At 49.5% G+C, this 72,089-nt stretch overlaps 1 protein-coding gene across 1 annotated transcript; it reads right to left on the reverse strand.

Annotated features, from left to right (window-relative positions):
* Window positions 1-30,058: 30,058 nt before the first annotated feature.
* LOC147112218 (uncharacterized) lies at window positions 30,059-58,166 on the reverse strand. The gene is made up of 4 exons (XM_085996279.1): window positions 58,046-58,166; window positions 41,700-41,771; window positions 35,485-35,638; window positions 30,059-31,091 (listed from the first exon to the last, which is right to left on the reverse strand). The coding sequence occupies exons 1-4, from the start codon at window positions 58,164-58,166 to the stop codon at window positions 30,323-30,325; spliced, it is 1,116 nt and encodes a 371-aa protein (XP_085852405.1). The 3' UTR covers window positions 30,059-30,322.
* Window positions 58,167-72,089: the final 13,923 nt, after the last annotated feature.

Genomic DNA, 72,089 nt, shown 5'->3' on the forward strand with positions numbered 1-72,089 from the left:
GAGTTCTCACTCGTTATTGTTTGTAGGAAATGCCAGTCGATATTCATTTTCCTAATCCACTCCCGTCCTAGTAGTGGAGGACCTCCTTCAGATATCACATATAAGTCCATTATTTGACTGTCTTCGCCCTTGTGGGCCACTGCAACCTCTATTTTCCCGATGGGGTACACTCTTTGCCCCGTGTATGTTTTCAATATAATCCCCGTATCCTGTAGGGGAATATGTTGGAATAACTTTCCGTAATCTTTCTTATTTATGACCGTCAATGCCGATCCAGTGTCCAATTCCAGTTTTACTTGGACTCCTTCTATCTGAAGAGTGACCCAAATTGTCTGGAGGTCTGCACCCTTACCAGCGTTGAGTACTCTTAAGCTAGCCAGTTCAATACTGCTTAAGCCAGCCAGTTCATTACTGCTAGCGTCTGAATCGGACTCCTGTTCGGCCACCTTGTGTACTTTTGCGTATTTTCCTTGCGGTGACTTCTTGTTGCTGGTCTTCTTCCCTGACCTGCATACTCTAGCTATATGTCCAAGCCTACCACAAGTTCTACATTCTTGGTTTTTAAACCAACACTGGTTCTGATCATGCGTTGTCTTTCCACAACGATAACATTTGCCAGAACTCACACCAAATTTGTGTGCACTGAGCTCCGGTGACCGTAGCTGCATTACTGCCGTGCCTCTCGCTGCGGCTTCGCGTGCTGCTGCCATAGTGACCGCCTTCTCAAGCGTCAGCTCATTCTCCTCGAGCAGTCGCTTTTGTGTATCCTGTTTAAATAAACCACACACAAATTTGTCTCGTAGTGCATCTGTCAATCCCGTTCCAAACTGGCAATATTTCGCTAATTTACGCAATTCCAGCAAATATTCAGCATTGCTTTCATGCTGTAGCTGCCTTCTGTCGTAAAATTTAAATCGTTCCGCTAGCATCAGCGGCGTGGGGTTTAGATGATCTTTCAGGACAGTAACAATCTCATCGAACGTCTTATCCGCCGGTTCATCTGGTGATAACAGGTGTTTCAATTGCCCGTACGTCTTCGCACCCATTAAATTTAATAATGTTAGAGCTTTATCTTGGTCACGAATTTTATTGGCCTTACAATAATTTTTTACTCTTTCAACATATATGGCCCAATCTTCGAGGTCACTATCAAAGGTGCTAATATTCCCGTGTTTAGGCATTGTAGATTTGCAATTTCTCAGATTTTATTTTCTTTACTTGTTATCAAAGATGGCGGCTTCCCGCTCTTGCCGTCGTCCTCCGCCCACAAAATGGCGGTTTTCCCGCGCTTGGCGGTCTTCACCCGTCCCCCGACGCCGTCTCCCTTCAGCCCTCGAGTGCGGCCCTTATCTTCGCCGCGATCGATAGCCCGCGCTGTGCACCGCGACTCTCGCACCTTGAGCTTCTGCAGCCGCCGCGCCTTTCAGTCCGAGTGCGGCTCTTATCTTTGGTCCCGATCGCTGGCCCGGCTGCGCCCCTCACTTCAAAGCGGCCCGGCCCTTATCTGCCGATCGCTATCGCCCTACCTCTCTCTCTTCCCCAGTCCTGTCTTTACTCCGGTTCACAAGCTGATGGAGGCTTCAGGGTCCTAATGCCTGTCACTTCCAGTCGCTGGAAGCTGTCAGGATTTCTGCTGCCCTTCAGTTTTGAGTGGGGTGTTGAGGATTGAAACCTCTCTTCAACGTCCTGTCTTTGGACGAAGCCGCCTGGAATAACTGCCGCAGGGTAAGAGCCTGACTCGTCGCCAGTGTTAAGTATGTGTATTGTATTGAACAATTAACACAAAGACTTAAACGTATAACTCAAACAGGCCTTTACTGGTTGGAGGTAGGGACTGCACATAGGTCTTTACTTCATGCCCACAGGCGGGAACTGAGGGGAGATCAGTACCCACAGTACTATTTATACCCCTATGGCCAGGAGTGGTACTGCGTATCACTACGCCCTACAAGTAGTGCAGTCCTGTCCATAGGTTTAAAGTAGCACACATATTACATACACAACAAATTTGTTCTTGAATGGCCTTTAACAAGATCTTAATTGGCCTTAACCAGCTAATTCTTCCTGCTAATTTCAAGAATACATCTTAACATGGAACAATCCTGAGTAGGAGCATGAGTGGATAAAAGGTGTGTCTTCATGTCTTGTTCCAAATTCTAATTCTAAATTAACATGGAGAGGCAGCTGTCACCCACGTGTCTTGTCAATATAGCTATAACAAAGTGCAGCATTTCATCATGGGAGGATTATTATATTGGCATTTTATTAAGAAAGTAAAACCGCATCCTACCAAAATCAGAGCTAGACAGACATATAAAATGATCATTAAAAACATTAATAACACTGTTATTAACTGATCTCCTTGATTCTCAGACACAGCATTTAGACAACTGTCAATATTAAGTCCACAGACAAAAATGGAGGTGCACCAAATTGTGTTGGTGTGCTGGTATCAAATGACATCGCACCTATGGAATAAGGGCAAACCATGGCAAAACTTTAGCAAGAAAGAAAGACTTGCATTTATATAGCACCTTTCACTATCTCAGGATGTCCCAAAGCTCTTCAGATGAGACGTTAAATCGAGGCCTCGTCTGCTCTCTCAGGTGGACATAAAAAATCCCATGGCACTATTTCGAAGAAGAGCAGGGGAGTTATCCCTGGTGTCCTGGCCAATATTCATCCCTCAATCAACATCTAAAAAAAAGATGATCTGGTCATTATCACATTGCTGTTTGTGGAAGCTTGCTGTGCACAATTGGCTGCTGCGTTTCCCACATTACAACAATGACTACACTTCAAGAAGCACTTCATTGGCTGTAAAGCGCTTTGGGACGTCCAGTGGTCGTGAAAGGTGCTGCAGAAATACAAGTCTTTCTTTCTTTACAGCCATTTAAGTGTTTTTAAAGTGTAGTTACTGTTATAATGTAATAAATGCGGCAGTCAATATGCGTGCAGCAAGCTCCCACAAACAGCAATGTGAAAATGACCAGGTAATTTGTTTTAGTGATATTGGTTGAGGGATAAATATTGACCCTAGGACATTGGGGATAACCCCCCTACTCTTCCTTAAAATAGTGCCATGGGATCTTTTACATCCACCTGAGAGGGCAGACAGGACCTCGGTTTAACGTCTCATCCCAAAGACAGCCCCTCCGACTCAGTACTGAACTGAATTTTCAGCCTGGATTATGTGCTCAAGTCTCGGAGTGGGGCTTAAACACAACCTTCTGATTCAGAGACAAGAGTGCTACCACTGAGCCACAGCTGACATGGGGGATAGATTTTAACTACAACCGTATCATGCAAGAAATTGTGAGACTTAGCCCATCGATTTGACTGTCGATATGCTTTGTTTATAACTATTTACTTGAAATCTGAAATGTACTCTTTAACGTTCTCTTGCTCTTTCATTCCTCCTTTTTTAAATCTCATTTGCCCTCATTCATCTCTCTTTCATACATTTCCTCTCTCATGTTGCTTTTTTCTCTTCATAATCCATTTCTCTCATTTTCTGTCATCCACTCTCTTTCCCCATCTCTCCCATACTCCCACAGTCCATTCCGGTCTCTCATTCCCTTTTTCCTCTCTCATATTCCCGCCTTGTTTCTCATTCCCTCTTTCTTCCTCTTTTCCTCTTCTTTCATTCTCTCATTCCTTCTTTCTGTGCCTCTCCTTCTCTCTCCAGCTCCTTTTCTTACTCCCTCCCTCTCTCTTTTATGCTTGCTTAATTTGAATATTTGCATTATGATCAGTGGTGCAAAAACAATATTCACAAAACACCACATCAGTGGATAATAGATGATTGAGCTTCTGTCATTCTACAACAGGTGTGATAGAAGAAGAATGGACATTATTGTTCAGCCAGTTTATTGGGGATTTTGATGAGAGATTCAACTGCTCAGTAAATGTTTAGTTTCCATTGCTAAGCAACAATAGCTATTGGTCTCTTCATCACATTTAAATACAAGTTAAAATCTGACTTGTCTGTATTGATGTTATTCAAATCTGATTTGCTTTACAGTACTTGCATAGGATATCAAATTAACGTCCAACACACGCTCTCTGTTCTCTGGGGCTCAGCCATCAGCAGAGTACAAAGGTATAATTGAATCAATTTTTGTATTTGGGAGCGGATCCAGAAACTATTATTCAATTGGTAGGAATAAAAAACAGAAAATCCTGGAAACACTCAGGACGTCAGGCAGCTTCTGTGGAGAGAGAAACAGGGTTAATGTTTCAGGTCAGTAACCTTTCACCAGACTGGCAATGATTAGATTAGATTGGCATTGCTGTTCTCTGATAACAGAATCATTTCCAACATTTAATAATGTCCAAAACTCAAGATACTTTCAGCACAAACAGAATTTAAAGCTATAGTATAAACGGCCTGTGACTGAAGCAGCTCTTTGAATGCTTTGTTGAGTTGCCTTGCCCATGCAATCTGTTAAGAGTTTTTTGAAGTTGTAACTAGTAGGATGGACAAGGGGGGACCAGTGGATGTAGTGTACTGTATTTGGATTTTCAAAAAGCATTTGATAAGCTGCCACACAAGAGGTTATTACACAAAATTAGGACTCATGGGATTGGGGGTAATATACTAGCATGGATTGAGGATGGTTAATGGACAGAAAACAGAGAGTAGGAATAAACAGGACTTTTTTGGGTTGGCAGGCTGTAACTAGTGGGGTGCCGCGAGGATCAGTGCTGGGGCCTCAGCTATTCACAATCTATATTCATGACCTAGATGAAGGAACTGAGTGTAATGTATCCAAGTTTGCTGATGATACAAAGTTAGGTGGGAAATAGATAGGTTAGGTGAGTAGGCAAAATGGAGTATAACGTGGGAAAATGTGGGGTTATCCACTTTGGTAGGAAGAATAAAAAAGCCAAGTATTATTTAAATGGAGGGAGACTGCAGAATGCTGCGGTACAGAGGGATCTGGGTGTCATCGTACATGAAACACAAAAAGTTAACATGCAGGTACCACAAGTAATTAGGAAGGCAAATAGAATGTTGGCCTTTATTGCAAGGGGGATGGAGTATAAAAGTAAGGAAGTCTTGCTACAACTGTACAGGGCGTTGGTGAGACCGCACCTGGAGTACTGCGTACAGTTTTGGTCTCCTTATTTAAGGAAGGATATACTTGCATTGGAGGCAGTTCAGAGAAGGTTCACGAGGTTGATTCCTGAGATGAGGGGGTTGTCTTATGAAGAAAGGTTGAGCAGGTTGGGCCTATACTCATTGGAGTTTAGAAGAATGAGAGGTGATCTTATTGAAACATATAAGATTCTGAGGGGGCTTGACAGGGTAGATGCAGAGAGGATGTTTCCCCTCGCGGGGGAATCTAGAACTAGGGGGCATAGTTTCAGAATAAGGGGTCACCCATTTAAAACGGAGATGAGGAGGAATTTCTTCTCTCAGAGGGTCGTGAATCTTTGGAATTCTCTACCCCAGAGAGCTGTGGAGGCGGAGTCAGTGAATATATTCAAGGCTGAGATAGACAGATTTTTGAAAAACAGGGGAGTCAAGGGTTATGGAGAGTGAGCAGGAAAACGGAGTTGAGGCCAAGATCAAATCAGCCATGATCTTACTGAATGGTGGAGCAGGCTCAAGGGACCGAATGGCCTACTCTTGCTCCTATTTCTTATGTTCTTATAAAAGTAAGCTGTGAGGAAGATGCAAAGAGGCTGCAGAGAGATATAGACAGGTTGACTGAGTGGGCAAGAACATGGCAAATGGAATACAATGTGGGAAGTGTGAAATTATCCACTTTGATAGGGAAAACAAAAAAGCAGAATATTTTTTGAATGGTGAGAAACTGGGAAATGTTGGTATTCAGAGGGACCTGGGTGTCCTTTTGCATGAATCACAGAAAGTTAACATGCAGGTACAGCAAGCAGTTGGAAAAGCAAATGGTATGTTAGCTTTTGTTACAATGGGATTAGTGTATAAGAGTAAAGAAGTCTTACTACAATATACAGGGCATTGGTGAGGCCACACCTGGAGTATTGTGTACAGTTCTGGTCTCCTTACCTAAGGAAAGACCTTAGAGGGAGTGCAACGAAGGTTCACTAGACAGGTTCCTGGGATGAGAGGATTGCTCTATGAGGAGAGATTGAGTAGACTAGGCTTATATTCCCTAGAGTTCAGAAGAATGAGAGGGGATCTAATTGAAACATATAAAATTCTTAAGGGGTTTGACAGGGTTAATGCTGAGAAAATGCTTCCCCTGGGTAGGGAATCTAGAACACGGGGTCACAAACTCAGAATAAGGGGTTGGCCATTTAGGATTGAGATGAGGAGAAATTTCTTCACTCAGAGGGTGGTGAATCATTTGAATTCTCTACCCCAGAGGGCTGTGGATGCTCAGTCGTTGAGTATATTCAAGATTGATAGATTTTTGGGAACAAAGGGAATCAAGGGATATGAGGATAGTGTGGGAAAGTGGAGTTGAGGTAGAAGATCAGCCATGATGCTGTTGAATGGCGGAGCAGGCTCGAGGGGCCAAATGACCTACTCCTGCTCCTATTTCTTATGTTATGTTCTTATGCATCCAGTACCTAAGTGGCTGATCCTGTGCTTGTTATACACGCCCCCTATCAGGATGAAGTGCATGGGGAGGGCTTCAAAACAAGGCATTTAAAGAGTCACAGAAGTGTCACATGAGGCTCGTTAGCCACTCCTGATTTAGAGTTTTAGGATATTTACTTTGAACAAATACCAATCCAAGTTAACGGAGTTAATGCGGTGAAGTTTTTGAAGTACAGGGCATATTGGGTGATGTGAATTCTCAGCGGCTGCTGAAGTATAAATCCATTTATGTTTTCTGATAAAATCTATCTCATGTTTTGTTATTGATACAGTCAGAAATTGCTCCGAGAGGAGCAAGGAGCACATGCCTGAGGAGGATGGTACACAGTGTGCACAATGCTGATCATTAAAGGGCAGAATTTCCATAAGAGTTCTTCAGAACTCCTGTTGGAACTTTGGCGAAACCCAAGAGAAATGGGGTAAACGGCCAATTATGCTGTTTCTGTGGGGTTGCGATAGAAGATTGAGAGAACCCCCCAGCCCCCAAACAAGTAGCAGGCATAGAGTCATAACGGCACAGAAGGAGGCCATTCGGCCCATTGAGCCCATGCCGTCTCTCTGCATATATCTTTTATTTTATCAGAAGGAAGCCATTCGGCCCATTGAGCCCGTGCCGTCTCTCTGCATATATCTTTTATTTTATCAGAAGGAAGCCATTCGGCCCATTGAGCCCGTGCCGTCTCTCTGCATATATCTTTTATTTTATCAGAAGGAAGCCATTCGGCCCATTGAGCCCGTGCCGTCTCTCTGCATATATCTTTTATTTTATCAGAAGGAAGCCATTCGGCCCATTGAGCCCGTGCCGTCTCTCTGCATATATCTTTTATTTTATCAGAAGGAAGCCATGTGCATTTATTCAGCAAACAAAAGCATTTCCTTTTCTCACTAATGATACATTTCCAGGAGCCGAAATTAAACAAACATTAGTTCTTCACTCCAATAACACATCACACTAAAAAAGTCACCTCTTGCTTCTGACCCAGGTCCAGGTTTGATAATTGGAAAGTCGCATCAAAGAATACAACCAGTGGCTTGAGATTTGCATTAGGTTGGTACCAACAGTGTCAGGCAGGCAGAAACAGTCTGATACGAATCTCCACCACATGATTGATGGAGAGCCCAGAAAGTATAGGTTGTAGATTTTACTTTTATGCCAGTGACTGGTGAACTTTGGGACGCTCAGATCACAGTCCCAGATTTGCAGGTCATAAAACTTGCTTCAAGATGTGACATGTACTGGATTTTACAGAATTTAAACCCTCAGCGCTTGAAATTCACTTCAGCAAGCCCTCAGTGCAAACCCTGAGGGACCTCATTCAGTTTAGGTCATCATCCCTGACCCCTGACTGAAACGGAATATAATCTCTGCAGTTCCAACAGTATAAGTGTCACATAAGTACCAAGCAAAGAAAGAGAGTAAAGATGCCTAAATTGTGCCAAAGGGCTGGTGGTAATTTGTTTTCAGATAAAGCAGGATAAGCTAGGAAGGACAGATAATGGTACCTGCTTCCTGCCGTCAGGACATGTCTTTGATGCGCTGTCATTTCCAGCATTTCCATCACTCAGCCCATGTAATCAGGAGGAAAATTTGCAGATACCAGAAAACAATTTATCCAGAATCTTCCAGAATGCCTCTGGTCCTCTGAGAAGAAAAGCAGTTTTATCACACAGTGAATCTGGAATGGCTTCACCTCGAAATCCGATAGCTTTTTCAAAATGAACCAAAAACACTGAAACTCCGGTTACATTTTCATCTCAATGCCACTTTAGGCTACAGCTCATTTCAGATAGTGGATTGTTTACACGGCAGATCGCCAATCTTTCTGGGTCTCCAGATCACAGCTTTGGAACTTAAAATAAAGCAATGATTAAGAAAATCGTGCTTGTCATGCTGTTGTCCTGGAGTTTGCCCCACCCAGGAAATTGCTCTCTTCAAACACGTGCTATTGAAACTGTTAAAGATTCCTCTAAAATGTGACTGTTCAGGTGCTGAGGAGGCAGAACGTTGAAATTGTGCCACCAAACTGGCACATTTCCTGTTGCTTGGAGACAAGCCGTGAAAATGAAAGGTTGATTCTTACACAAATGCAAGGCTGCGATGAAGCTACACTCATGTATGTCTGTTACCCACAACCGGAGGGGGTTCACTTTTGGACTGGAAGGACGCAGTATCAAACAATCCAAGACAAAAATTATTAAAGTGAAATTCACGGTGGCATAGTGGTTAGCACTGTTGCCTCACAGCGCCAGGGACCCGGGTTCGAATCCGACCTCGGGCGACTGTCTGTGTGGAGTTTGCACATTCTCCCCGTGTTTGCGTGGGTTTACTCCGGGTGCTCCGGTTTCCTCCCACAGTCCAAAGATGTGCGGGTTAGGTTGATTGGCTATGATAAATTGACCCTTAGTGTTAGGGGGATTAAATACGTGGGGTTACGGGGATAGGGTGGGATATGTGTTGGTGTAGGGGTTACGGGGATCGGGTGGGATATGTGTCGGTGCAGGCTCGATGGGCCGAAATGGCCTCTATCTGCACTGTGTGGTTTCTGTGATTTCTGTGAAATGGACGTAACCTATCGGAGTTCTGTCCGAATGCTGTGTGATTGAGCAGAGAAATCAATGTAACAACGTGCCGGCTCCATCGAGCTTTATGATGTAAGGTTGCCAATCAGGTTTAGTTCCACCTGTAAGTATCTCAGTTGCCGGATAAATGTAAACATGGTGGCAGTAACCAAAGTGATCAGCAGCTTTTTAGACCCACTGTGGCTCCAGAACCAGACTAGCATAAGACTCACGGGAAACAAGCTTTTATAACAGGCTGATAACAGACAGCTGCAGGTCCGTGCTCCATTTCATTTCCTCCAGGAGTCCAATGCTGCCTGCTATAAGCAATGGGGACCGTATTGTGTGCAGTATTGGGCTCCACACTATAGAAAGAATAGTGAGGCTTTAGAGAGGGTGCAACACACACTCATCAGGATTCTGTCTGGTAGGAGGAAATATTAATACAAAGACTTGAAAAATTGTTTTTTTTTATTACAATAACACAGATTATGGGGCTATATGATAGAAGTGTTTAAAATTTCGGAAATATGAGACAGGGTAGATAGAAGCAGATTGTTTCCAGTAATTGAGGTGTCACAAATGAAAGGTGAAAGATACAAGACTAAATGTAGGAGATTCAGAACAGAAAGCAGGAGAAACTGCTTCACACAGAGTTGTGCGGTTGAGGAATTCAATTCCTGGGTTAACGGTTGAAGCAGAAACTTAGGGCTAGAAATTCAGTTGGTTGCGCCAGCCGTTAGCGCCTTAGGAGGAGTAGATGTCGAGCGCTAGGCGCTTAGCGCCCGGGCGCAGCGCGATCTGCGCCTCGCCCCAACTTCAGTAGACATTTTGCGCCGGCGCAAAGTCTTTGCGCGCGCTCAGCTGCGCGTGCAGATCATGACGTCATTTCCTCGTGCAACGCCCTTTGTGCGCCCCCAACCGGAACTTCAGTCGCGCCGGCCCATTGTGCGCCTGGCGGCCCTCGCGACTGTTGAGTGGAACGGTGCTCAGCCGATGCGGGCCGCAGGGAGCGCAAATTAAAGGGCACTTCACCTGCACTATAAAAGGCTGCCATTTTGCAGCACTCATTCTTGTGATACGGATCTTTGGAGAGAGACCAAGGTAGAGAGCTTACTGCTTTGGCCCAACACTAGGACAGGTACTTCTGGCTTCAGGCCACAGCTTTGCAATTGTCTTTGCCTTCATTTATATCTCATTGTTTGCCAGCATATTATGGAGGCTGCAATGGGTGTCAACGCAGGCTTTCACAATTACATCCAAAGGGCTCACAGACGCCGTGAGAGAGTGCGAGCCCTGGCTAGATGGAGAGGGGGCAACAGGCGTCGCCAAGGGAGGCCTTACCCACCCAGGGTCTACCGCCAGCAGTTCTCCTATCTCAACATGTCTGACGACCAGTGTGTTAGGAGGCTGCGATTCCGAAGGGAGGTGGTCACAGAGATCTGCCAGCTGCTTCGGAGAGATCTGCAGCCACAGCTGAGGTGCAGGACGTCTCTGTCGGTGGCAGTGAAGGTGACGGTGGCTCTCAACTTCTATGCCACCGGCTCCTTCCAATCCGCTGCTGGGGACATTGCTAACATCTCCCAGTTCGCCGTGCATTGCTGCATCCGCCAGGTGACCAATGCCCTTTTCAGAAGGAGACGTCAGTTCATCTCCTTCCCCATGACCCTGGACAAGCAGCAACAGCGTGCAATGGGATTTGGAAGAATAGCGCGCTTCCCCATGGTGCAGGGCGCCACTGACTGCACGCATGTGGCTTTGCGGGCACCTGTGGAGAATGCCGAGGATTACCGCAACCGGAAGGGCTACCATTCCCTCAATGTACAGCTGGTGTGTGACCACAGGCAGCTCATCCTAGCTGTCAATGCCCGCTTTCCAGGCAGCAGCCACGATGCCTTCATCCTGCGACAGACTACTGTGGCTGACATGTTCCAGGCACAGCCTCAGCCACAAGGATGGCTTATCGGGGACAAAGGCTATCCTTTGTGTACCTGGCTCATGACCCCGCTCCGCGCACCCAGGACCCCTGCTGAAGAGGCATACAACAAGAGCCATCAAGCGACCAGGAACACCATCGAACAAACAATTGGCGTCCAGAAGCAATGGTTCCGCTGCCTGGATCGTTCCGGCGGAGCCCTGCAGTATTCGCCGGAGCGAGTCTCCCATTTCGTGGTCGTTTGCTGCATGCTGCACAACCTGGCTATCCGCAGGACTCAGGCATTGCCACCACAGATTGGAGCACCACCTCAGGAGGAGGAGCAGGAGAAGCAGGAGGAGGAGGACCAGCACAGGAGGGAGGCACAAGGTCCAAGGGCCGCCCGTCGGCGGCTTATTGAACGTAGGTTCTAGGTCCTCTCTCAGGGAATGGCTTGTGCCAATGAAAGAACATGAATGCAGCCGCTCTGCAAGCCCTCAGCCGGTCAAGGCAACAAAAACTTCAAAGTTCACACATGGACAATCTGATTAAAGAAAATTGTTTATTCCACAAACTCTGTGCCCTTCCCACATGACAAACAGAAACAGAAAAAAAACCCCAAAAACAGTCAGACACATAACTCGCTCCCACAACCTGGAGAGGATTAACAGAACAGTGAAACAAAAAAGACCGTCATCCTCGGCCTTCATAAAAACAAACACAACATCCTCGGCCTTCATAAAAACAAACACAACATCCTCGGCCTTCATAAAAACAAACACAACATCCTCGGCCTTCATAAAAACAAACACAACATCCTCGGCCTTCATAAAAACAACACATTTGCCCACACCTTCTACTTTTTGGCCCGCGAGGGCGATGCCTTGCGCATACTTGTGCGGCCCCTGCCCGCCCTGCTGTTCCTCCTCAATTGGAGACCAGTGGCTGCAGCAAGGCTGGGGGAAGGCTCCTGAGGGGCACATGGCGAGACGGCAGATGCCCTTGGGGGTCAGCCTGCACGAGCTCTGGCCCTCGAGGGGCCGGCTGGTGACTGCTGCAGCTGTGGCTGGGCGGCATCAGTGTGTCCAGCAGCTGGTGGCAGCTGCACTGGTGGAGTGGCAGTGTCGGCTGCAGGAATGGGGGCAAGCTGGCTGATGGCAGGCGCTCGCTGGTCGCCTGATACAGTGGCAGTCGCCCGGGCCAGCACTGCAGCATGCGCAGCAAACTGCTGAAGGACAGCCCGTTGGGCTGCTGCAGGACGGCGGGTGCCCTGGCAATGCCTGGCTGATGCAGCCAGTGTGGCACCAGTTAGTGCCCGTGCTGCCCTGGTCTGTGACCGCATAAGACCAGCCAGTGACTGGACGGCACGAGTGAGCACTTGGGTACTCGCCGACTGTGCTGCCCCGAATTCCTGGAGACTCCTGACCTGTGCTGCCCCGAATTCCTCCACACTCCGAGCCAGTGACTGTATGGAGTCAGGCATCCGTGCCACTACCCCCATGAGCTCCGTGTGCCTGCGCTCCGAGTCGACGGCCATTTCCTCTAGGAGGCGCACCTCCTCTGCGCTGACCGTCGCAGGACTGGAGGCCGCACTCACCCTCTGGGGAGAAGGCTGCCGAGCTTCCCCACCCCTCCCGCGTTGCTGCAGGCCGCTGGGCCCAGGAACTTCACTCTCCTGCGACCCTTCCCCCAGGCTCCCCTCCAGGGAAGACGTGTCCCCTACATCGCCATGGGCTGCCGCGGCTGAGGGTGCCACTGATGGGCCGGCTACCTCTTCCTCCTCCTCCTCCTCCTCTTCCGAGGGGCTGTCACTGGCAGCTTCAAGGCCCGCCTCCTCACCTGGCGTCTCACCATCTGAAAGCAGGAAGGCACAAGAGTAGCTTTAGAGTGAGGACAGGGCGTCAGCGAGGGAGGCATGAGTGGTGCCATTCACCGCATTGGTCGGACAGTGGCAAAGGATGTTGATCTGATGCGCAAGTGGAATGAGAGAGGTCCAAAAGGTGATGTCCTTACCATTGGTGCCCAGAACAGGGTCGGCATCTCCAGTGGCAACGGGGCCAATCACACGGACTCCCATAATGCGCTCCACGCGCTGGTCTAGGTTGGTGAGCTTTTGGTGCTGAGGTCGGCCTCCACCGGTCCCAATCTGGCTATGCCTGTTGTTAGCCAGCTTGGCCTGCAAGAGAAAGGATGGCCTCTAAGTACGGTGTGTAGCCCTGATCTTGTCTGCACTGCCTCCCATGGTCGAATAGCTTGGACAGTGTGTAGCCCTGATCTTGTCTGCACTGCCTCCCATGGTCGAATAGCTTGGACAGTGTGTAGCCCTGATCTTGTCTGCACTGCCTCCCATGGTCGAATAGCTTGGACAGTGTGTAAAGTGCAGAATGTGCAATTGATGTTCATGCCAGTCCCATAGCTGCTGGATGAGGGCTGGCCATTAGGGCTTTCAGGTCCCTTTGTCCATAATGTGAGGTGCACATGCAAGGATGAGGAGGACACTGGAAAGGGTACTCACCCTGACAATCCGAGTGAGGTCGTTGAACTTTTTCCTGCATTGTACAGGATTCCTGGCAACCACACTGTTGGATGTCACCCTGTTGGAGACCTCCCTCAGGCTTTGCGGTAGACGCTGGGCACCGGCTTCTTGCCACTGTCAGGGAACAAAACATGGCGTCTTCGCTCCACTGCGCTAACCAGCAGCCTCAGATCACCCTCGCTGAAGCGCAGCGCTCTCTCCCGGGCCTTCTGCATCGTCCTGGGTGGTGAAGAGTTGCAGCAGCAGTGTTCAGGCCTAGGTGGAGGGCTGCAGTGTCCAGGGCGTGGCAGCCAAAAAAATCGACCCTTCCCCCTTTAAGAGCTGGCCGGCGCCAGCGTGTCTGCCGTCAGTGAAGAAATCACCGCACCTGCGCTGCGCCCGGCCTCGGCGGTATAGCTCAGCACCGCCGGCTTAGCGCCTAAAGATAGTCGTGCATCGCCAGTTTTAGCGCTGCAGCAACCTCTTAGGGTGATGCTACTGAATATCGGCGAAGTGGCCTCGACTTTGCGCCGGGCGCAAACTTCAGTGGCCGCCCGACTTTACCGCCCCAAAAGTGTCTCAACTGAATTTCTAGCCCTTAAGCTTAAGCATAGTGTAAAGCTGGCAGCATCCGATTATCCGCCCATTATACACCCCGCCCGACTTTCCATCCTTTATCACCTGTTTACACTTCTACTGAAGTTGAAAGTTCCGCCCTATGTCAATATTCAATATTAAGTTTGACAGGGTTGAAGAGATTTGGGAGCAGGGTGGGTAAATGTGCTGAGGACTATCTGCTGACGTGGAGGGTAAATGCAGACACGGGACTGATCGGGTTGAATGGCCCGTGTCCGTGTTGTACCTTCTATGTATTTCACTTTTCCATAGATGATTTGTGCTGTAGGAAATCCATTGAAATAGGCACCCAGGTAGATATTTTCAGATTTTGACGTCAGTCTGTTCTCCCCATGGTTGAGCAGCAGCGATTGGAACCCCTCCTCCAAATATAGAATGATAGTGATCTCAAGCAGATTCAACACTTGTCTGACATTACAGACACATCCCCAGCAGTAGACCACTGGGACCTAGCATTTTAAAGCAAATGATCTATTATGTATTAAAAACCATACATGGTGCCAAATTTCCAATGGTATTGCACCTGTCGGTTGTGCTGTGAGCATCATGTTCACTGACAGTGGGACTCTAACTAACGTTACGTGACATCCCACTGTGTTAACTATTGCCAGTACCTGGAAGTAAAATATTGTTTGGTAATCTGTTGTGTTAAGCTTACTGATGCAACACCAAAAAAAACCCTCATTCTCATTTGTTTAATATGGCTGTCTTTAGAGGAAATTCCTGAGACTGAATCAGCAATTCAATGGTGAGAGTGTTTTTGGATCATTGTGTGTGCTTTACTTCCTTGGTTACTATATATTGGTTATTTGCTAAAATGGTGAAAGCGCCAGACTTCAGCACCATGGAAACACCAGCAACATTGTATGGAGAGGGTCCTCTCTCTCCTCCTTTAAGACCCTTCTTAAAACCTACCTCTTTGCCAAGCTTTTGGTCCCCTGTCCTAATGTCTTCTTCAATGGCTCAGTGTCAATGTTTGCCTGAAGCCCCTTGGGATGTTTTACTTAAAGGTGCTGTATAAATGCAAGTTGTTGTTAAACTGTCATCATGGTCAGTTCAACCAATTGGAATAACTGCTCCAGAAGGCAAGCCCAACCAATAACGAGCAGCTCCAACTTGGCAGGTCATGGACACAGGAGCTCCTGGCCTGGGAGTCCTGCTTCTGGCCTTGGCCCCAACTGCATCAATAGCCTTGTAAAAGGTGGGAAGAGCGTCCACCTCTTACAGGGCCCAGTGGGAACTTACGTTCAAGGACCCAGCCTATCAATTTATCCAACCAAACCTTTCAAATGCAATACAAGCATGTATCACACATTATATACAAAAATATAATAGAATGTAATTTGTGGCCTTTGATGTGCCATTTGTAAACTGATTTCCTCTGTCTCAACTGCTTCACAGCACCAAATGCAGGCAATAGTGAAGGGGATGGGGTGGGGTGGAGAGAGAGTATGAAAAATGTATTTTTACATCCTGCATCTTGGTGACGAATACTTAATGCCACTTGTAGAAATAATAGACTCTAGTCAGCACTGGTTTATAAAACAGACGGGTTTGTGCTGACTGTGGGTTGGTACGGGCTCTGGATTTACTCAGGATGCAGGTTGCGGTTCTGTTGAAAGTGGCTTATCCTATTGCTCCTGCTGACTTTGCAGTTAGTGATATTCTTATTAATTGAGAGAGTAACTCTTTAAAATACCTTGTCTCGTTCAGTTGATGAGAATGGCTCTCTTGGCCTTTATTCTTGCAGTTAGTCTGAGAGGAAGTTGTTCATTGTTCTTTTTTGTGTGTGTACCTGTTCTTGTTTTCAGTTAGAAATAGGAAGTTGTCGATATCTTGTTCCATCGCTGTTTGAAACTGGCTGGCTGCTACTGATGGCCTGTTTGCTTTTCCATTTTGTTGTCTTGCAGGGTGTTTGTTTGATATCCTTATGTTTGTTGAGGTTTGCTTTCCTCCATGCTGTGTTGAAATTCTTGCAGATAGCACTCTTAGTTGAAAACTGATCTGTACCTTAGTTCATTCTTGTTTGAAGTAGTTTCTGTAACCCTCCCTTTGTTAAGTTGATATCACTATCCAGTGTCAATACCTGTGGTGTAAGGAAACAATTGCCTAAATCATCCTGTGTGGGGCAATGTTACTGCACATTTACTGTTAAATGTGATTATGTCACCACTGGCAGTAATCCAACATTTAATGACCACAACCAACTTTACGCTATTCAGTATAGCCTTAATGGGAATATTCTTCTAAATCGTCCCATAATTCTGAATGTTCTAAACCTATGCTGCCACTGTTTGGGCCCGATTTTGTGGCTTGTGTGGGAAATGGTCGGATTCCCCCGAATGTGGGGTTCTGACACACAAAAAAATGTGTCAGCCAGCTCCACGCAATTTTCCCTCAAGTGGCCAATTAATTTCCAGCGTGTGGGCAGCCTTGCTAATTGTCCATTTCCAGTCAGGAAGCCCCACAGTATGATGTCATCATTCGTGGTGCTTTCAAGGTCCACAGCAAGCATTGCTTCCTCTGTTGGCTTCCAAATGATCCATACAGGATGGCAGAGGAGCCTGCAGCAGCTGTGGCCAGTGCCAGACCCCGAGCTGCCTCCAAATTCGACGAAGCTTCACTGCAGGCATTATTGGATGGGGTTAGGGCCCACAGGGAGGTCCTCTTCCCTAGGTCAGGCAGGAAGAGGCCTCCCACTGAGACCAAGGCTGCATGGATGCAGGTGTCAGCAGATGTCAACTCGAATGTGCATGTCATCTTGGCATCACATCTCTAACTCCTTCCTCTACTCCTCCACAGGACCATCCAGAGCCCCCGTCCCCACTGTGGAGGAGGAAGAGGCTGTGCAGCCAGACTCCTCAGAGGAAGCTCCAACCTCTGAGAGCACAGCGTCAGCAGAAGTAAGCGCACCCAGCACCAGCGCAGACACTCACACTTTGGGGGGACCTTCGGGACATAGAGTAGTGTTGTCACCTGGTGTATCACAGCTCACAAGTGAGCATCAGCAGATTCTCTAGACAGGGACAGCAGTGGAGAGTCCTCGTCGGAGGGCGCAGGACTCTGCCAGCTCAGCTCAGCTGCGCTGCATGTCGACCCTCTGCCTCTGGGTCCATCCGCAAGAGAAGAGGTGATGGATCTTCATGCACAGATGCAGGAGTCTCTGGCAGGTTTTGTCTCCAGGGTCGCTGTGAGTGTGGAGCGAATGGAGGAGTCCATAGCAACCATGAGCAGAGCCTCTGTGGAGTCATTGGCGCAGGAACGCATCACCATGGGAAGGTTGGCAACCTCCATGGAGGAGATAACTCGCCAGGGTACGGAAACATGGTGAGTGCTCATAAGAGAATGACATCTCTTGAGGAGCGTTGGCCATCTATTGAACAGAGAAACCAGACCTTCATGGAAGTCCTTCTGAGTAGGACTGCCAGTGCAGATACGGATCCCCATGGCCCCCTCAAGCGCAGCAAGGTGCTCTCAAGCCACTTCCAAGCGCTGGCCCCTTCTGGCCTGTGCAGCTTCAGGTGAGTGAGCAGCAGCCTGGTGCTCCTGGTGCTCATCCTGTTGTTCCTGATTCTGCTGCTGCTGCCTCTGCTGCTGGAGATCCTCTAATGGCAAGAAGGGAAGGAAGAAAAGGCGTCTCATGTTTCTGGTAGATGCCTCCGCTGAGGAAGCGCTGAGTGAGGGTGGCGAGAGGGGCTTCCCAGAAGATCACATTGAAGAAGTGTGTGAGGCTCTAACCTTCCACAGCTGTGCCTACGTCTTGAAGAAGTAGCCCCAAACCTTCAACAGCAAGGTCCTTCAACATACAAATGCTGTCCCTTTAAATCGCAGCTTTCCCGAATGATCTGCAGCTGAGAGCAAGCAAGCCGGCAAGCTTCACGCCAGGTTTCATCAGCGGGGTTCCCTGCAGATGTGTTTAGCGTGGGGATCCCTGAAAATTGCAAGGGCACCCTAAAATCGGCTTAAGCATGGTGATAATTGATCATTACTGTTCTGACGGCCAGTCCCGTCAGCGGCGGGCGGGACTGAATTGGGTCGCGGAGAAACGGCGGTCCGAAAGTCGGACGGGGCGGGGAATCAGGCGGGGGGGTCGCGACCCTCTTTTTCGGCGCTTTTCGGCCCCCGGCCGCCTGGAAAGCCGCCCGACGGCTGGCAGAAAATCGGGGCCTTTGTCTTTAAAACGTACCTTGCTAGTGTTTAAAATTGCTGGTTAGAGGCAGCTGGCGAGCTCCCCATATGTGATATCATGGTAACAACAGAAAACGCTGGAAAAACACAGCAGGCCAGGCAACATCCGTGGAGAGAGAAACAGAGTCAACGTTTCAGGTCGAAGACCCTTCATCAGAACTGAGAAAAAAGCAGGAAATGAAACAGATTAAAAGGCCAGTTTGGGGGTTGGGAAATGGGGATGAAAGAACAAAAGGGAAGTGAAGAGACATTAAGAGGTATTCAAAGTGAGACGAGATTTAACCGTGGCTAACAGGGGAAATTAGGGGTAGCATAAGATCCAAGGAGAGGACATATATATTGGCCAGAAAAAGCAGCAAACCTGAAGATTGGGAGCAGTTTAGGATTCGGCAAAGGAGGACAAAGGGGTTAATTAAGAGGGGGAAAATAGAGTATGAGGGTAAGCTTGCAGGGAACATAAAAACTGACTGTAAAAGCTTCTATAGATATGTGAAGAGAAAAAGATTTGTGAAGTCAAGCGTAGGTCCCTTGCAGTCAGAATCAGGGGAATTTATAATGGGGAACAAAGAAATGGCAGACCAATTAAATACATACTTTGGTTCTGTCTTCACAAAGGAGGGCACAAATAACCTCCCAGAGATGTCGGGGAATATAGGGTCTAATGAGAGGGAGGAACTGAATGAAATCAGTATTTGTAGGGAAATGGTGTTAGGGAAATTGACAGGATTGAAGGCTGATAAATCCCCAGGGCCTGATAATCTACATCCTAAGGTACTTAAGGAAGTGGCCCTAGGAATAGTAGATGCATTGCTGGTCATCTTCCAAAATTCTATAGACTCGGGAACAGTTCCCCTGGTAGTAGAGAGAAAACGGGGAATTATAGACCGGTAAGCCTGACATCGGTAGTGGGGAAAATGCTAGAGTCCATTATAAAAGATGCAATAGCAGAGCACTTGGAAAACAGTGACAGGATCGGACAAAGTCAACATGGATTTACAAAAGGTAAATCGTGCTTGACTAATCTACTGGAATTTATCCATGGATGTAACTGGTAGAATAGATAAGGGAGAACCAGTAGATGTTGTGTATTTGGACTTTCAGAAGGCTTTCGATAAGGTCCCGCATAAGAGATTAGCATGTAAGGCTAAAGCACATGGGATTGGGGGTAAGGTACTGACTTGGATAGAGAACTGGTTGGCAGACAGGAAGCAAAGAGTTGGAATAAATGGGTCTTTCTCCGAGTGGCAGGCAGTGCCTAGTGGGGTACCGCAGGGATCGGTGCTAGGACCCCAGCTATTCACAATATATATTAATGATCTAGACGAGGGAACTAGATGTAATATCTCCAAGTTTGCAGATGACACAAAGCTGGGTGGGCGTGTGTGCTGTGAGGAGGATGCTGAGAAACTCCTGTATGATTTGGACAGGTTGGGTGGTTGGGCAGATGCATGGCAGATGCAGTATAATGTGGATAAATGCGAGGTTATCCACTTCAGTGGCTAAAACAGGAAGGCAAATTATTATCTGAATGGCAATAGATTGGGAGAAGGGGAAGTGCAATGAGACCTGGGTGTCCTTGTGCACTAGTCACTGAAGGTAAGCATGCAGGTGCAGCAGGTGGTTAAGAAGGCAAATGGTATGTTGGCCTTCATAGCGAGAGGATTCGAGTACAGGAGCAAGGATGTCTTGCTGCAGTTGTACAGGGCCTTGGTGAGACCATGCCTTGAGTATTGTGTGCAGTTTTGGTCACCTTATCTGAGAAAGGATGTTCTTGCCATGGAGGGAGTGCAGCGAAGATTCACCATGCTGATACCTGGGATGGTAGGAATGACGTATGAGGAGAGACTGGGTTGATTGGGCTTATATTTGCTGGAGTTTAGATGAATGAGAGGGGATCTCATTGAAACGTATAAAATTCTAACAGGTCTGGACAGACCAGATGCAGGAAGGATGTTCCCGATGGCGGGGGAGTCCAGAACCAGGGGTCACAGTCTAAAGATAAGAGGTAATCCATTTAGGGCAGAGATGAGGAGGAATTTCTTCACCCAGAGAGTGGTGAACCTGTGGAATTCTCTACCACAAAAGGCAGTTGAGGCCAATTCATTAAATATATTCAAGAAGGAGTTAGATATATTTCTTAAGGCTAAAGGGATCAAGGGATATGGGGAGAAAGCAGGGACTTGGTACTGAATTTGGATGATCAGCCATGATCTCATTAAATGGCGGAGCAGGCTCGAGGGGCTGAATGGCCTACTCCTGCTATCTTCAATCTTTCTATATTTCTATGACAGGCGACCGGAAGCTTGGGGTCACCCTTACGGACTGAACGGTGGTGTTCTGCAAAGCGGTCACCCAATCAGCAATTGGTCTCCCCAATGTAGAGAAGACCACATCGTGAGCAGCGAATACAGTATACTAGATTGCAAGTACAAGTAAATCGCTGTTTCACCTGGAAGGCGTGTTTGGGTCCCTGGACAGTGGGAAGGGGGGAGGTATAAGGGCAGGTGTTGCATCTCCTGCGCTTGCACGGGAAGGTGCCGGGCGAAGGGGAAGGAGTGCTGGGGATGATGGAGGAGTGGACTAGGGTGTCTCGGAGGGAGCGGTCCCTACGGAATGCTGAAAGGGGAAGGGAGGGGAAGATGCGTTTGGTGGTGGGATCATGTTGGAGGTGACGGAAATGGTGGAGGATGATCCGTTGAATGTGGAGGCTGGTGGGGTGAAAGGTGAGGATAAGGGGAACCCTATCGTGGTTCTGGGAGGGAGGGGCAGGCGTTAGGGCAGAAGTGCGGGAGATAGAACGGACACAGTCGAGGGCCGTGTCAACCACGGTAGAGGGGAATCCTCGGTTGAGGAAAAAGAAAGACATGTCGGAAGCACTGGTATGGAAGGTGGCATCGTCGGAGCAGATGCGGCGGAGACGGAGAAACTGGGAGAATGGAATAGAGTCCTTATAGGTGGCGGGGTGGGAGGAAGTGTAGTCCAGGTAGCTGTGGGAGTCAGTGGGCTTGCAGTGAATGTTAGTCAATAACCTATCCCCAGAGATGGAGACGGAGAAGTCGAGGAAGGGAAGGGAAGAGTCAGAGATGGACCATGTGAAGGTGAGGGAAGGGTGGAAATTGGAGGCAAAGTGAATGAAATTGTCTAGTTCAGGGCGAGAGCAGGAAACGGCAGTGATTCAGTCATCAATGCACCGGAAAAAGAGGTGAGGGAGCGGACCTGAGTAGGACTGGAACAAAGAGTGTCCCACATATCCCACGAAAAGGCAGGCATAGCTAGGACCCATGCGGGTACCCATAGCAACACCTTTAATTTGGAGGATAGGAGTGGAGTCAAAGGAGAAGTTGTTCAATGTGAGAACAAGTTCAGCCAGGCGGAGGAGGGTGGTGGTGGATGGGGACTGGTTGGGCCTCTGTTCACGGAAGAAGCGGAGCGCCCTCAGGCCATCCGGGTGGGGGATGGAGGTGTAGAGGGATTGTACGTCCATGGTGAAAAGGAAGCGGTTGGGGCCAGGAAACTGGAAACTGTTAAAGTGGCGGAGGGCGTCCGAAGAGTCGCGGATGTAGGTGGGAAGAGACTGGACAAGGGGAGAAAAGATAGAGTCGAGATAGGAAGAGATAAGTTCGGTGGGGCAAGAACAGGCTGAAACGATGGGTCTACCGGGGCAGTCCTGTTTGTGGCTCTTGGGAAGGAGGTAGAAGCGGGCTGTGCGGGATTGGGGAACCATGAGGTTGGTGGCCGTGGGGGAAGATCTCCAGAGGAGATGAGGTCAGTGACAGTCTTGGAAACGATGGTTTGATGTTCGGTAGTGGGGTCATGGTCTAGGTGGAGGTAGGAGGAGGTGTCGGAGAGTTGGCATTTAGTTTCCGCACGGGAGAGGTCGGTTCGCCAAACAACAACAGCACCACCCTTATCAGCAGGTTTAATGACAATGTCAGGGTTGGATCTAAGAGAATGGAGTGCTGCAAGTTTAGAGGGAGGTAGGTTGGAGTGAGTGAGGGGAGCAGAGAAATGGAGATGGCCGATGTCACGGCGGCAGTTAGCAATGAAAATATCTAGAGAAGTTAAGGGGCCAGAGGGAGGGGTCCAAGTAGAACGGGAATTCTGCAAGCGGGAGAAAGGGTCAGCTGTGCGGGGGGAAGACTCCTGGCCAAAGAAGTGGGCACGGAGATGAAGGCAGCGGAAAAAGTGCTCAGCATCATGCCGAGCTCGAAATTCATTGAGGTAGGGGCGTAATGGGATGAAGCTCAGGCCTTTGCTGAGGACTGATCTTTCGGGGTCAGAGAGGAGAAGGTCAGAGGGGATAGTGAAATGCGGCAGGGGGTGAGATTGGGAGAAGAGGGGTCAGAGAAAAGTGAAGGGGAAGAAGGTTCCGGAGGGGCGTTGGTGTTCAAGAGTAGATGAAGCTTGCGATCCTTGGCAAGTTTTTTGTTGAAGCATCGGATGAGTCGAAGGATGAAATGGAACTGTGGACCTGGACAGCTTTGAGATAGGGGCCCCGATTTTTGGCTCCTGTGGGAAATGGTCAGGTTTCCCCGAATGTGGGGTTTCTGACACACATAAAAAACTGTTAGCCAGCTCCACGCAATTTTCCCTCAATTGGCCAATTAATTCCCAGGATGTGGGAAGCCTTGCTAATTGTCCAATTCGAGTCAGAAATCCCCACAGTATGATGTCATCATTCGTGGTGCTTTCAAGGTCCATAGCAAGCACTGCCTCCTCTGAAGGCTTCCAAACGAACCATACAGGATGCCAGAGGAGCCTTCAGCAGCTGTGGCCAGTGCCAGACCCTGAGCTGCCTTCAAATTCGACGAGGCTCCACTGCAGGCATTATTGGATGGGGTTAGGGCCCACAGGGAGGTCCTCTTCACTAGGTCAGGCAGGAAGAGGCCTCCCACTGAGACCAAGGCTGCATGGATGCAGGTGTCAGCAGATGTCAACTCGCTGGGAGTCACCAGAAGAACCTTGGCATTACATCTCTAACTCCTTCCTTTACTCCCCCACAGTACCATCCAGAGCCCCCGTCCTCACTGTGGAGGAGGAAGAGGCTGTGCAGCAAGACTCCTCAGAGGAAGCTCCAACCTCTGAGGGCGCAGCGTCAGCAGAAGTAAGCGCACCCAGCACCAGCGCAGACACTCACACCTCGGGGGGACGTTCGGGACATAGAGTAGTGTTGTCACCTGGTGTTTCACAGCTCACAAGTGAGCCTCAGCAGATTCTGGAGACAAGGACAGCAGTGGAGAGTCCTCGTCGGAAGGCGCAGGACTCTGCCAGCTCAGCTCAGCTGCGCTGCATGTCGACCCTCTGCCTCTGGGTCCATCTGCAAGAGAGGAGGTGATGGATCTCCATGCAGAGATGCAGGAGTCTCTGGCAGGTTTTGTCTCCAGGGTCGCTGCGAGTGTGGAGCGAATGGAGGAGTCCATAGCAACCATGAGCAGAGCCTTTGTGGAGTCATTGGCGCATGAACGCATCACCATGGAAAGGTTGGTAACCTCCATGGAGGAGATAACTCACCAGGGTACGGAAAACATGGTGAGTGCTCATAAGAGAATGACATCTCTTGAGGAGCGTTGGCCATCTGTTGAACAGAGAAACCAGATCTTCATGGAAGTCCTTCTGATTAGGACTGCCAGTGCAGAAACGGGTCCCCATGGCCCCCTAAAGTGCAGCAGGGTGCTCTCAAGCCACTTCCAAGCGCTGGCCCCTTCTGGCCTGTGCAGCTTCAGGCGATTGAGCAGCAGCCTGGTGCTCCTGTTGCTGATCCTGCTGTTCCTGGTTCTGCTGCTGCCACCTCTGCTGCTGGAGATCCTCTAATGGCAAGAAGGGAAGGAAAAAAAATCGCCCCATGCTTGTCGTAGATGCCTCCGCTGAGGAAGCGCTGAGTGAGGGTGGCGAGAGGGGCATCCCAGGAGATCGCATTGGAGAAGTGTGTGGGGCCCCAACCTTCCACAGCTGTGCCTAAGCCTTGAAGAAGTAGCCCCAAACCTGCAACAACAAGGTCCTTCAACATACAAGTGCTGTCCCTTTAAATCGCAGCTTCTCCATTGACCTGCAGCTGACAGCAAGCAAGCCGGCAAGCTTCACGCCAGCTCTCAGCAGCGGGGTTCCCCGCAGGCGGGTTTGATGTGGGGAAAGCCCCAAAGTTGCAACGGCCCCGGAGAAACTACCTCAACAAGCTGGTAATTGCTTATTAGTGCTCCGACGACCAGGACTGAAGCGGGGCACGGGGAAACGGCAGTCCAAAAGTCGGATGGGGTGGGGAATCAGGCGGGGGGGGGGGTCCCGCCGACCGGCCTTTTCGCCGATTTTCGCATGAAAAGCCGCCCGACGGCGGCCAGAAAATTGACCCCAGAGTGCGTCGGTGCTGCTGAAGAGAGAGGTCGAGAGTGTTCATGTGGCGCTGCCGTGATATCATGATGGTGCCCTTCAGTGACATCATGAAAGAAATAATGGACTGAGGTCAGGACTCACAGCTTATGATGTCAGCAGGGAAGTTGTCAGAAGAAGGGAAGTTGTACACTGAGTGTGAATTTGTACACTGAGTGTGAATTTATGTGGGGGTCCTTCCACTTTTACACTATCATTGCTGCACAAACCCTGGACATGGTGTAAAGGGCATTTACACCAATTTTCCAGGTTTCTGCAGCTCTTTTGCCAAAATTAGAGTGGACGAGCAGGAGGAACCTTGCAGAAATTCACCCCTATAATACAGGAAACTTTGTGATATCCAGCACCGACGGGACCGGCGTGTTGCCGATCTATCAAAACTGACGGACATACAAAGTTAATGTTGAAGCATACGAAGGTTTTCATCTCCGTATCTGACAACAAACACTATTGCTTAGCAACAGCTTCTAAAGAGTCAGCTGCAGCTGCAAGCGTCTGTAGCTGAAGCTGTTGCTATAGCTACAGACCTTGCAGTGGCTGACTGGGAAAAAATAAGAACGAGATCTAAAAAAAACTTACAGAAAACGGCTCCTGCTTTTTGCCGTTAGATCGAGTATTCCGGACATACAACCTCTGGATAAACCAAAGTTTCCTGTATCTGTTTTCAGATTGCCATTAACCAGCAGTTCAACATAGAATTACACTGAAGTTACAACATGGAACTAGGCCATTCGGCTCAACGTGTTGGCATTTAACCGCGCCCCCCCCGCCACGTGCCACCCACATTAGCAAATAGTTCTAATTACATTAACCCTATTCCCATATCCATTCACCCCATTTCCTTCACTCCTTCATCCACCTGTCGAATCTAATCTTAAGTGGTTACATAGTTTCTATCTCAACCATTAACCCTGGATGTGAATTCTACAGTCTCACAACTCTTTGTGTGAAGAATCTTCTCCTGCCCTCTGTTCTAAATCCCTTACATTTAACCTTGTATCCATAGCCCTTCGTCCTTGACCCCTCAACTACTGGAAGCACTCTGCTTCTATCAACCCTGTCCCACACTTTAATAATCTTAAACACTTCTATCATATCGCCCTGTATGATAGCAAGGTATGACAGAAAGGCAACAAGAGGCATAACAATATCTTGCTTTACACGGATGATAAATTATGGGACAATTTAGTGGAGAACATACTTCCCCTGTCAGATAGTAAAGTAGTGTAGGAATTCGGGTTGATCTCAGCAGGTATTGGACGAATGCCTACTAAATAATCGAGTTCGACTTCAGGAGAACAATAAATAAGTTCTTTAATGCAGGAAACAGATGGAATACAGCGACGATACAGATGGATGCAGGAGAGCCAGCAGGTAGGTCTTGTCCCAGCGGAGACGCCACGAGGACTGAGTCTGCAGTCCTGTGGATAGCTTGATGACATCATCACGCTTGGCTGTGTTTTCCAGTGCTTCGGGCGTCACGTGACCGCGTTGTGACATCAGCGCGTTCACCCGCGCTTGGGGCGGTCACGTGACCCGCGCCGATACGTCGACGCGTCTACCCGGCACTGAGGCTGGCCGTTGCGGCCGAAGTCGCGAGCGTGAGAGGCACCCGGCACTGAGGCTGGCCGTTGCGGCCGAAGTCGCGGGAGCGGGAGAGGCACCCGGCACTGTGGCTGGCTGTTGCGCCGTCGAGGGAGCGGACGGCCGAACTAGGCCAGTGGCCGACGCGTTTAGGTGCATCACGTCAGCGCGCTAGGGCGCGTCTTAAAGGGGCAACGGCCCAAACAGGTAAGTTAATGGGGCAACGGCCCAAACAGGTAAGTAATATACATACAGTTAGGTCAAAGTGAATTATGTACATTATATATGTAAGGGACACCCGGTGGAACCGCCATATGCGCCTCCCCAGAATTCGCTTTAACGAAAGTCCAAAGATGAGATGGTCTGACGAATTGGTGGTCTCAGCGGGCGTGCTGTCTTGACTTGGCAGGCCAGGTCTGAAGATGCTGGTCGGAAGCGGATCCTTACGCATGTCGTGGCGAATAAAACATATCCATCAGGCGCAGGACCATGGAGACGTGCGAAACAGCAGGCCTTGTCAGAGTGACGGCCAGGTTGGGCGGACGTGGGCGATGTCTCCGTTGATGTTGAAACAAGTCCTTGTTCTGACGATCTCTGCAGGCATGCCAAACGAGCGATCCAGAAGGACTTGACAGGTGAGGTCGGTGAACTCGCCGACAGGTGAGCGAACTCCTCGGGAGGCTGGAACGCACGGAACGGTGTGTGCCATAGTGCTACGATGATAACACAATGGAGGATGAAAAGTTGCCGTGTCGATCAGTGATCGGTGAGGACAGCAACTTTCACGTGGCTGATCGCGGCCGCGGGATGCCCATTGGACCCGTCCTCGATGTTTGCAGCATCAGTAGATGTTTGCGTTTGTTAAGAAGAAAACTGGAGAAAGGGCGGCAACGGTCCGGGTTGTTGTTAATTTCGGTAGGGCTAAACTCTGTCTGGAGGGCGGCAACACTTGTAGCTGTTCTTGCTATAGGAGAAAACAGCCGGGAGGGCGGCACGCTTCTTGTCTCGCTGAAAAGTGTGGTAGGTAACACAACCAGCAGGCTGATGGGCTGGTGCATCGTCGGCGGGGCATGGGTCTTCGTCTTTCATGAGGGATGGGTCCTCGTGGTTCGGGAGGAGCGGGTCCTCGTGTTTCGAGAGAAGCGGGTCCTCGTGTTTCGAGAGGAGCGAGTCCTCGCGGTTCGCAGGGGTGAGTCCTCGTGGTATCCCCGCAGGGTGCGCTCCGATCTTGTGGGCCCGAACATGCTGTACCCCGCGCTTGGAGAGATTTATACTTGCTGTTGCATTGGACGTAAAGGCGGACGACCCGCGTGGCGGTAGAAAAGTCGAATACGGAGACCGTAAGCAAGTGCGTGGTCTGCGCCGCATCGATGTTCTCGGCAAACAGGGCTTCTACCTTTACAAAGCACGAGGGCGGTTGTTTCTCCCTGAATTGCGGTAGCGACAGCAGAACGGCTGGTGCTTCCATGGCGTGCTTCTTTTGTGAAAATTGTTTACAAAAATCAGGGTCCGGCTGCGTTTTGTCCGTGAAAAACGGGATCACCTCCAGGCTGCGCTTCCTTTGCGAATACGTTCGCAAAGGCAGGGTTGCCAATGTAGGAATTGGTGTTCGTCGGCTGTTCGTCGGTCGCCTTCTGTGAAGACGAGGTTCAGGTTGCGCGTTGCTTCCGTTAAAATCGTTCACGGATATGGGGTCACCAATTGTAATGTAGGAATTGATGAGCTCCCGTACTCACGTCGTTGGGTCACCAATTGTAGGAATTCGGGTTGACCTCAGCAGGTATTGGACGAATGCCTACTAAATAATCGAGTTCGACTTCAGGAGAACAATAAATAAGTTCTTTAATGCAGGAAACAGATGGGATACAGCGACGATACAGATGGATGCAGGAGAGTCAGCAGGTAGGTCTTGTCCCAGCGTGGACGCCACGAGGACTGAGTCCGCAGTCCTGTGGATAGCGTGATGACATCATCATGCTTGGCTGTGTTTTCCCGCGCTTCGGGCGTCACGTGACCGCGTCGTAACGTCAGCGCGTTCGCCCGCGCTTGGGGCAGTCACGTGACCTGCGCCGATACGTCGACGCATCTACCCGGCACTGAGGCTGGCCGTTGCGGCCAAAGTCGTGAGCGCGAGAGGCACCCGGCACTGAGGCTGGCCGTTGCGGCCGAAGTGGCGGGAGCGGGAGATGCACCCGGCACTGTGGCTGGCCGTTGCAACCATTGAGGGAGCGGACGGCCGAACTAGGCCGGCGGCCAACGCGTTTAGGTGCGTCACGTGATGACGCGACGTCAGCGCGCTAGGGCGCGTCTTAAAGGGGCAACAGCCCAGACAGGTAAGTTAAAGGGGCAATGGCCCAAACAGGTAAGTAATACACATACATACATAATTATGTACATTATATATGTAAGGGACACCCGGTGGAACCGCCACAGTAGCACGATTGCTTCTAACCAGCGGAAGGTTTATTACGTACCACTGTCTACAGATGATACCGCACTTGTGGCTCAGTGTAACTATCTGCTGCTGGAGCATATTTACCGCAAACATGCCCTACTGTCCACACATTGGTTATTCTCCTCATTATTACTTTTGACATATGTGCTATGCCTCAGTTAGTTAAAATGGAATATTTTCATTTGTAGGGTTTAACTCTCAAATGAGTAACATAAACAGAATTTAGTACATCAGAACTTGATATATGTTTACAATAGATTCAAAACTTGTTAATCGCTATCTCACTTTTTATAAGCAAATTGGTTAATTTTAAGCTTAATTTTGGAATTATATCTCTTTTATAAACTTGAATGGATTAACTTGCCTTTAGGTATTTGAGCTATATTCCAGAGGAATCCCTAAACAGGTAGTGCATTAAGCAAATCTCTTAGACATGTGCCTGAAGCAAAGGGAGAAGAAACTATATGGTAAGTTGAGACATGTTTAAAGAATTTTGGTTTGGGAGGTTTAAGTCTTCTAAATGCAATTATCTTAAAAGGAAGAAAGATATATATCAGTCGATATATGCAAAAATGATATCGTGGCCCCAAGACAAGTTTGGCATCTATGTGAACTTCGTACATAATAAATGTGGTTGTTCTCATAAAACAGATGGCGACGCATTATTAACAAATCATTTCAAACAATACCTCTTGAAAATATCTCCTGGCTAGCCTCCCACATTCTACCCTACATAAACTTGAGGTGATAAAAAACTCGGCTGTTCGTGTCCTAACTCGCACCAAGTCCCGTTCGCCCATTACCCCTGTGCTCGCTGACCTACATTGGCTCCCGGTTAAGCAACGCCTCGATTTCAAAATTCTCAACCTTGTTTTCAAATCCCTCCATGGCTTCACCCCTCCCTATCTGTGTAATCTCCTTCAGCCCCACAACCCCCCGAGATAGCTGTGCTCCTCTAATTCTGACCTGTTGAGCATCCCTGATTATAATCGCTCAACCATTGGTGGCCGTGCCTTCTGTTGCCTGGGCCCTAAGCTCTGGAATCCCTGCCTAAACCTGTCTGCCTCGCTACCTCTCTTTCCTCCTTTAAGATGCTCCTTAAAACCTACCTCTTTGACCAAGCTTTTAGTCACCTGCCCTAATTTCTCCTTATGTGGCTCAGTGCCAAATTGTTTTGTTGTAGGAACGGAGGTTCCTATCGAAAAGACTGAGTTCGACTCAGGCAAATAAACAATGAACTTTAATGAAACAAAACAGGTTTTAACTAGAAACTGCTGGAATACATCGAATACAGGTCTGCTCTCCCTGAAGGCTCCACGAGGACTGATCCTCTGGTCTGAAAGCCGACGTCATGACGTCATCACATTCTTTCCGCCATTGGGGAATCACGTGACTAACGGCATGACGTCATCACGTTGAAACTGCGCTGTAAAAGTAACTAGACATTGTACAGTCAAACAGTGTAATTAAAGGTACAGACACAGACAGTAACTACATTGCTGTTAAAGGAATTATGTACAACCGCTCTGAGTCCTTTGGTGGCTCCGTCACATGCGCCCCCACAGAATTGTCTTTAACAGAAAAAGTGAGATGAGGGGGAAGTCTGACAAGTCTGTCTGATCGACTTCGATAACCTGGCAGAGGAAGTTGATGACCGGTGATCGAGCTGGCAGTCGATTGTGGTTGAGCAGGCGCGGTGAGCGTGGTCGAGTTGGCGGGCGGCTTTGGTTGATCTGGCGCGGCGGCTGCGGACGGTCGGCCATGTTTCGGTGGTTGAGCGACGACGACTGGGTGGTCCAGGTCCAGGTGAGCCGGCTTCAATCGGTCCACCGAGATGTGATCCGGCTTTCCTCCGACGTCTACCGAAAAGGATTTGCCTCCCGGTTCGATAATGTGGAAAGGACCAGTGTAAGAGGGCTTGAGCGGATCCCGGTGAGCGTCGTGGTGGATGAATACATGCTCAGCATTCTTCAGTTCCGCTGGCACGTGGGAGTTCTGTAAGCCGTGATTTGATGTAGGCAGCGGAGCGAAGCATCTGGCCGCTTCCTGGTGGCTAACGAGTTGCTGGGAGGCGGACCATGGCTCTGTGGGAGAAGGGAGGAAATCCCCTGTTACTCGGAGAGGCTGGCTGTAGACGAGTTCAGCTGAGGACGATTGCAGGTCTTCTTTGGGCGCCTTACGAAGACCCAAAAGGACCCATGGAAGTCTGTCCACCCATCCTGCACCTTGAAGACTGGCCCAAAGGGCGGCTTTAAGCGACCTGTGGAATTGAAACATTGAAACATAGAAGATAGGGGCAGGAGTAGGCCATTCAGCCCTTCGAGCCTGCTCCCCCATTCAATGAGATCATGGCTGATCATCCAAATTCAGTACCCTGTCCCTGCTTTCTCCCCATATCCCTTGATCCCTTTAGCCTCAAGAAATATATCCAACTCATTCTTGAATATATTTAATGAACTGGCCTCCACCGCCCTCTGTGGCAGAGAATTCCACAGGTTCACCACTCTCTGGGTGAAGAAGTTCCTCCTCATTTCAGTCCTAAATGGCTTACCCCTTATCCTTAGACTATGACCCCTGGTTCTGGACTCCCCGGCCATCCGAAACATCCTTCCTGCATCTAGTCTGTCCAGACCTGACAGAATTTTATAGGTTTCGATGAGATCCCCTCTCAATCTTCTAAACTCCAGTGAGTATAAGCCCAATTGACACAATCTCTCCTCATACGTCATTCCTGCCATCCCAGGTATCAGCCTGGTCAATCTTCGCTGCACTCCCTCCATGGCAAGAACGTCCTTCCTCAGGTAAGGTGACCATAACTGCACACAATACTCAAGGTGCGGTCTCACCAAGGCCCTGTACAACTGTAGCAAGACATCCTTGTTCCTGTACTCGAACCCTCTTGCTACGAAGGCCAACATACCATTTGCCTTCTTAACTGCCTGCTGCACCTGCATGCTTACCTTCAGCGACTGGTGCACAATAACACCCAGGTCTCTTTGCTTTTCCCCTTCTCCCAATCTATTGCCATTCAAATAATAATCTGCCTTCCTGTTTTTGCCACCAAAGTGGATAACCTCACATTTATCCACATTATATTGCATTTGCCATGTTTCTGCCCAATCACCCAACCTGTCCAAATCGTACTGGAGTTTCACGACATCCTCCTCACAGCTTACCCTCCCACCCAGCTTTGTGTCGTCTGCAAATTTGGAGATATACATCCAATTCCCTCGTCCAGATCATTAATATATATTGTGAACAGCTGGGGTCCTAGGACCGATCCTTGCGGTACCCCACTAGTCACTGCCTGCCACTCGGAAAACGATCCGTTTATTCCAACTCTTTGCTTTCTGTCCGCCAACCAGTTCCCTATCCAAGTCAATACCTTGCCCCCAATCCCATGTGCCTTAATTTTCCATGCTAATCTCTTATGTGGGACCTTATCGAAAGCCTTCTGAAAGTCCAAATACACCACATCCACTGGTTCTCCCTTATCTATTTTACCAGTTACATCCTCAAAAAATTCCAGTAGATTAGTCAAGCATGATTTACCTTTTGTAAATCCATGTTGACTTTGTCCGATCCTGTCACTGCTTTCCAAATGCTCTGCTATTACATCTTTTATAATAGACTGCAGCATTTTCCCCACTATCGATGTCAGGCTTACCGGTCTATAATTCCCCGCTTTTTCTCTACCACCTTTTTTGAATAGTGGGGTAACATTAGCTACCCTCCAATCCATGGGTACCGTTCCAGAGTCTACCGAGTTCTGGAAGATGACCAGCAATGCATCTACTATCTCTAGGGCCACTTCCTTAAGTACCCTGGGATGTAGACCATCAGGCCCTGGGGATTTATCGGCCTTCAGTCCCATCAATTTTCCTAACACCATTTCCCTACAAATACTGATTTCTTTCAGTTCCTCCCTTTCATCAGACCCTATGTTCCCCGACATCTCTGAGAGGTTATTTGTGTCCTCCTTTGTGAAGACAGAACCAAAGTATGTATTTAGTTGGTGTGCCATTTCCTTGTCTCCCATTATAAATTCCCCTGATTCTGACTGTAAGGGACCTACGCTTGACTTCACCAATCTTTTTCTCTTCACATATCTATAAAAGCTTTTACAGTCAGTTTTTATGTTCCCTGAAAGCTTACTCTCATATTCTATTTTCCCTTTCTTAATTAATCCCTTTGTCCTCCTTTGTTGACTCCTAAACTGCTCCCAATCCTCAGGATTATTGCTTTTTCTAGCCAATTTATATGTCCTCTCCTTGGATCTTTTGCTATCCTTAATTTTCCTTGTTAGCCACGGTTGAGTCACCTTTTTTGTTTTATTTTTATGCCAAACAGGGATGAACAAATTCTGTAGCTCATCCATTCGGTCTTTGAATGTTTGCCATTGCCTATCCACCGTCAACCCTTTGAGTGCCATTCCCCAATCAATCCTACCCAACTCGCTCCTCAGACCATCGTAGTTTCCTTTACTTAAATTGAGGACCCTTGTCTCTGAGTCAACTACTTCATTCTCCATCTTAATGAAGAATTCGATCATATTATGATCGCTCCGACCCAAGGGGCCTCGTACAACAAGATTGCTAATTAATCCTTTCTCATTACATAATACCCAGTCTAAGATGGCCTGATCTCTGGTTGGTTCCTCAACACATTGGTCCAGGAAACCATCCCGTAAACACTCCAGGAATTCCTCCTCCACAGTATTGTTACTAATTTGGTTGGCCCAATCTATATGTAGATTAAAGTCACCCATGATGACTGCTGTGCCCTTATTGCACTCTTCTTTAATTTCCCTTTTAATGCCATCCCCAACCTCCGCCTTACTGTTTGGAGGTCTATATACCACTCCCACTAATGTTTTTTTCCCCTTAGTATTTCTCAATTCTACCCATACAGATTCCACGTCATCAGAGCTAATATCCTTCATTACAATTGTATTAATCCCTTCTTTAACCAGTAATGCTACCCCACCTCCCTTTCCTTTTTGCCTATCTTTCCTGAATATCGAATACCCCTGGATGTTGAGTTCGCAGTCTTGGCGATCATTGAGCCACGCTTCCGTAATCCCAACCAAATCATATCCGTTTACCTCTATTTGCGCAGCCAATTCATCCACCTTATTACAAATGCTCCTCGCATTAAGACACAAAGCCTTCAGGCTTGTTTTTTTAACGCTCTTAGACCTATTAGAATTATTATTTACTGTGGCCACGTTTGATTTAAACCATTGATTTCTCTGACTGCCACTTTTGTTTTTCTCCTTCCTATCTTTTGCTTTTATCCCTGTTTTCCTTTCCTCTGTCTCCATGCTCAGGTTCCCAACCCCCTGCCATTTTAGTTTAAATCCCCCGAACAGCACTAGCAAACACTCCCCCTAGGATATCGGTCCCGGCCCTGCCCAGGTGCAAACCGTCCCGTTTGTACTGGTCCCACCTCTGCCAGAACCGGTTCCAATGTCCAAGGAATTTGAATCCCTCCTCCTTGCACCATTCCTCTAGCCACGTATTCATTTGAAATATCCTCCTATTTCTACTCTGACTAGCACGTGGCACTGGTAGCAATCCTGAGATTACTACCTTTGAGGTCCTATTTTTTAATTTACCTCCTAACTCCCTATATCGTTGGTGCCTATGTGCACCACGACAACTGGCTGTTCACCCTCCCCCTCCAAAATGTTTTGCAGCTGCTCCGAGACGTCCTTGACCCTTGCACCAGGGAGGCAACACACCATCCTGGAGTCTCGATTGCGGCCGCAAAAATGCCTATCTATTCCCCTTACAATTGAGTCCCCTATCACTATAGCTCTTCCACTCTTTTTCCTCCCAGCCTGTGGAGCAGAGCCACCCATGGTGCCAGGAAGTTGGCTGCTGCTGCCTTCCCCTGATGAGTCATCCCCCCCAACAGTATTCAAAGTGGTATATCTGTTGGAGAGGGGGATGGCCGCAGGGGACTCCTGCACTACCTGCCTGCGCCTCTTACTCTTTCTGCTGGTCACCCATTCCCTTCCTGCCTGTACACCCTTTACCTGCGGTGTGACCAACTCGTTATATGTGATATTCACGACGTCCTCAGCATCGCGAATGCTCCAAAATGAATCCATCCGCAGCTCCAGTGCTGCAATGCGGTCTGTCAGCAGCTGCAGCTGGACACACATCCCGCACACATGGTCATCAGGGACGCAGGAAGCATCCCTGATTTCCCACATAGAGCAGGAGGAGCACACTATGGGGCTGGGCTGTCCTGCCATGACTTACCCTTGAACTAATTAATTAAAGTTAAATGAATCCCGCCAATTTCACTACAATTAAATGATATATTTAAGGGCCCTGGTTTACAAACTGTCCCCGCAACACCACAGCAACCTTAAAAACTATAAACCACAGACTTAGGCCTAGAAATTCGGTTGGCTTTGCGCCCAGTTTTCGCCCAAAGAGGGCTTTTGCACCACTTGCTAAACTTCCCCGATATTCAGCGGTGCGGTAATGGCGGCGTTAGCCTGTAGCGCTGCGCCGCTACCGATGACGTCATCGGTGTGCGCAGTGCCCCGCTACCGCCCCGCTACCGGCCCGACCGCCATATTGAGTTGCGGCCGCCTCTTCCGCGGTGGCCGCAAACAGCGACCAGAAAACGGGGCCTACCTGATGCGGTAGTGGGGCGAGTTAAGGCGGATGTGCAGCCGGCCGCTTTTTCGGCGGCCACCTGCCCGCACCTCCTTCCCCGGCCTCCTCCACCCCCCCCCCGCGGCATTGCCGGCTGTTTTCCGGGAGCCCGGCACTTCTCCGTGGTGCAAGGCTCATTTGCCGGCACTAGCGAGCGGCGATCGCGCTGTTGCAGGCACCTCCCCCTTAAGAGAGGGAGGAAGGCCTGCAGTACCGCAGCCTGCCGCTCCGCAGCGGGTGGCGCTGCGGCACTTAGCGCGCTGATATTCAGTTTCAGCGCCCCAAGCGGGGGCGCCGAAACCCTTGATTTGCGGCCAGCTTCGACTTGGGGTGCTGAAACTGAATATCCGGCGGGCGCAAGTGGCTCCGCGCGCAGCGGTAACTTCTGGGCGCAAGCGAGCTGGCCGCCCCAAAGTCAATTTCTAGCCCTTAAAGTTTTAAAATGAGAGAAATACTCCAACCAATCACCTACCTGTTTTGTGGTGACGTCACACCTCGAATACTTTTTACCTCTCTCCTTGCCTGAGATTGGAGATTGGTGAGGCCTACCTGAGCCTCTGGGGCCTCTTGTAGTTGCTCTGCCGCTCCGAGATTCCTCCCGCCGCTGCTGATGCCGCACTGAGGCCTACCTGAGACTCTGGGACCTCTTGTTGTCGCTCTGCCGCTCCGAGATTCCTCCCGCCGCTGCCGATGCCGCACTGAGGCCTACTTGAGCCTCTGGGGCCTCTTGTAGTCGCTCTGCCGCTCTGCTCCGCCTCCCACCGCTGCCGATGCCGCACTGAGGCCTACCTGAGCCTCTGGGACCTCTTGTAGTCGCTCTGCCGCTCTGCTCCGCCTCCCGCCGCTGCCGATGCTGCACTGAGGCCTACCTGAGCCCCTGGGGCCTCTTGTAGTCGCTCTGCTGCTCTGCTCTGCCTCCCGCCGCTGCCGATGCTGCACTGAGGCCTACCTGAGCCTCTGGGGCCTCTTGTAGTCGCTCTGCCGCTCTGCTCCGCCTCCCGCTGCTGCCGATGCTCACAAAGGCCGTTCGCCTGTGGATGATAGGCGGTGGTGCGATGAAGTTTGGTGCCGAGCCCCTGAGCTACAGCGTTCCAAAGCTCCGAGGAAAATTGTGGCCCATGGTCGGAAGAGATGTCCGCCGGTACCCCGAAACGGGCAACTCAACAGGAGATGAAAGCTCTAGCGACGTCTGCCGAAGTGGTGGAAACCAAAGGAATTGCCTCTGGCCACCTAGTGGTGCGGTCTACCATGGTGAGGAGATGAGTATAACCCTGAGAAGGCGGAAGCGGCTCCACAAGGTCCACATGCACGTGGTCGAAACGACGCTCCAGAACAGCGAATGTAGCCACTGGAGCTTTAACATGGCGCTGGACTTTGGCCTTCTGCAGACTACGCAGGTGTTAGCCCAGTCATGGACATCGAGGTGCATACCTTTCCAGACGAACTTCGCCGACATAAGCCGTTGTGAAGCCTTCATCCCAGGGTGCGACAACCTGTGTATGGCATCAAACACCTTCCGGCGCCATGCGACCGGCACGATAGGTCGGGGAACGCCCATGGAGACGTCGCAAAGGAGCGTGGCGCCTGTGGCCTGGAAAGTGACGTCGGTCGCTTGGAAACTAGAGGGGACGGTTCTGTATGATTGGACCTCAGTGTCCGAGGCCTGATCTGCAGCCATGAGGGCGTAGTCGATCCCCAGGTGAACCGCGTGGACCGTCGCACAGGAGAGGCAATCCACCACCAGGTTGTCCTTACCAGACACATGTTGAATGTCCGTGGTAAATTCGGAAATAAACGTCAAGTGACGTTGTTGACGAGCGGACCACGGTTCGGCGGTCTTGGCCATGGCGAACGTAAGAGGTTTGTGGTCGACAAAAGCCGTGAAGGGACGTCCTTCCAATAAGAACCGGAAATGGCGAATAGCGAGGAAAAAGGCCAGTAGCTCCCGATCGAAGGTGCTGTATTTTTTTTCATTTTTCCGTAGTTGACGGCTGAAAAACGCCAGCGGTTGCCACGTGCCATTGACCCACTGCTCTTGCACTGCGCCGATGGCGTAGTCTGACGCGTCCGTGGTAAGGGCGATGGTGGCACCTGGAAGTGGGTGTGCCAGCAAGGTTGCGTTGGCCAAAGCGCTCTTGGTGTTGACGAATGCCTGGTCCATCTCGGCTGTCCAGCTGATTGGATCCTTACCGGACTTGCCCTTCAGGGCCCCGTACAAGGGTTGCATAAGCTGAGCCGCCTTAGGGACAAAACGGTGATAGAAGTTGACCATCCCCAGGAACTCTTGCAAGGCCTTGACGGTTGGCGGGCGCGGGAAAGAGGTAACCGCTTCCACTTTCGTCATTAAGGGCACGGCGCCGTCCGATGTTATGCGGTGTCCCAAGAAATCGATCTGCTGCAGGCCAAACTGGCACTTGGCCGGGTTGATGATTAAACCGTGCTGGCTGAGCTGCGTAAAGAGGGTACGCAAATGGGAGATGTACTCTTCCTTGCTAGCACTGGCGATGAGAATGTCATCAAGGTAGACGAAGATGAAGCGTAGGTCTCGGAGCACGGAGTCCATTAAACGCTGGAACGCCTGTGCTGCATTCTTCAAGCCAACCAGCATCCGCAGGAACTCAAAGAGGCCGAAAGGGGTGATGACTGCGGTTTTCAGGACATCTTGCGGGTGCACGGGAACCTGGTGATACCCCCGGACGAGGTCGACTTTAGAAAAGATAGAATTTCCCGCCAAATGGGCTGAGAAATCCTGAATATGCGGAATCAGGTACCGATCAGGAGTGGTGGCATCATTTAGGCGTCGGTAGTCACCGCATGGCCGCCAGCCGCTGCCCGGTTTTGGACCAATGTGGAGAGGCGAGGACCAGGGACTATTGGATCGGCGAATGATCCTGAGCCGCTTCATCGTGTCGAACTCCGCTTTCGCAGCCGCGAGCTTGCCGGGTTCGAGCCTTCTAGCCCGTGCATAAACCGGGGTGCCAGTAGTGGTGATATGATGTTCAGCACCATGCTTCGTTGCCGAGGAGGAGAAAGTGGGCCTTGTCAGCTCTGGAAACTCTCCGAGGAGCCGGGTGAAGTCATCCGGAGGAGGGAAGGCGCAGGCAATACAGCACGACATGGAGGTACCGTGGTAGCACGGAATCGAGTAGAAGGTGGCCACGTTGATCAACCGGCGGTGCCGGACATCGACGAGGAGGTTGTTGGCACACAGAAAATCCGCCCCTAGGATGGCCTGTGAGACCATGGCCGTGACGAATTCCCAACAGAATTGTTGACCACCGAAACAGACTTGGACCCGCCGCTTTCGGAAAGTTCGAATTGCTGCGCCATTAGCCGCTACGAGGGAAAAACCGAGGTTCCCAGCCTGCATATCGAGCTTCGACGCAGGTAGAATGCTACACTGCGCCCCGGTGTCACAAAGGAAACGTCGACCCGATAGGGAATCGGTGATATAAAGAAGTTTCCCCGTAGATCCGACAGCCATCACAACCGCAGAGCGCCCGTTAGACCCGGTCCTCCTTCGCCAGGAACGCTGCAGGAGCTTTGTTGTTTTTTGTTTGGGGCGAAAAACTGCAGGGGGAGCGGCAGCACCGTGCTTTCGCGCCAAAACGGGCGTGGTAGGAGCACCAGCCCGCTGCAGGAGGAGCTGGAACCGTGCCTGTGGGGGATGGGCGCCTCGTGGCCATGCAGCACTGCTGGGTTACCGTGAAAATCTTATTGGCTTCGGCAGCAAGCTCAGCGCAGTCTGTAATGTCGGATCTGGCTAGGGCAGCCTGTACCTGCTCCGGCATTTGGTAGAGGAAAAGCTCCCGGAAGAGGAAACATTCCGGTTCGGCACCCAGGAGCGTGAGCATTTGGCTCATGAGCTCGGACGGTTTGGAGTCCTCGAGGCCAGGCATGGTGATGAGCCAACGAGCGTGCTCTGACTTCGAGAGCCCGAAGACCTGAAGCAACCGCGCCTTAATCGCATCATACTTGCTGTCAGTAGGAGGACTACCGAGGAGGCTGATGATCCGTGAGGCAGTTGCGCTGTCGAGGGCGGAGACCACGTAATAATAACGGGTCTGATCCGCGACGATCTTCCTAATGGCGAACTGGGCTTCAGCCTGGATAAACCAGGCGTCTGGTTGTTGCTCCCAGAACTGTGGCAGTTTCAGCGTCACGGCGTTCGTGTCCATGATGAATCTTCCACGAAAATTGTTCGTAGAAGTCGGGGTCACCAATGTAGGAACGGAGGTTCCTATCGAAAAGACTGAGTTCAACTCAGGCAATTAAAACAATGAACTTTAATGGAACAAAACAGGTTTTAACTAGAAACTGCTGGAATACATCGAATACAGGTCTGCTCTCCTTGAAGGCTCCACGAGGACTGATCCCCTGGTCTGAAAGCCGACGTCATGACGTCATCACGTTCTTCCTGCCATTGGGGAATCACATGACTAACGGCATGACGTCATCACGTTGAAACCGCGCTGTAAAGGTAACTAGACATAGTACAGTCAAACAGTGTAATTAAAGGTACAGGCACAGCTCGCCCCGAACTTGACAATTTCATTCACTTTGCCTCCAATTTCCACCCTTCCCTCACCTTCACATGGTCCATCTCTGACTCTTCCCTTCCCTTCCTCGACTTCTCCGTCTCCATCTCTGGGGATAGGCTATCGACCAATATTTACTACAAGCCCACTGACTCCCACAGCTACCTGGACTACACTTCCTCCCACCCCGCTTCCTGTAAGGACTCTATTCCATTCTCCCAGTTTCTCCGCCTCCGCCGTATCTGCTCCGACGATGCCACCTTCCACACCAGTGCTTCAGACATGTCTTCCTTTTTCCGCAACCGAGGATTCCCCTCTACCGTGGTTGACACTGCCCTCGACCGTGTCAGTTCTATCTCCCGCACCTCTGCCCTCACCCCTGCCCCTCCCTCCCGGAACCACGATAGGGTTCCCCTTGTCCTCACCTTTCACCCCACCAGCCTCCACATTCAACGGATCATCCTCCGGCATTTCCGCTACCTCCAAAGTGATCCCACCACCAAACGTATCTTCCCCTCCCCTCCCCTTTCAGCATTCCGCAGGGACCGCTCTCTCCGAGACACCCTAGTCCACTCCTCTATCACCCCAAACAGCCCTTCCCCTTCGCCTGGCACCTTCCCGTGCAAGCGGAGGAGATGTAACACCTGCCCCTATACCTCCCCCCTCCCCACTGTCCAGGGCCCCAAACACCCCTTCCAGGTGAAACAGCGATTTACTTGTACTTCTCGCAATCTAGTATACTGTATTCGCTGCTCACGATGCGGTCTCCTCTACATTGGGGAGACCAAACGCAGATTGGGTGACCGCTTTGCGGAACACCTCCGTTCAGTCCGTAAGGGTGACCCCGAGCTTCCGGTCGCCTGTCATTTCAATTCACCGCTCCATTCCCACTCGGACCTCACCGTCCTTGGCCTCTTGTACTGTTCCACGGAAGCTCAACGTAAACTCGAGGAACAGCACCTCATCTTCCGATTAGGCACTCTGCAGCCTTCCGGTCTCAATATCGAGTTCAACAATTTCAGATCATAACCTCGGCCCCTATTTCATTTTTACTTATATTTTTCCACTCCTTTCCTCCACCCCCCCCCCTTTCCTTTTGTTTCTCTCTCACACCTGGCAGCTATCTTTTGCCCTGCCAGTACACTTTACACCTAATCCCAGCATATTACCATCTCGTCTAGCTTCTAATCTCTTTTACTTCTTTTGGTTCTTTTATTCTTTTGTCCGATCGCAGCCCTGCCTTCGATCTAGTTCCTTTTCTCTCCAGTTTTGAAGAAGGGTCAAACCCGAAACGTCAACTCAAATTTCTCTCCACGGATGTTGCCTGACCTGCTGAGTTTTTCCAGCATTTTCTGTTGTTATTACAGACAGTAAGTACATTGCTGTTAAAGGAATTATGTACAGCCGCTCTGAGTCCTTTGGTGGCTCCGCCAGATTGTCTTATAACACTCCTGTGAAGCGTCTTGGGACGTTTTACTACATTAAAGGCGCTATATAAATACAAGATGTTGTTGTTGTCAAAAAGTGATTGACAGTCATGCAATAAAAACCAACGAATCTTTGACTTTTTGCATATATACACACAAATAGTATAAATCAGAGAATGAAGCCCTGTTGGAGTGCTGATTTACTGCAGCTGATTGTCATCTGCCTCACCTGAGCTGGCGAAGATGTTTAAATGGAGAACAGGGAGGGAACTCTCTGGAAGATTGCACTGGGTGGCATTTTCTTGAGAACAATAAAGGTTGTTAATTCATCAAAAACAATAACAATTCTTTTAGTAGCTGCTCAATGAATCTCTTGTGCGACCAATGAGACGTTCTCTTTGTCTGGATTTATAGGATAATAATTGTAGGATGTGATACAGTGTGGCTGAGATTTGTAATGTGAGACGCAACAGTGCACTATTTTTTATAGTCAAAAGGTTGGCATGTTTTTCAGTTCTTTGTCTTCTTTGTCATAATCTTCCCACTTACTTTGTAATGTTCTCAAAATAAAAGCAGCCTCTAGTAAGCAAGGCTGTTCAGCATCTTGTGGCCAAATAGTAAAGATTGGGGGGCATAGAAACATAGAAGATAGGAGCAGGAGTAGGCCATTCGGCCCCTCGAACCTGCTCCGCCATTTAATGAGATCATGGCTGATCATCAAAACTCAGAATCCTGTCCCTGCTTTCTCCCCATATCCCTTGATCCCTTTAGCCTTAAGAAATATATCTAACTCCTTTTTGAATATATTTAATGAATTGGCCTCAACTGCCTTCTGTGGTAGAGAATTCCACAGGTTCACCACTCTCTGGGTGAAGAAATTCCTCCTCATCTCCGCCCTAAATGGCTTACCCCTTGTCCTTAGACTGTGACTCCTGGTTCTGGACTCCCCCGACCATCGGGAACAGCCTTCCTGCATCTAGTCTGTCTAGTCCTGTTAGAATTTTATAAGTTTCAATGAGATCCCCTCTCATTCTTCTAAACTCCAGCGAGTATAAGCCCAATCGACCCAATCTCTCCTCATACGTCATTCCTGCCATCCCAGGTATCAGTCTGGTGAATCTTCACTGCACTCCCTCCATGGCAAGAACATCCTTCCTCAGATAAGGCAACCAAAACTGCACACAATACTCAAGGTGTGGTCTCACCAAGGCCCTGTACAACTGCAGCAAGACATCCTTGTTCCTGTACTCGAATCCTCTCGCTACGAAGACCAACATACCATTTGCCTTCTTAACCGCCTGCTGCACCTGCATGCTTACCTTCAGCGACTGGTGCACAAGAAACCCAGGTCTCGTTGTACTTCCCCTTCTCCCAATCTATTGCCATTCAGATAATAATCTGTGTGATAATAATAAATAACTTCCGGAGGAAGTTATGTGCACATCACTTCCTGTGAACTGTGAACTGTGAACTCTGTGTATACATCACTTCCTGTGTATACGTCACTTCCTGTGTTTGGACTAGTATAAATACTGAACTGCTCAGTATGATAGGAGGGCTTCTCCTAGAGGCATGGTGAAGACCGCTCTTGTATATAGTTTAATTATAAGTTGCTTAAAGCTTACTTTAAAGTTCCTTGATGTGTGAGACTTTTTATTACATCAATTTAAGCAACTTAGTATTTACACTCACAAATACTAAACCTTCGGACAAACTCGGAGTTAAGGATCCAGGGAACCACCCATCATGGAAAACATCCTTAAACCTACTCGTCTGGACTTGGACCCAAACGCACCAGCAGCTGGCAGGGCATGGAAGCATTGGTACCGTACTTTTGAGAATTTTCTTGATGAATGTAAAGCGAATGCTTCTACTAAACTGAGGATACTTATCAACTATGTGACCCCAACAGTGTTTGAATATGTTGATGAATGGGATAATTATGATAAAGTGATCCGGGCACTTAAAAAACTATATGCCAAGACCGCAAATGAGGTCTATGCTAGACATCTACTGGCCACAGCCCGACAAGGGCCAGGGGAATCGATTAACAAATTCCTTCAAGAACTTCGCAGGCTCAGCGTAGATTGTAACTTTCAGGCAGCCTCGGCTGAGCTGTACCGCGAAGAAATGATTCGTGATGCTTTCATCTGCGGGATTGCCTCTCCATTTATACGCCAGCGTCTGCTAGAAAGTAAAACACTTGAGCTACAAAAGGCTTTTGACCTGGCTTGTTCTCTGGATTTGGCAAAGAAAAATGCAGACCTCTATCAGCTGCCCAGATCTCGATTTGCTGCTGTAACTGCAACCAGACGATTCAAGTGGCCTCAGGTGAACCCTATCATGGAGGAATCTAATCCTGATGATAATTCTGATGAAGAAGAGGAGGATGACCCCACTTTAGCAGCCTCTTGGCAATCTAGGAAGGAATGCTTCTTTTGTGGAGATTCTTTTCACCCTAGGAAATTCTGCCCTGCTCGCAATGCGATCTGCAGTCATTGCGATAAAAAGGGACACTTTGCAAAAGTTTGCCAATCAAGAGCCTCTACGAGGGCCTATCCAGCTAAGGTCTACCGAACTGCCCCAATTAGGGCCTATCAAGATGCTCCGGCTAGGACCTATCAAGCTTCCTCTTGAGCTCTCTCCCAAAGAAGCACACCTAGAGTTTCAGCCACTCTCTGTGCAACCACACCAATTACAGCTGCTTGCCCACAGAACCTGTTTCATGCAGCTACAAAAGTTTCAATTAATGGGCATACCTTAGATGCCTTAATTGACTCAGGAAGTACTGATAGTTTCATTAGAGAACAGATTGTTGCGAAATTGAAACTACATATCTTCCCATCGGACCAGGCAATTGCGATGGCTCAGTCATCACTTAATACCAGAATCTCCGGCTTTTGTATTATTGATATGATGACACTTAATTGTCGCATGTATCCCTCCACCCGACTTTCGGTGCTCAAGGACTTATGTAGTGATCTCATCTTAGGGCTGGATTTTCAAAAACAGCATAAGAAACTCACCATTGAGTTCGGCGGATCCAAACCTGGACTTACTATTTCTAATATATTGTCTCAATTACCGTTTTGTGCATTATCAGCAGCTTCACTTGATGAACCCTCATTATTTGCCAGTATTCCTCCTCGATGCAAACCAATAATAACGAAATCGCGGCGCTTTAGTCAGGAAGACCAATCTTTTATTGAGGCTGAAATCTCTCGACTTTTAGCAGAGGATATCATCGAACCATGTTCGTCGCCCTGGTGGGCTCAAATCGTCATCGTCAAGAACCCTCTAAAACCTCACAAACAACGACTATGCATTGATTATTCGCAAACCATCAATCAATATACTGACTTGGACGCCTACCCATTGCCACGCATTGATGATATATGGTTAATAAACTGGCCGAATACAAAGTGTTCTCAACTTACGATTTGAAAAGTGCCTATCATCAGGTACCCTTGAAGGTCTCAGATAAGCAGTACATGGCCTTTGAGGCTAATGGACGGCTGTACCAATTTCGTCGCCTCCCATTCGGGGTTACTAATGGAGTGGCTGTCTTCCAACGGGCAATGGATGGCCTGGTTAAGCAGGAAAACTTAAGGGACACTTTTCCCTATCTTGATAACATTACTATTGCAGGTCACGATCAACAGGAACACGACGCCAACCTCCAAAAATTTCGGGATGCTCTCCATCACCGTAACTTAACTTTGAATGAATCTAAATCTGTTGAGTCGCAACCGACCATCAACATCCTTGGCTACTGCGTAGGCAACGGTATCATTAAGCCAGACCCAGAAAGACTTCGCCCGCTCCAAGAGCTCCCGTCACCTAAGACTCCGGCTTCTTTACGTCGGGCTCTCGGTCTGTTTGCATACTACGCTAAATGGATTCCTCATTTTTCAGACAAAATCCAACCCTTGCTGCATGCTAGATCATTTCCATTGGAAACAGCGGCTGTTGCAGCCTTTAACCTTCTCAAAAAACAGTTGGAGAAAGCGGCTCTTCACTCCATCGATGAGAATTTCCCTTTCATAGTCGAATGTGATGCCTCGGAGGTGGCGATCTCGGCTACTCTAAATCAGGAAGGTTGTCCTGTAGCATTTATGTCCAGGACCTTACAAGGTGCCGAGCTACATTATCCTCCGGCTGAGAAGGAAGCCACAGCCATCATAGAGGCGGTACGGAAGTGGAACCATTTCCTAGCTCGCCAGCACTTTACATTAATCACGGACCAGCGATCAGTCGCCTTCATGCTCGATAATCGAAAACGAACCAAAATTAAGAATAATAAAATACAGCTTTGGAGGATGGAACTGGCCTCTTTTGGTTACACCATTCACTATCGACCTGGCAAGGAGAATGTGGCCCCGGATACCCTCACACGAGCATTCTGCTCCACTATGTCGTCTTCTACTCTCATAGATGTCCATAATGGATTGTGTCATCCTGGTGTTACGCGCATGCTACATTTCGTACGATCACGGAATCTCCCTTTTTCTACTGGAGATGTAAAGAAAATGTGCTCAGAATGCCGGCTTTGTGCAGAATTAAAACCTCAGTTCTTCCGCCCCTCAGATGGTATGCTCATACACGCAACCCAACCGATGCAACGACTTAGCATCGATTTTAAGGGCCCAGTGCCCTCTTCTACTCGGAACACGTATTTGCTCACCATGATTGATGAATATTCACGTTTTCCGTTTGCCTTCCCCTGCTCCAATATGCTGGCGTCCACAGTAATCTGCTGCCTTGAGCAAGTATTTTCTCTCTGTGGCATGGCGGCTTACATTCACTCGGATCGGGGTCCATCCTTTATGTCAAGGGAACTCAAGGACTACCTCTCAGAACGGGGAATTGCTACAAGCAAAACGACGCCATATCATCCGATCGGAAATGGGCAGGTAGAGAGGTATAACGGTATCATCTGGAATTCTGTACATCTTGCTTTAAGATCTCGGGGCCTACCAAACCAGCAATGGGAAGCAGTGCTTCCGGATGCATTGCACTCTATACGGTCCCTCCTTTCTACAGCCACAAATACTACACCTCATGAGCGGTTCTTTGGATTCCAGCGTTGCTCATCTTATGGGACATCCCTCCCGTCATGGCTAACTACTCCTGGACCTGTACTACTCCGAAGATACGTTCGGACGTCTAAAAATGACCCTCTCGTAGATGAGGTCGAACTAACCGATGCCAACCCCACCTATGCATACATACGATATCCCGACGGCCGAGAATCTACTGTATCATTACGGGATCTAGCTCCCTGCCCACCAGGACCTAGTGGGACATCGAGTGATGGTATTTTACCAGGAGCCTTTTGGAACCTACCGGGTACCCCTCTCCAGGATCCTGATCTGACACTAACTAGCTTGGTGCCGGTAGAACCCCGTACTCAAAGTTGCGACCCTCCCAGTACCGCGCACCAAAGTACTGATCCACCACAGACCAGCTCTGCACCTCCCTCTGAACAGAGACAGACCGACTCTGCACCTATTGGGACTCGTACACGAAGCCATGATCTCCCCGACCCTTCACAGGGTAATCCAGGCCACACAGTCTCTGACCAATGGCCAACAGCATGTAAGCGGACCAGTGACCCTCTACGACGGGAACCCAAATGGGTGCGACTCTTCCTCGTTCGGCGGCTGCGGAATAAAAGGAAGACCACAGCCTTCTAATCTTGCAGGAGGGAAGAATGTGATAATAATAAATAACTTCCGGAGGAAGTTATGTGCACATCACTTCCTGTGAATTGTGAACTGTGAACTCTGTGTATACATCACTTCCTGTGCATATGTCACTTCCTGTGTTTGGACTAGTATAAATACTGAACTGCTCAGTATGATAGGAGGGCTTCTCCTAGAGGCATGGTGAAGACCGCTCTTGTATATAGTTTAATTATAAGTTGCTTAAAGCTTACTTTAAAGTTCCTTGATGTGTGAGACTTTTTATTACATCAATCTGCCTTCCTGTTTTTGCCACCAAAGTGGATAACCTTGCATTTATCCACATTATACTGCATCTGCCATGCATCTGCCCAATCACCCAACCTGTCCAAATCATACTGGAGTTTCTTGGCATCCTCCTCACAGCACACACGCCCACCCAGCTTTGTGTCATCTGCAAACTTGGAGATATTGGCCCAGAAATTCGGGACTCCACGGGTGAGTACGCATGTGTGGGAAACCGGCACTTCCGTTCCCCTGAAAGAAAGGGTTCAGAGGTGAAACATGTGCGCAGGAGAGGCAGCGCGTGCGCCTGGAACTTTCGTTTTTTTTGCAGGTTTCTCCGGGAGGGTAAGTCTCCAGCAGTTACACTTTTAAAAAACAGGCGCAAGGCCTGCTTTTAACAAGGTAAGTGGTGAATTAAATAAAATTAAAACATTTTTCCACAGGTTTATTGGGGCAGTAATTCCTCCCCAAACGCGTGAGTACGGAAGGGATACTCACGTGTCTGGCCGGAGGAAATGCCGGTTTTCAGCATGCACAGCGCATGCGCTGAAAACCGGCATTTCCTCTCCTCTCACCCAAGAGATGAAGAGGCTAGCGCGTGCGCTGTAGGGGGCAGCGCGTGCGTCTTGGATTTCCTCTGTTTTGGGGGATTTGCGCATGTGTAAAGGCCTCTGGTCTTTACGCTTGTAAAAAGCACACGTAAGTATTTATTTTTACAGGTAAGTGGCGTTTTAGTGCAATTTAGAATTTTTTTTTCCACAGTTTTATTATTTTAAAGAATCTACAATAAGGTAAGTTTAGTTTTAGACCCTTTTTATTAAAAATTTATTTTTTTCAAAAAAAAAAATTATTCTTTAAATTATTTTTTAAAACTTATTTATACTTAATTTAATGATTGGGATGTTTTTTAAAATTTTATTTAAAGTTTAAGTAGTGTTTTGGGGTGCAGCACTTCTCATGAGTTTGACAGTTCTTACTCTCAAACTTATGAATGAAGTTTCCCCTCCCCTGATTGGCTGAACAGTGCTCACCTGATCCCAGCCGGCACATCGCACTAACTACGCCGCTGGGTCAGGTTAGCACAGCGCGCCGACATCAGAACCGGGCCACTGACAGGAAATCCACTGCGGGCCAGGTTTCAGATGCCGGCGCGCAGGGTGAGTGCACATCGGGGGCTTGCACGCGCGGCAAGCCCCCGACACCAAGTTCTGGGCCATTATTTTTAAATACTTTAAAGAAAGGTAAGTTTATTTTTAGCCCCATTAGAAAATTTAATTAATTTTTTCAAAAATTTAAATTATTGTTTAAAATAGTTATTTCATGTAATTTATAGTTATTTTAAAAATGTGATTTAAAAAAAAAATTATTTGAAGATTTAGTGATATTTTGGGGCTTATAGTATTTATAGGTTTGACAGGTCCTGTCAAACTTATGAATGAAGCATTCCCTGCTACCATTGGCTCTCCATGGCCGACGTGATCCCAGGGGATGCTTCGAACTAACTGCGTCCCTGGGATTCACAAGCACTGCACGCCGGCAGTTGGAGGAGGCCCAGGATTGGAAACCCGTGCGGGTCCACAGCTCAACGGCCGGCGCGGTAGGTAAGTGCAGGTCGGGGGCTTGCACCCGCGGGAAGCCCCTGACCCAAATTTCTGGGCCATTACATCTAGTTCCCTCATCTAGATCATTAATATATATTGTGAATAGCTGGGGTCCTAGGACCGATCCCTGCGGTACCCCACTAGTCACTGCCTGCCACTCGGAAAAAGACCCGTTTATTCCAACTCTTTGCTTCCTGTCTGCCAACCAGTTCTCTATCCAAGTCAGTACCTTGCCCCCAATCTAAGGATAAGGGGTAGGCCATTTAGGACAGAAATGAGGAGGAATTTCTTCACCCAGAGAGTGGTGAACCTGTGGAATTCTCTACCACAGAAGGTAGTAGAGGCCAATTCATTAAATATGTTCAAGAAGGAGTTGGATATATTTCTTAAGACTAAAGGGTCAAGGGAAATGGGGAGAAAGCAGGGACCGGGTACTGAATTTGGATGATCAGCCCTAATCGCATTGAATGGTGGAGCAGGTTCAAGGGGCCGAATGGCCTACTCCTGCTCCTATCTTCTATGTTTCTATCCCATGTGCCTTAACTTTACACTCTAATCTCTTATGCGGGACCTTATCGAAAGCCTTCTGAAAGTCCAAATACACCACGTCCACTGGTTCTCCCTTATCTATTCTACCAGTTGCATCCTCAAAAAATTCCAGTAGATTACTCAAGCATGATTTACCTTTTGTAAATCCATGTTGACTTTGTCCAATCCTGTCACTGTTTTCCAAGTGCTCTGCTATTACATCTTTTATAATGGACTCTAGCATTTTCCCCACTATCGATGTCAGGCTTACCGGTCTATAATTCCCCGTTTTCTCTCCACCACCTTTTTTGAATAGTGGGGTAACATTAGCTACCCTCCAATCCATGGGAACTGTTCAAGAGTCTATAGAATTTTTGAAGATGACCAGCAATGCACCTACTATTTCTAGGGCCACTTCCTTAAGTACCCTAGGATGTAGATTATCAGGCCCTGGGCATAGCAGCTACTGGGCTTGCTTGTTAAAATATAGCAGGTGTGTCCAATTTGATCGAGCAGTCGGCCCAATGAGTGAGTGGACCATGTTGATTAACTTGCTTTTGTGGAATAATAATTAAACATCACATCCAACTCCCAATATATTCTGTGCTTCTTTTTTTCATTTGTTTATGGGATGTGGGCATCGCTGGCAAGGCTAGCATTTATTGCCCATTCCTAATTGCCCTGGAGAAGGTGGTGGTGAGCCGCCTTCTTGAACCGCTGCAGTCTGTGTGGTGAAGGTACTCCCACAGTGCTGTTAGGGAGGGAGTTCCAGGATTTTGACCCAGCGACGATGAAGGATCGGCGATATACCTCCAAGTCAGCATGGTGTGTGACTTGGATAGGAACTTGGAGGTGGTGGTGTTCCCACGCGCCTGCTGCCCTTGTCCTTCTAGGTGGAAGAGGTCACGGGTTGGGGGGTCTAGAACGAGGGGTCACAGTCTCAGGACATTTAGGACTGAGATGAGGAGACATTTCTTCACTCAGAGGGTGGTGAACCTGTGGAATTCTCTACCACAGAAGGCTGTGGAGGCCAAGTCACTGAATATATTTAAGAAGGAGATAGATAGATTTCGAGACACAAAAGGCATCAAGGGGTGTGGGGAGAGAGCGGGAATATGGTATTGAGATAGAGGGTCAGCCATGATCATATTGACTGGCGGAGCAGACTTGAAGGGCCGATTGGCCGACTCCTGCTCCTATTTTTCTATGTTTCTATGTTTGGGAGGTGCTGCTGAAGAAGCCTTGGCGAGTTGCTGCAGTGCATCTTGTAGATGGTACACACTGCAGCCACGGTACGCCAGTGGTGGAGGGAGTGAATGCTTAAGGTGGTGGATGGGGTGCCAATCAAGTGGGCTGCTTTGTCCTGGATGGTGTCGAGCTTCTTGAGTATTGTTGGAGCGGCACTCATCCATCTTGGAAACATTGGGCAAAATGCCACTTCGATCTGCTTTACTTCTGTCTGTCTCTCCATTCCATTGACTTCTATGTCTGTCTCGCTCATCATTCACTTCTGTCCCACTCCCTCCTTCACATCTGCCCTTGCACTCCTTGGGCTATTTCTGGCACATCTGCACAATAAAAGTGGCTACACTTTAAAAGTAATTCATTGATTGTGAAGTGCTTCAGGACACCCTGAGGACACCATAAAGTGCTATATAAATGCATGTTTGTTCTGTCTTGCAGAAATGCCAAAGTAAAAAATGCTGATAGATATTCTGGAAGTCTGCCCCCAGTGGCTAATATAAAGCTGTCTGGTGGAGCTTCACTGTTGTCTAATCCCAGCAATTCACTGGCTGAAACCTACCAATGTGGAATTAACATCCATTTTACAAAGTTTTTTTTAAACTCTCATACAATTTTTTTTTGTTTTGCTTTTCTCCCGTTTGCTCCTGAAGGCGATTCTTCTCTTACTGGATACCTGGCCCATGAGACCATTCTTCATCTCAGAGCCCTGACACGGAGTGTTGTCAGGCAATCTGTCTGTGGAGGACAACACAGCTGAGCCTGATTCTGCTTTACTTGATGCCTGCACATGTACACTTCCAGCAGCTGTGTAATGGTCAGGAGCAGGAAGCCTGGCAGGTATTTCCCTTCACTGATGCGCTGCAGCTAATAGTAATACCCATTCTGCCATCTCAGCTGCCACCAGTTAACTCAGCATTGAACTGGGACCTTCCTGGCCTCTATAGTTCTGAGGAGATCAAGTTTCTTCTGATGTTACATCGGACCTGGATGGGCAGGGGCCAGAAATTCTGATGGGGACCTGTTCTGCCAACCACTTCCAGGATTGCCTGCTGGATGTGACAGTGGGCGTACAATAGGTCTGCCCAAATAAAACACAAATAATGGGGATGTGATTAATTGCACTCGCCAAGGTGGAAGGTTCAAAACTAATTTTTAATTACCTCTGCCAGCCTGCTACCTTGTGCCAGGCACTGAGCAACATTTCTTTCCCCCCTCCCTGCCCACCCTATCTGAGGTGGGGAACCAAGCAATGGTGGAAACTTTAGGGAGCCCACCCAAATGACTCAATTCACCCTGACCAAGGTCAGGGCTGTAGATGTGGGGTGGGTAGAAGTGCCGCCCCACCTAGGATCCATCGCCACTGCAGTGGCGAGGAAAACATGTTCTCACGATTTTACCTCTCAACCATCAGGAGAGCTCTTGTGCAACTTTTATGTTATGCTAGGAAAAAGGCCCAAGTACCTTTTTTTTTGCCAGTACGCGATCTTGCTTTGTGAATGGCAAGTAAAATGCTTAAAAATGCATAGCACACTGCAAATATATTTTACACTTAAAGAACTCAGAAAATGTTTTTGAAAGAACAGTCAGTGTATTTTTGCTATCCATTGTGTAAAATGTTCACTGATCACAGCTAGACAGTAAATGGATTTGCAATGATCCTCATAGATCATTGCTCAACGCCCAGCCCCAAGGTAAAATAGACATAAAAACCAAACTCAAGAAACGGTGAAACTGGGTGACACCTTGTAGTGAAAATGATCCAATGACCTACAAATGGTTCTGTAATTAAGGTATATGTGACAAAATGGTTTATCATGTTCCATCATGTGTCATTGAAGAAGAAAGAAAATTTTTGGTGGATTTCTGTTCAAAAGCAGTTCCTTGTCATTGCTTCAAAAAATAAAATCACAATAAACTTGCCTGCTATAAAGTAACATTAATATTGTGGGCTTGAAGAAATCATCGTTTTGGGCTCCTTCCCTCCTCATGAGCCCCTTTCATGGTGGCAGTTCAGGGAATAACTCTGCTTAATCCCAGAGCATTTCCATTCATTTCAATGGGAACCAGAGCTTTAAGTCAGCCTGGGAGCTAAAAGTCGGTATGCTGGGAAAAAGCAGAGTATTTCCTGATTGGCTTCCAGGGACAGCGGAGAAGTAAAGGAGACTCAAAATGGCTGGTCTTCACAAGGCCACAAAATCAACATTATTTCACAGAGGTAGTTAATGTACAGCATTTGTGACGATATCTTTTCAAACACAAACGAATGGAGTACTTTGAACAGAAAGGCCTAGAAATTGCTGGTGTGAACTGGGCCCAGGGAACAATCCCTGCTCCAGAAGGTGTAGGGTCCAGGCACACCCGGCATTGGGCCTCATTGTAAAGAGACTGGTGATAGGCAGACGTCCGCTGAGCATTTCCCAAGCAGCTTGCTGGTGGAGAGGATTTCAATTTTGAGCCACTGAATTGGAAGAAAGGGGTGAGGGGAGATCAGGAAGGGGCTGAGTGGGGACTGGCAATGGTCTTCATCACTGCAGTGGACCCAGGAGGAGCACGCTCTCTCGTCGCGACTCCACTTTCAGGTAAGCACTTTTTAAAAAAATGCACCTTATTTGTGGCAGCCTCCAGCGGTCCCTTTAAGAATTGCTGGTCAGGCTGAATGTAGGCCTCATTTTCCTGAATGCAGCCGGCCCAGCACTGGCTGCATTCAGGGCAGCCTAATCTTGCAAAGGGGACCTCAAACCGGCATTGGGACCCCTATTTGCATATGCTAAATGGTCTAACAACTGTTTCAGGAACATGCCCTGGACGCCTCTTTTTTTGCCATTAGCAATATTGCGGGCAGCGCAGTTCTGGCACGTAATGAGCGAGCGCACATCGCCGCCATATTAGTGCCTGAAAAACTGTCGCGGAGCCATCGAATTTCTAGGCCAAAGTGTAATCCCATGACTTTCTTTTCTCTTTTTTCACCATGCGATTGTGCATGTTTGATTGCTTTAATTTTCTTTACTGGAATCCAAACTATTTTTGAAACAGGAAACATTTCAAACAGGGGTTATAATCGAGACTCCACAGCACTATGTTCTTGACTCTGGGCCAGTAATACCCAGCTAACAGGATGTGGGAGCACCTTAACCACACATTCAGGAAGAAGGCAATGGTAATGGAGATCGCGAGAGATGTATCTAATGTAACGTGTAACAGGCAGCTGAATTGATATTGCCCATTTTACACTATCACTCAAAGTGTTAATATATAGAAAAAGAAAATACTGCAGATGCTGGAAATCTGTTAATGGCCCAGAAATTAGGGTCGGGGGCTTCCCGCGGGTGTAAGCCCCCGACCTGCACTTACCTTGCGCGCCGGTAGTTGAGCTGTAGGGCCCCGTGGAATTCTGCTCCGGGGCCTGCTCCAACTCCCGGCGCGCTGTGCTTGCATGTCCCAGGGGCGTAGTTAGTGCGATGCGTCCCCTGGGATCACGTGGGCCATGGGCAGCCAATTGGAGGAGGGAAAAGCCCATTCATAAGATTGACAGGAAGACCTTCAAATATATTTTTTTTTAAATCACACTTTTTAAATAAACTATGAATTACATTAAATAACTATTTTAAACAATAATTTAAATTTTTGAAAAAAATAATTTTATATTCTAATGTGGCTAAAAATAAACTTACCTTGCTTTAAAATATTTAAAAATAATAAACCTGTGGAAAAAATGTTTTAATTTTAATTAATTGACCACTTACCTTGCAAAAAGCAGGCCTTACGCCTGCTTTTTATATGTGTAAATCCTGCAGGCTTACCCTCCCGGGAAAACCTGTAAAAAAAAACTAAGTTCAAAGCGCACGCGCTGCCTCTCCTGCGCGCACGTTCGACCTCTGAACCCCTTCGTTCAGGGGATCGGAAGTGCTGGTTTCCCGCGCATGCGCCGTGCATGCAGGAAACCGGCACTTCCATTCGGCCTACGGGTGAGTACCCAGTGCGTACTCACCCGGGGAGAGCCCAATTTCTGGGCCAAATTGTTTCAGGCCGATGACCTTTCATCAGAACTGGAAAAAAGCAGGAAATGAAACAGATTTTTAAGCAAGTGAAGAGTCTGGGAAAGGGGGGAGGGGATGAAAGAACAAAAGGGGAAGGCCTGTGATAGGATAGAAGGCAGGAGAATTAAAGAGACATTAAGAGATATTCAAGGCGAGAGATGGTAATGGGACAGGTTAAGAAACAAAGGATGGCTCGAGATGAAGTGTGAATTGCGCTGGCAGAGTGAAAGACAGCTGCCCTGTGGGGGAGAAGAACAGAAGCCACTAACAAAAAGTGTGGATAAAAAATATATATATGATAGGGGCCGAGGTTATGATCTGAAATTGTTGAACTCTATGTTGAGTCCAGAAGGCTGTAAAGTGCCTAATCGAAAGATGAGGTGCTGTTCCTCGAGCTTACGCTGAGCTTCAGTGGAACAATGCAAGAGGCCGAGGACGGTGAGGTCTGAGTGGGAATGGAGCGGTGAATTAAAGCGACAGGCCACCGGGAGCTCGGGGTCACCCTTACGGACTGAACGGAGGTGTTCCGCAAAGCGGTCACCCAATCTGCATTTGGTCTCCCCAATGCAGAGGAGACCACAACGTGAACAGCGAATACAATATACTAGATTGCAAGAAGTACAAGTAAATCGCAGTTTCACCTGGAAGGGGTGTTTGGGGCCCTGGACAGTGGGAAGGGCAGAGGTATAAGGGCATGTGTTGCATCTCCTGCGCTTGCACGGGAAGGTGCCGGACGAAGGGGAAGGGGTGCTGGGGGTGATAGAAGAGTGGACTAGGGCGTCGCAGAGGGAGCGGTCCCTACGTAATGCTGAAAGGGGAGGGGAAGATGCGTTTAGTGGTGGGATCACGCTGGAGGTGGCGGAAATGGCGGAGGATGATCCGTTGAATGTGGAGGCTGGTGGGGTGAAAGATGAGGACAAGGGGAACCCTATCGTGGTTCCGGGAGGGAGGGGCAGGGGTGAGGGCAGAAGTGCACGAGATAGAACAGACACGGTCGAGGGCAGTGTCAACCACGGTAGAGGGGAATCCTCGGTTGAGGAAAAAGGAAGACATGTCGGCAGCATTGGTAAGGAAGGTGGCATTGTCAGAACAGATGCAGCGGAGATGGAGAAACTGGGAGAATGGAATAGAGTACTTACAGGTGGCGGGGTGGGAGGAAGTGTAGTCCAGGTAGCTGTGGGAGTCAGTGGACTTGTAGTGAATGTTTGTCAATAACCTATCCCCAGAGATGGAGACGGAGAAGTTGAGGAAGGGAAAGGAAGAGCCAGAGATGGACCATGTGAAGGTGAAGGTAGGGTGGAAATTGGAAGCAAAGCGAATGAAATCATCTAGTTCATATATAGATGTGTGTTGGGTTAATTAGGGCGGAATTCCACATGTCAAGAATTTTTCCAACAGGAGAATGAGACCCAGATACTGCCATGCTGTACAGGTCAACACATTTGTCTTTTGGAAACAGTTTATTAGCTGCCAATGGAAAGCTCATTACCCGAGGCAGGATCCAATTAAATAGCCAGGTTGCAGTTTCTGGATATTTAAGGGGCCAGCAGACCTGTCATCTTTGAGTCCAGCTCCGAGGTGGGATAAGGCGAAGACAAACCCAGCACAGCACAACAACACCGTTGTGGTGACTCCAAGAATCCTTTTGGTCAGCAAGTCATTTGAACAGAAGGTTCAGTAAAATCTCATTATGCTGTCCATTACAGCGAAGGGCAATCACATGTGCCAGTTAATACCTTATTCACCTATCAAAACCACTTAACAACCTTAGGAAACAGTACACAGACTTATACAATTATAAGACACAATAAATCATCAGTTATACCATCTTTTGTCACACCATACATACATACATATACATCAACGTACACCATCAACCATTCCCATTATATAAGCCTACTGTTACCTTAGGCCTAATTAGAAGTATGAGGAACAGAGGCGTCACAAACAAAGATGGTGCTACACACACATTTATTGCAGTTTTTGCATGGGTGCAATATGTCCCCTCTGTATCCTGCTCATCCCCTCTGTAACCTGCTCATCCCCTCTGTATCCTGCTCATCCCCTCTGTAACCTGCTCATCCCCTCTGTAACCTGCTCATCCCCTCTGTATCCTGCTCATCCCCTCTGTATCCTGCTCATCCCCTCTGTATACTGCTCATCCCCTCTGTATCCTGCTCATCGCTTCTGTAACCTGCTCATCCCCTCTATATCTTGCTCATCCCCTCTGTAACCTGCTCATCCCCTCTGTATCCTGCTCATCCCCTCTGTATCCTGCTCATCCCCTCTGTATACTGCTCATCCCCTCTGTATCCTGCTCATCGCTTCTGTAACCTGCTCATCCCCTCTGTATCTTGCTCATCCCCTCTGTAACCTGCTCATCCCCTCTGTAACCTGCTCATCCCCTCTGTAACCTGCTCATCCCCTCTGTATCCTGCTCATCCCTTCTGTAACCTGCTCATCCCCTCTGTATCCTGCTCATCCCCTCTGTATCCTGCTCATCCCCTCTGTATCCTGCTCATCCCCTCTGTATCCTGCTCATCCCCTCTGTATCTTGCTCATCCCCTCTGTATCCTGCTCATCCCCTCTGTATCCTGCTCATCCCCTCTGTAACCTACTCATCCCCTCTGTATCCTGCTCATTCCCTCTGTATCCTGCTCATCCCCTCTGTATCTTGCTCATCCCCTCTGTATCTTGCTCATCCCCTCTGTATCCTGCTCATCCCCTCTGTATCCTGCTCATCCCCTCTGTAACCTGCTCATCCCCTCTGTATCTTGCTCATCCCCTCTGTATCCTGCTCATCCCCTCTGTATCCTGCTCATCCCCTCTGTAACCTGCTCATCCCCTCTGTATCCTGCTCATCCCCTCTGTATCTTGCTCATTCCCTCTGTATCTTGCTCATCCCCTCTGAATCATGCTCATCTCCTCTGTATCCTGCTCATCCCCTCTGTAACCTGCTCATCCCCCCTGTAACCTGCTCATCCCCTCTGTAACCTGCTCATCCCCTCTGTAACCTGCTCATCCCCTCTGTATCTTGCTCATCCCCTCTGTATCCCGCTCATCCCCTCTGTATCCCGCTCATCCCCTCTGTAACCTGCTCATCCCCTCTGCATCCCGCTCATCCCCTCTGTATCCTGCTCATCCCCTCTGTATCCTGCTCATCCCCTCTGTATCCTGCTCATCCCCTCTACTCACCAGTATATGTCTGGAACATTTGATGCTCCTCATTTGGTACCTGTGCCACTGGAATAGCACCATGGGATCTTGAACATCCACTTGAACTAATGAAGCAGGTAGACAGGACCTTTGTTAACATCTCATCCAAAGAATGGCATTTCTGGCAAGGCAATGTTCCCTCAGTACCGCACTGGAATAGCAGCCTGAATCCTTTCCCTAAACACATGCTTTTTAGAATATAGGTCTTATGTCAGATATAAGAACACTCAGAGTATTGTGGAGCAGTATCTTCAGGTGGGCTAGAATCTGGATTCCACTTCATCCAACCATTGGTCCAGCACATGATGGATATCAGAGATGGAAGCACTTATCACAGAGTTGTGGGTATTTATCTTGGCACGGTGCTATCTGAGATGGATGTCTCCATCCTGCTCAGGTTTTCTTCCACCATTATGTGCGTGGCGGCTATAACATTGTGCATATGGTTCTGGTGTGCCATTACTTAAAAGTTGGCCAACTAATTCTTTTTTTGAGTCTCAGGTCTAGGACTACAATCCCTCATTGAATTATAAACCACCTGCTGGCTGTCATGGCACATAGATTCCATTCAGCTTTTGATCACATTCATCTGAGTTGGTAGATGGTTCTCATTTTGATGTCATAACTGAAAAAAACAGCCTCTCCAGCAGTGCAGCAATCCTTCGCTATGGAGCAGTGCAACACTCCTTCGCGATGGAGCAGTGCAGCAATCCTTCGCTATGGAGCAGTGCAACACTCCTTCACTATGGAGCAGTGCAACACTCCTTCACTATGGAGCAGTGCAGCAATCCTTCGCTATGGAGCAGTGCAACACTTCTTCGCTTTGGAGCAGTGCAACACTCCTTCACTATGGAGCAGCGCAACACTCCTTCGCTATGGAGCAGTGCAACACTCCTTCGCTATGGAGCAGTGCAACACTCCTTCGCTATGGAGCAGTGCAACACTCCTTCGCTATGGAGCAGTGCAGCACTCCTTCGCTATGGAGCAGTGCAACACTCCTTCGCTATGGAGCAGTGCAGCACTCCTTCGCTATGGAGCAGCGCAACACTCATTCACTATGGAGCAGCGCAACACTCCTTCACTATGGAGCAGCGCAACACTCCTTCGCTATGGAGCAGTGCAACACTCCTTCCCTATGGAGCAGCGCAACACTCCATCGCTATGGAGCAGTGCAACACTCCATCCCTATGGAGCAGTGCAACACTCCTTCGCAATGGAGCAGTGCAACACTCCTTCACTATGGAGCAGTGCAACACTCCTTCGCTATGGAGCAGTGCAACACTCCTTCGCTATGGAGCAATGCAGCACTCCTTCGCTATGGAGCAGTGCAACACTCCTTCACTATGGAGCAGTGCAACACTCCTTCACTATGGAGCAGTGCAACACTCCTTCGCTATGGAGCAGTGCAGCACTCCTTCGCTATGGCGTGGTGCAACACTCCTTCGCTATGGAGCTGTGCAGCACTCCTTCACTATGGAGCAGTGCAACACTCCTTCGCTATGGAGCAGTGCAACACTCCTTCGCTATGGAGCAGTGTAACACTCCTTCGCTATGGAGCAGTGCAACACTCCTTCGCTATGGAGCAGTGCAGCAACCCTTCACTATGGAGCAGTGCAACACTTCTTCGATATGGAGCAGTGCAACACTCCTTCGATATGGAGCAGTGCAACACTCCTTCGATATGGAGCAGTGCAACACTCCTTCGCTATGGAGCAGTGTAACACTCCTTCGCTATGGAGCAGTGCAACACTCCTTCACTATGGAGCAGTGCAGCAATCCTTCACTATGGAGCATTGCAACACTCCTTCACTATGGAGCAGTGCAGCACTCCTTTGCTATGGAGCAGTGCAACACTCCTTCGCTATGGAGCAGTGCAGCACTCCATCGCTATGGAGCAGTGCAACACTCCTTCGCTATGGAGCAGTGCAACACTCCTTCACTATGGAGCAGTGCAGCACTCCTTCGCTATGGAGCAGTGCAACACTCCTTCCCTATGGAGCAGTGTCGCACTCCTTCGCTATGGAGCAGTGCAACACCCCTTCGCTATGGAGCAGTGCAACACTCCTTCACTATGGAGCAGTGCAGCACCCCTTCGCTATGGAGCAGCGCAACACTCCTTCACTATGTAGCAGTGCAACACTCCTTCACTTTAGAGCAGTGCAACACTCCTTCCCTATGGAGCAGCGCAACACTCCTTCACTATGGAGCAGTGCAACACTCCTTCCCTATGGAGCAGCGCAACACTCCTTCACTATGGAGCAGTGCAACACTCCTTCCCTATGGAGCAGTGCAACACTCCTTCACTATGGAGCAGTGCAACACTCCTTCGCTATGGAGCAGTGCAGCACTCCTTCGCTATGGAGCAGTGCAACACTCCTTCGCTATGGAGCAATGCAGCACTCCTTCACTATGGAGCAGTGCAACACTCCTTCGCTATGGAGCAGTGCAACACTCCTTCACTATGGAGCAGTGCAACACTCCTTCACTATGGAGCAGTGCAACACTCCTTCGCTATGGAGCAGTGCAACACTCCTTCACTATGGAGCGGTGCAACACTCCTTCGCTATGGAGCAGTGCAGCACTCCTTCGCTATGGAGCAGTGCAACACTCCTTCGCTATGGAGCAGTGCAACACTCCTTCGCTATGGAGCAGTGCAACACTCCTTCGCTATGGAGCAATGCAGCACTCCTTCGCTATGGAGCAGTGCAACACTCCTTCGCTATGGAGCAGTGCAACACTCCTTCACTATGGAGCAGTGCAACACTCCTTCGCTATGGAGCAGTGCAACACTCCTTCGCTATGGAGCAGTGCAACACTCCTTCACTATGGATCAGTGCAACACTCCTTCGCTATGGAGCAGTGCAACACTCCTTCGCTATGGAGCAGTGCAACACTCCTTCACTATGGAGCAGTGCAACACTCCTTCGCTATGGAGCAGTGCATCAATCCTTCACTATGAAGCAGTGCAGAAATCCTTCGCTATGGAGCAGTGCAACACTCCTTCACTATGGAGCAGTGCAGCACTCCTTCACTATGGAGCAGTGCAATACTCCTTCGCTATGGAGCAGTGCAGCAATCCATCGCTATGGAGCAGTGCAGCACTCCTTCGCTATGGAGCAGTGCAACACTCCTTCACTATGGAGCAGTGCAACACTCCTTCGCTATGGAGCAGTGCAACACTCCTTCGCTATGGAACAGTGCAACACTCCTTCGCTATGGAGCAGTGCAGCACTCCTGCGCTATGGAGCAGTGCAACACTCCTTTGCTATGGAGCAGTGCAACACTCCTTCGCTATGGAGCAGTGCAACACTCCTTCGCTATGGAGCAGTGCAGCAATCCTTCTCTATGGAGCAGTGCAACACTCCTTCGCTATGGAGCAGTGCAACACTCCTTCACTATGGAGCAGTGCAGCACTCCTTCACTATGGAGCAGTGCAACACTCCTTCGCTATGGAGCAGTGCAGCAATCCTTCGCTATGGAGCAGTGCAGCATTCCTTCGCTATCGAGCAGTGCAACACTCCTTCACTATGGAGCAGTGCAACACTGCTTCGCTATGGAGCAGTGCAGCACTCCTTCGCTATGGAGCAGTGCAGCACTCCTTCACTACGGAGCAGTGCAACACTCCTTCGCTATGGAGCAGTGCAGGAATCCTTCGGTATGGGGCAGTGCAGCACTCCTTCGCTATGGAGGAGTGCAACACTCCTTCGCTGTGGAGCAGTGCAACACTCCTTCGCTATGGAGCAGTGCAGCACTCCTTCGCTATGGAGCAGTGCAACACTCCTTCACAATGGAGCAGTGACGCACTCCTTCGCTATGGAGTAGTGCAACACTCCTTCGCTACGGAGCAGTGCAACACTCCTTCGCTATGAAGCAGCGCAACACTCCTTCGCTATGGAGCAGCGCAACACTCCTTCAGTACGGAGCAATGCAACAAGGCTTCGCTATGGAGCAGTGCAACACTCCTTCCCTATGGAGCAGTGCAACACTCCATCGCTATGGAGCAGTGCAACACTCCTTCCCACGGAGCAGTGCAACACTCCTTCGCTATGGAGCAGTGCAACACTCCATCACTATGGAGCAGTGCAACACTTCTTCACGATGGAGCAGTGCAACACTCCTTCGCTATGGAGCGGTGCAACACTCCTTCGCTATGCAGCAGTGCAACATTCCTTCACTATGGAGCGGTGCAACACTCCTTCGCTATGGAGCATTGCAGCACTCCTTCACTATGGAGCAGTGCAACACTCCTTCACTATGGAGTGGTGCAACACTCCTTCGCTATGGAGCAGTGCAGCACTCCTTCGCTATGGAGCAGTGCAACACTCCTTCGCTATGGAGCAGTGCAACACTCCTTCGCTATGGAGCAGTGCAACACTCCTTCGCTATGGAGCAGTGCAACACTCCTTCGCTATGGAGCAATGCAGCACTCCTTCGCTATGGAGCAGTGCAACACTCCTTCGCTATGGAGCAGTGAAACACTCCTTCACTATGGAGCAGTGCAACACTCCTTCGCTATGGAGCAGTGCAACACTCCTTCGCTATGGAGCAGTGTAACACTCCTTCGCTATGGAGCAGTGCAACACTCCTTCGCTATGGAGCAGTGCAGCAATCCTTCGCTATGGAGCAGTGCAACACTCCTTCGATATGGAGCAGTGCAACACACCTTCGCTATGGAGCAGTGTAACACTCCTTCACTATGGAGCAGTGCAACACTCCTTCGCTATGGAGCAGTGCAGCAATCATTCACTATGGAGCAGTGCAACACCCCTTCACTATGGAGCAGTGCAGCACTCCTTTGCTATGGAGCAGTGCAACACTCCTTCGCTATGGAGCAGTGCAGCAATCCTTCGCTTTGGAGCAGTGTAGCACTCCTTCGCTATGGAGCAGTGCAACACTCCTTCGCTATGGAGCAGTGCAACACTCCTTCACTATGGAGCAGTGCAGCACTCCTTCGCTATGGAGCAGTGCAACACTCCTTCCCTATGGAGCAGTGTCGCTCTCCTTCGCTATGGAGCAGTGCAACACTCCTTCGCTATGGAGCAGTGCAACACTCCTTCGCTATGGAGCAGTGCAGCACCCCTTCGCTATGGAGCAGCGCAACACTCCTTCACGATGGAGCAGTGCAACAATCCTTCACTTTAGAGCAGTGCAACACTCCTTCCCTATGGAGCAGCGCAACACTCCATCGCTATGAAACAGTGCAACACTCCTTCCCTATGGAGCAGCGCAACACTCCTTCACTATGGAGCAGTGCAACACTCCTTCACTATGGAGCAGTGCAACACTCCTTCACTATGGAGCAGTGCAACACTCCTTCACTATGGAGCAGTGCAACACTCCTTCGCTATGGAGCAATGCAGCACTCCTTCGCTATGGAGCAGTGCAACACTCCTTCGCTATGGAGCAGTGCAACACTCCTTCACTATGGAGCAGTGGAACACTCCTTCACTATGGAGCAGTGCAACACTCCTTCGCTATGGAGCGGTGCAACACTCCTTCGCTATGGAGCAGTGCAACACTCCTTCACTATGGAGCGATGCAACACTCCTTCGCTATGGAGCAGTGCAGCACTCCTTCGCTATGGAGCAGTGCAACACTCCTTCGCTATGGAGCAGTGCAACACTCCTTCGCTATGGAGCAATGCAGCACTCCTTCGCTATGGAGCAGTGCAACACTTCTTTGCTATGGAGCAGTGCAACACTCCTTCGCTATGGAGCAGTGCAGCACTCCTTCGCTATGGAGCAGTGCAACACTCCTTCGCTACGGAGCAGTGTAACACTCCTTCGCTATGGAGCAGTGCAACACTCCTTCGCTATGGAGCAGTGCATCAATCCTTCACTATGGAGCAGTGCAGCAATCCTTCGCTATGGAGCAGTGCAACACTCCTTCACTATGGAGCAGTGCAGCACTCCTTCACTATGGAGCAGTGCAATACTCCTTCGCTATGGAGCAATGCAGCACTCCTTCGCTATGGAGCAGTGCAACACGCCTTCGCTATGGAACAGTGCAACACTCCTTCGCTATGGAGCAGTGCAGCACTCCTGCGCTATGGAGCAGTGCAACACTCCTTCGCTATGGAGCAGTGCAACACTCCTTCGCTATGGAGCAGTGCAGCAATCCTACTCTATGGAGCAGTGCAACACTCCTTCGCTATGGAGCAGTGCAACACTCCTTCACTATGGAGCAGTGCAGCAATCCTTCGCTATGGAGCAGTGCAGCATTCCTTCACTATGGAGCAGTGCAACACTCCTTCACTATGGAGCAGTGCAGCACTCCTTCGCTATGGAGCAGTGCAACACTCCTTCACTATGGAGCAGTGCAACACTCCTTCACTATGGAGCAGTGCAGCACTCCTTCGCTATGGAGCAGTGCAACACTCCTTCACTATGGAGCAGTGCAGCAATCCTTCGCTATGGAGCAGTGCAGCATTCCTTCGCTTTCGAGCAGTGCAACACTCCTTCACTATGGAGCAGTGCAACACTGCTTCGCTATGGAGCAGTGCAGCACTCCTTCGCTATGGAGCAGTGCAGCACTCCTTCACTACGGAGCAGTGCAACACTCCTTCGCAATGGAGCAGTGCAGCAATCCTTCCCTATGGAGCAGTGATGCACACCTTCGCTATGGAGTAGTGCAACACTCCTTCGCTACGGAGCAGTGATGCACTCCGTCGCTATGGAGTAGTGCAACACTCCTTCGCTACGGAGCAGTGCAACACTCCTTCGCTAAGGAGCAGCGCAACACTCCTTCGCTATGGAGCAGCGCAACACTCCTTCACTATGGAGCAGTGCAACACTCCTTCGCTATGGAGCAGTGCAACACTCCTTCCCTATGGAGCAGTGCAACACTCCATCGCTATGGAGCAGTGCAACACTCCTTCCCACGGAACAGTGCAACACTCCTTCGCTATGGAGCAGTGCAACACTTCATCACTATGGAGCAGTGCAACACTCCTTCACTATGGAGCAGTGCAACACTCCTTCGCTATGGAGCAGTGCAACACTTTTTCGCTATGGAGCAGTGCAACATTCCTTCACTATGGAGCGGTGCAACACTCCTTCGCTATGGAGCAGTGCAGCACTCCTTCACTATGGAGCAGTGCAACACTCCTTCGCTATGGAGCAGTGCAACACTCCTTCGCTATGGAGCAGTGCAACACTCCTTCGCTATGGAGCAATGCAGCACTCTTTCATTTTGGAGCAGTGCAACGCTCCTTCGCTATGGAGCAGTGCAACACTCCTTCGCAATGGAGCAGTGCAACACTCCTTCACTATGGAGCAGTGCAACACTCCTTCGCTATGGAGCAGTGCAACACCCCTTCCCTATGGAGCAGTGCAACACCCCTTCACTATGGAGCAATGCAGCACTCCTTCGCTATGCAGCAGTGCAACACTCCTTCGCTATGGAGCAGTGCAACACTCCTTCACTATGGAGCAGTGCAACACTCCTTCGCTATGGAACAGTGCAACATTCCTTCACTATGGAGCGGTGCAACACTCCTTCGCTATGGAGCAGTGCAGCACTCCTTCACTATGGAGCAGTGCAACACTGCTTCGCTATGGAGCAGTGCAACACACCTTCGCTATGGAGCAGTGCAACACTCCTTTGCTATGGAGCAGTGCAACACTCCTTCACTATGGAGCAGTGCAACACTCCTTCGCTATGGAGCAGTGCAACACTCCTTCGCTATGGAGCAGTGCAGCAATCCTTCTCTATGGAGCAGTGCAACACTCCTTCGCTATGGAGCATTGCAACACTCCTTCACTGTGGAGCAGTGCAGCACTCCTTCACTATGGAGCAGTGTAACACTCCTTCGCTATGGAGCAGTGCAGCAATCCTTCGCTATGGAGCAGTGCAGCATTCCTTCGCTATGGAGAAGTGCAACACTCCTTCACTATGGAGCAGTGCCGCACTCCTTCGTTATGGATCAGTGCAACACTCCTTCACTATGGAGCAGTGCAACACTCCTTCGCTATGGAGCAGTGCAACACTCCTTCGCTGTGGAGCGGTGCAACACTCCTTCGCTATGGAGCACTGCAGCACTCCTTCGCTATGGAGCAGTGCAACACTCCTTCACAATGGAGCAGTGACGCACTCCTTCGCTATGGAGCAGCGCAACACTCCTTCGCTATGGAGCAGCGCAACACTCCTTCGCTATGGAGCAGCGCAACACTCCTTCGCTATGGAGCAGCGCAACACTCCTTCACTATGGAGCAGTGCAACACTCCTTCGATATGGAGCAGTGCAACACTCCTTCCCTATGGAGCAGTGCAACACTCCATCGCTATGGAGCAGTGCAACACTCCTTCCCACGGAGCAGTGCAACACTCCTTCGCAACGGAGCAGTGCAACACTCCTTCGCTAAGGAGCAGCGCAACATTCCTTCACTATGGAGCATTGCAACTCTCCTTCACTATGGAGCAGTGCAACACTCCTTCGCTATGGAGCAGTGCAACACTCCTTCACTATGGAGCAGTGCAGCACCCCTTCGCTATGGAGCAGCGCAACACTCCTTCACTATGGAGCAGTGCAACACTCCTTCACTTTAGAGCAGTGCAACACTCCTTCCCTATGGAGCAGCGCAACACTCCATCGCTATGGAGCATTGCAACACTCCTTCCCTATGGAGCAGCGCAACACTCCTTCACTATGGAGCAGTGCAAAACTCCTTCACGATGGAGCAGTGCAACACTCCTTCACTATGGAGCAGTGCAACACTCCTTCGCTATGGAGCAGTGCAACACTCCTTCGCTATGGAGCAGTGCAACACTCCTTCGCTATGGAGCAATGCAGCACTCCTTCACTATGGAGCAGTGCAACACTCCTTCGCTATTGAGCAGTGCAACACTCCTTCACTATGGAGCAGTGCAACTCTCCTTCACTATGGAGCAGTGCAACACTCCTTCGCTATGGAGCAGTGCAACACTCCTTCACTATGGAGCGGTGCAACACTCCTTCGCTATGGAGCAGTGCAGCACTCCTTCGCTATGGAGCAGTGCAACACTCCTTCGCTATGGAGCAGTGCAACACTCCTTCGCTATGGAGCAATGCAGCACTCCTTCGCTATGGAGCAGTGCAACACTCCTTCGCTATGGAGCAGTGCAACACTCCTTCACTATGGATCAGTGCAACACTCCTTCGCTATGGAGCAGTGCAACACTCCTTCGCTATGGAGCAGTGTAACACTCCTTCGCTATGGAGCAGTGCAACACTCCTTCGCTATGGAGCAGTGCATCAATCCTTCACTATGGAGCAGTGCAGAAATCCTTCGCTTTGGAGCAGTGCAACACTCCTTCACTATGGAGCAGTGCAGCACTCCTTCACTATGGAGCAGTGCAATACTCCTTCGCTATGGAGCAGTGCAGCAATCCATCGCTATGGAGCAGTGCAGCACTCCTTCGCTATGGAGCAGTGCAACACTCCTTCACTATGGAGCAGTGCAACACTCCTTCGCTATGGAGCAGTGCAACACTCCTTCGCTATGGAGCAATGCAACACTCCTTCGCTATGGAGCAGTGCAACACTCCTTCGCTATGGAACAGTGCAACACTCCTTCGCTATGGAGCAGTGCAGCACTCCTGCGCTATGGAGCAGTGCAACACTCCTTTGCTATGGAGCAGTGCAACACACCTTCGCTATGGAGCAGTGCAACACTCCTTCGCTATGGAGCAGTGCAGCAATCCTTCTCTATGGAGCAGTGCAACACTCCTTCGCTATGGAGCAGTGCAACACTCCTTCACTATGGAGCAGTGCAGCACTCCTTCACTATGGAGCAGTGCAACACTCCTTTGCTATGGAGCAGTGCAGCAATCCTTCGCTATGGAGCAGTGCAGCATTCCTTCGCTATCGAGCAGTGCAACATTCCTTCACCATGGTGCAGTGCAACACTGCTTCGCTATGGAGCAGTGCAGCACTCCTTCGCTATGGAGCAGTGCAGCACTCCTTCACTATGGAGCAGTGCAACACTCCTTCGCTATGGAGCAGTGCAGGAATCCTTCGGTATGGAGCAGTGCAGCACTCCGTCGCTATGGAGGAGTGCAACACTCCTTCGCTGTGGAGCAGTGCAACACTCCTTCGCTATGGAGCAGTGCAGCACTCCTTCGCTATGGAGCAGTGCAACACTCCTTCACAATGGAGCAGTGACGCACTCCTTCGCTATGGAGTAGTGCAACACTCCTTCGCTACGGAGCAGTGCAACACTCCTTCGCTATGGAGCAGCGCAACACTCCTTCGCTATGGAGCAGCGCAACACTCCTTCAGTATGGAGCAATGCAACACTGCTTCGCTATGGAGCAGTGCAACACTCCTTCCCTATGGAGCAGTGCAACACTCCATCGCTATGGAGCAGTGCAACACTCCTTCCCACGCAGCAGTGCAACACTCCTTCGCTATGGAGCAGTGCAACACTCCATCACTATGGAGCAGTGCAACACTCCTTCACTATGGAGCAGTGCAACACTCCTTCGCTATGGAGCGGTGCAACACTCCTTCGCTATGGAGCAGTGCAACATTCCTTCACTATGGAGCGGTGCAACACTCCTTCGCTACGGAGCATTGCAGCACTCCTTCACTATGGAGCAGTGCAACACTCCTTCACTATGGAGTGGTGCAACACTCCTTCGCTATGGAGCAGTGCAGCACTCCTTCGCTATGGAGCAGTGCAACACTCCTTCGCTATGGAGCAGTGCAACACTCCTTCGCTATGGAGCAGTGCAACACTCCTTCGCTATGGAGCAGTGCAACACTCCTTCGCTATGGAGCAATGCAGCACTCCTTCGCTATGGAGCAGTGCAACACTCCTTCGCTATGGAGCAGTGCAACACTCCTTCACTATGGAGCAGTGCAACACTCCTTCGCTATGGAGCAGTGCAGCACTCCTTCGCTATGGAGCAGTGTAACACTCCTTCGCTATGGAGCAGTGCAACACTCCTTCGCTATGGAGCAGTGCAGCAATCCTTCGCTATGGAGCAGTGCAACACTCCTTCGATATGGAGCAGTGCAACACTCCTTCTATATGGAGCAGTGCAACACACCTTCGCAATGGAGCAGTGCAGCACTCCTTCGCTATGGAGCAGTGCAGCATTCCTTCGCTATCGAGCAGTGCAACATTCCTTCACTATGGTGCAGTGCAACACTGCTTCGCTATGGAGCAGTGCAGCACTCCTTCGCTATGGAGCAGTGCAGCACTCCTTCACTATGGAGCAGTGCAACACTCCTTCGCTATGGAGCAGTGCAGGAATCCTTCGGTATGGAGCAGTGCAGCACTCCGTCGCTATGGAGGAGTGCAACACTCCTTCGCTGTGGAGCAGTGCAACACTCCTTCGCTATGGAGCAGTGCAGCACTCCTTCGCTATGGAGCAGTGCAACACTCCTTCACAATGGAGCAGTGACGCACTCCTTCGCTATGGAGTAGTGCAACACTCCTTCGCTACGGAGCAGTGCAACACTCCTTCGCTATGGAGCAGCGCAACACTCCTTCGCTATGGAGCAGCGCAACACTCCTTCAGTATGGAGCAATGCAACACTGCTTCGCTATGGAGCAGTGCAACACTCCTTCCCTATGGAGCAGTGCAACACTCCATCGCTATGGAGCAGTGCAACACTCCTTCCCACGCAGCAGTGCAACACTCCTTCGCTATGGAGCAGTGCAACACTCCATCACTATGGAGCAGTGCAACACTCCTTCACTATGGAGCAGTGCAACACTCCTTCGCTATGGAGCGGTGCAACACTCCTTCGCTATGGAGCAGTGCAACATTCCTTCACTATGGAGCGGTGCAACACTCCTTCGCTATGGAGCATTGCAGCACTCCTTCACTATGGAGCAGTGCAACACTCCTTCACTATGGAGTGGTGCAACACTCCTTCGCTATGGAGCAGTGCAGCACTCCTTCGCTATGGAGCAGTGCAACACTCCTTCGCTATGGAGCAGTGCAACACTCCTTCGCTATGGAGCAGTGCAACACTCCTTCGCTATGGAGCAGTGCAACACTCCTTCGCTATGGAGCAATGCAGCACTCCTTCGCTATGGAGCAGTGCAACACTCCTTCGCTATGGAGCAGTGCAACACTCCTTCACTATGGAGCAGTGCAACACTCCTTCGCTATGGAGCAGTGCAGCACTCCTTCGCTATGGAGCAGTGTAACACTCCTTCGCTATGGAGCAGTGCAACACTCCTTCGCTATGGAGCAGTGCAGCAATCCTTCGCTATGGAGCAGTGCAACACTCCTTCGATATGGAGCAGTGCAACACTCCTTCTATATGGAGCAGTGCAACACACCTTCGCAATGGAGCAGTGTAACAGTCCTTCGCTATGGAGCAGTGCAACACTCCTTCGCTATGGAGCAGTGCAGCAATCATTCACTTTGGAGCAGTGCAACACTCCTTCACTATGGAGCAGTGCAGCACTCCTTTGCTATGGAGCAGTGCAACACTCCTTCGCTATGGAGCAGTGCAGCAATCCTTCGCTATGGAGCAGTGCAGCACTCCTTCGCTATGGAGCAGTGCAACACTCCTTCGCTATGGAGCAGTGCAACACTCCTTCACTATGGAGCAGTGCAGCGCTCCTTCGCTATGGAGCAGTGCAACACTCCTTCCCTATGGAGCAGTGTCGAACTCCTTCGCTATGGAGCAGTGCAACACTCCTTCGCTATGGAGCAGTGCAACACTCCTTCGCTATGGAGCAGTGCAGCACCCCTTCGCTATGGAGCAGCGCAACATTCCTTCACTATGGAGCAGTGCAACAATCCTTCACTTTAGAGCAGTGCAACACTCCTTCCCTATGGAGCAGCACAACACTCCATCGCTATGGAACAGTGCAACACTCCTTCCCTATGGAGCAGCGCAACACTCCTTCACTATGGAGCAGTGCAACACTCCTTCACTATGGAGCAGTGCAACACTCCTTCACTATGGAGCAGTGCAACACTCCTTCGCTATGGAGCAGTGCAACACTCCTTCGCTATGGAGCAGTGCAACACTCCTTCGCTATGGAGCAATGCAGCACTCCTTCGCTGTGGAGTAGTGCAACACTCCTTCGCTATGGAGCAGTGCAACACTCCTTCACTATGGAGCAGTGCAACACTCCTTCACTATGGAGCAGTGCAACACTCCTTCGCTATGGAGCGGTGCAACACTCCTTCGCTATGGAGCAGTGCAACACTCCTTCACTATGGAGCGGTGCAACACTCCTTCGCTATGGAGCAGTGCAGCACTCCTTCGCTATGGAGCAGTGCAACACTCCTTCGCTATGGAGCAGTGCAACAATCCTTCGCTATGGAGCAATGCAGCACTCCTTCGCTATGGAGCAGTGCAACACTCCTTCGCTATGGAGCAGTGCAACACTCCTTCGCTATGGAGCAGTGCAGCACTCCTTCGCTATGGAGCAGTGCAACACTCCTTCGCTATGGAGCAGTGTAACACTCCTTCACTATGGAGCAGTGCAACACTCCTTCGCTATGGAGCAGTGCATCAATCCTTCACTATGGAGCAGTGCAGCAATCCTTCGCTATGGAGCAGTGCAACACTCCTTCACTATGGAGCAGTGCAGCACTCCTTCACTATGGAGCAGTGCAATACTCCTTCGCTATGGAGCAATGCAGCACTCCTTCGCTATGGAGCAGTGCAACACTCCTTCGCTATGGAACAGTGCAACACTCCTTCGCTATGGAGCAGTGCAGCACTCCTGCGCTATGGAGCAGTGCAACACTCCTTCGCTATGGAGCAGTGCAACACTGCTTCGCTATGGAGCAGTGCAGCAATCCTTCTCTATGGAGCAGTGCAACACTCCTTCGCTATGGAGCAGTGCAGCACTCCTTCACTATGGAGCAGTGCAGCACTCCTTCACTATGGAGCAGTGCAACACTCCTTCGCTATGGAGCAGTGCAGCAATCCTTCGCTATGGAGCAGTGCAGCATTCCTTCGCTATCGAGCAGTGCAACACTCCTTCACTATGGAGCAGTGCAACACTGCTTCGGTATGGAGCAGTGCAGCACTCCTTCGCTACGGAGCAGTGCAGCACTCCTTC

Source organism: Somniosus microcephalus, chromosome 9 (assembly GCF_052327205.1).
Source record: "Somniosus microcephalus isolate GS21.2 chromosome 9, FLI_Smic_1.0, whole genome shotgun sequence".
Classification (NCBI taxonomy): domain Eukaryota; kingdom Metazoa; phylum Chordata; class Chondrichthyes; order Squaliformes; family Somniosidae; genus Somniosus; species Somniosus microcephalus.

Bases quoted from the DNA above. Each gene is read 5' to 3' on its own strand.
- LOC147112218 (XM_085996279.1), bottom strand. From the start codon at position 58,166: ATGTTAACAAAGGTCCTGTCTACCTGCTTCATTAGTTCAAGTGGATGT. The intron at 41,772-58,045 runs GTGAGTAGAGGG...ATTGTTCTCAAG, and splicing joins AATGTTCCAGACATATACTG to AAAATGCCACCCAGTGCAAT. The intron at 35,639-41,699 runs GTGAGGCAGATG...CCGGCAAATGAG, and splicing joins AAACATCTTCGCCAGCTCAG to CCTTGCACCACGGAGAAGTG.